Source organism: Sinohyriopsis cumingii, chromosome 18, assembly GCF_028554795.1.
Source record: "Sinohyriopsis cumingii isolate HCF-2022 chromosome 18, ASM2855479v2, whole genome shotgun sequence".
Classification (NCBI taxonomy): domain Eukaryota; kingdom Metazoa; phylum Mollusca; class Bivalvia; order Unionida; family Unionidae; genus Sinohyriopsis; species Sinohyriopsis cumingii.
The window spans coordinates 5,074,716-5,146,804 of record NC_142978.1 but is presented as its reverse complement, the minus strand read 5'-3'; the positions used below and the strand labels follow the sequence as shown (position 1 = coordinate 5,146,804).

General features: G+C 37.0%; 2 protein-coding genes across 3 annotated transcripts in view; one reads left to right on the top strand and one right to left on the bottom strand.

The window, feature by feature from the left end:
* The first annotated feature begins 28,791 nt into the window (after positions 1-28,791).
* Positions 28,792-53,142, top strand: LOC149775998 (uncharacterized). 2 transcript variants are annotated; one of them, XM_089941504.1, is made up of 4 exons: positions 28,792-28,896; positions 34,977-35,156; positions 36,265-36,387; positions 50,691-53,142. In XM_089941504.1, the coding sequence occupies exons 1-4, from the start codon at positions 28,817-28,819 to the stop codon at positions 50,704-50,706; spliced, it is 399 nt and encodes a 132-aa protein (XP_089797630.1). In that variant the 5' UTR covers positions 28,792-28,816; the 3' UTR covers positions 50,707-53,142. The 2 variants fall into 2 exon arrangements, with proteins under 2 accessions (XP_089797630.1, XP_089797629.1); XM_089941503.1 differs by having other exon boundaries at positions 49,476-53,142.
* An 11,479-nt stretch (positions 53,143-64,621) lies between these two features.
* The window catches only part of LOC149775997 (uncharacterized), a 58,496-nt gene continuing 51,028 nt past the window's right edge, over positions 64,622-72,089 (bottom strand). The window contains exons 3-4 of the mRNA XM_089941419.1: positions 69,577-69,612; positions 64,622-65,870 (exon numbers count right to left, since the gene is read on the bottom strand). Coding sequence (XP_089797545.1) covers positions 65,524-65,870; positions 69,577-69,612 — 383 coding nt within the window. The 3' untranslated portion in view covers positions 64,622-65,523. The remainder of the gene's footprint in view (positions 65,871-69,576; positions 69,613-72,089) is intronic.

Sequence of the window (72,089 nt, the reverse complement as noted above, 5' to 3'; positions counted from 1 at the left end):
ATTCTCTTTTCGAGAAATATGGGTGGCCCTGAAAAGGGCCTTTGGTTTTTCTTCTTCTGCTTCTAATTTCTTCTTTTTCTCAACCAACTTCTTATTTTCTCTCCTACACTCTTTCTCTTCTTTCTTTTTCTCCTCCTCTTCTTTCTTCTTCTCTTCCTCCTCTTCTTTCTTCCTCTTCTCATTTTCTTCTTCTTTTTCAATTTTTTCATTCCATTTTCGTATTCTTATCCTTTCCTCTTCATCCTCCTTCTCCTCCTTTATCTCTTTCATGACACCACTTATTATGTCCTTTACTTTTCTTAAGTTATTAATTTCCATCTTTAGTCGATGGGGACTATAGGAATAGTGGTCTTCATTGAGTCTCACTAACATCTGCTCCATCATTCCTAAATTGTCTAAAACGTCTTGTAATTTTTTGCATTTTGTCAAGTTGGTTCGAAGCCATCTTCTTTGTAGAATGGTTTGAAAGACGAATACTGTGGGTTCTTATACGAAAAGCGCGGACGTGAAGGAAAACATCCCCCTAAAAACATAAAATTGATCTTACCAAGATCATGACCAAACAACGCGCGGACGTGAAGGAAAACATCCCCTACTTTTCTCATTTCATATAATAAAATCCAAACTATACTCTCCACATACGCTAAGAAACAATAAAAAAAAAACATAATCTACTATTCACACAAAATTACGTGAACGGTTACAAACACAATCACTAACACACAAACACATACACTCACACTATTTAAAAAAGAGTTAGTGTTTATATTCACACTACTCTACCTACACACATTGGCAAATTGATGGTTATTTCTTTTCTAGAGTATTGGGTAGCCCTGAAAAGGGCTGTTGGTTTTTTTTCAACTCCAGATGCACCTATCTAATGATGGCACCTTCCTGGCCTGGTGCCACACACGCATCTTCTTCCCCAGTCTCCTTTCACCTTTCTTCTTGGGAGTGCAGAGGCGGGATATGTGGCTTCAGAATCCCAATTTTCTGTCTCTGGGATTCTGAAATTTCCTCTCTCCTCTTCTTTGTTTCTTCTCTCCTCCTCTTCTTTTCTTCTTCTTTCCTTCTCCTCCTCTTTCATTCTTGCTTCTTCGACAATGGCCTCCGCGGCCAGTTCATTTAGTATGCGCCTGGCATATTCCAGGTGCATTTGGAGTTCTAGCAGTTTCACAATTCTGGTGTTCATTCTTCTGGTGGTGTTGATCAATCAACAAGGGTAGCTAGACTGCCCAGCGAGTTTCAATTTATAGTGAAAGCGCGGACGTGAAGGAAAACATCCCCCTAAAAACATAAAATTGATCTTACCTAGATCATGACCAAAAAAAAACAACGCGCGGACATAAAAGAAACACTCACTCACTTTTTATGCTACCCATTCCTATTCTAAAAAATTTTTTCATTAACCACTTCAATAGACTATGCACATACGCAAAGCAATCCAATCTAACCCCAAATATACACCTCAAACACCAAAAAAAGACATCATTTTAATCTACTATCCATACCAACGTACGTGAGCACTTACAAACACAAACACACAAACACATACCCTCACATTTTTTAAAAAAGAGTTAGTGTTTATATTCACACTACTCTACCTACACACATTGGCAAATTGATGGTTATTTCTTTTCTAGAGTATTGGGCAGCCCTGAAAAGGGCTTTTTTTTTGTTTGCTATGACAATCTTTTTTAGTTTCTAAGAATGCGATGTCCTCTGAGGATAGACTTTCTGGCAATAGGTCTGCTTCTTCGGAAAGAGAAGAAGAACTCTTTGGTGTCGATACGACAATCGACAAAGCCTCTGTCAGCTTCAGGTTGCTGCTGCTGCTGTTGTTGTTGTTGTTGTTGCTGCTGTTGCTGCTGTCTCTGAAGTCTGTACTTCTCTGTCCATTCTTCTTTTTCCCTGTTCACTTCTTCTCTGAAGAGCTCTTCTATCAGGTCTTCAGTGACTTTTAACATTCTCACATTCTCTATTTCTTCTGGCTTCGGTATCAGACTGTGTCTGACCCTATGCAAATTCACGTAGGCTTCGTTGAGTTTAGCTAATTTGGAGCACATCTTCTTAGGAGGATGAGTCGACAATGGATGGTTAGACTGGAAACAACCCGGTTCTTAAAGTCAAAGCGCGGACGTGAAGGAAAACATCCCCCACACGGTTTTTGAGTCGCAACGTTTAGTGAGTGTCATGAGAGGGATAGTAAGAAATTAAAGAGCATGAATCCAACATTCTTATAGCTAAACAAACCACAAAGGCATTTTTTTCAAAACACAACATTTTTTATTCAATAATCACTTAACACTAAACAACAACTCTAACATATTTTAAACAATAATCCAACATTATAACATCAAACATTTTTTCTCAATTTACAGTCTACTTTAAACAGGGCTGACAACGTTGTGAATGAAATTGTGATTTCCACTGTTGGAAATCATTAGGCCATTGATGGACACTACGTTTCCTAGCTTGAGACAAAAGATAAGCATAATGGTCACAAAACCATCGATCTACCTTCACATCGTTTCTAGAAGAAGAACGAGGATCAAAATGAGTCACTAAATGATCCAAGGAATAGCCCAGGCTGCGATGATGCAGAAAATACACACAATATTGTCCACACACCAAAGGAATCTGTGCCTTGTAATTTCACATTATTGAATCGGGTGGTTTTAGCATTTCTTCTCATAAAGTCAATGATATCGTCTTCCAAAGGGGGCAATCCGTACGAATCGAAATATTCCACACATCCTTCTTGAGGAAAGTAAACGGCTACCCAGTGGGTTCCTGGGAGATGACTGTCGTCCGTGTTGATCACGTAAGCTTGATGGTCTTTAGGTTTGCGATGAGGGAGTTCATCTTTAGCACAGACGACAGGATTCCAAGAAGCCGTATACGAACTGTGGTTCAAAAGGTAATAAAGTTCCCAGGTATCCATGTTTTGTTTTTTTCTTCTTCACAGGTAATAATAAGTCATCAATTCGATCCTGACTTTTTGCTTGAAAATGTCTGACAAATAACCGTTTCTTCGTTTCGTCTCCTCACTTTGATTCAGGAAAGCTTCGATCCGATGGATCTCTTGAGTGGTTAATGGTGGACAAGAATGTTCACGCAAGTCTTTATACCACTGGTGCCACACGTCTTCGTCCGAAATGAGACTCCAAGCTTCGTCCAGATACTCGTCCAATTTTTCTTCTTGACTCAACATCAGGCATTTATCGTGTTGAATTTGACTGGGATGATCGTTTTGACATCCATAGCAATTTTTCTTGATCAATTCCGTCATTTTTTCGACCAAGTGTTTGGCAAAACAGCAGACTAAATGGGCTTCTTGTTCTGGCCATCTTGACTTCATCATGATATCTTCTTCGTCTTTGTCTTGGGATTCTTCTTCCACGGTCTCCTCACATTCCATCTCCAAAGTTTCTCCACTAGGTAAAGAGGGATAACAGTCTTCCATGGTTTCTAGTAATCTAGAATGACTTCTCTCAAACTGTTAATTTCTATGGTATTATCGAATTCTGCATACAGAATGACGTTCACCGTTTCATCAGGGTCTCGGTCTTTAAACTGAATTTCCACACGAATCTGGCCGGATTTTATAGGGTGGAAATGTCCCTCGTCGCTGCCTTGGTCTGGAGTGAAATCAAAAGCCCACAAAGCATAGCCTCCTGCATAATCCTCGTACGTAATACCGTGACTTGTATTGGTTCCTAACTGTCCGGTGGCTTCGTACAAGGACAAGTACGATCTCAAGTAATTCTTCTTGGTAAAGTCAGGTTCAAAAGGTCGGGTACACAAGGTTTTGCCATCGCGACTGACTTCGATTTTGGACACGCCAAAGTGTTGAAAGTAGAAAGGATTTTTTTCGGCAGCTCCGTTGAAGGCTGTATTCTCGACGATACCAGCGATCAAACGTTTGGGTAACTGTCCTTGGAACAGATGATCTTCGATCATGGATCGCTGTCCCTTGGGAATGGTGAAGGTTTTCACTTCCACGCGTCGTATGGGATACTTGGCGGTCGTTCTGCTCAACGTCTGACTGATGTCGTTTCCCACTTTAGGTAACACTTCCACACGGCGTACGTAGAGTCTGGCTTCTTGGATTTTGGTTTTGTAACCGTCACTATCAGCCATTAAATGGAAAGCGGTACTGCTACGATTCAGTCTCAGGCGGACATCCACCCCGTTCAGCAAATACTTTTCTTGCAACCACATGTCCAAATGCAAACGATCCATCAGTTCTAAACTTGTGTCGGCTCCCGTGATTCTCTTTCTTCGTTCTAGAAATCCATCATTGTTGTCTTTCTTTTCATCAGTTTCCAATATTTCAAACTTCGTAGGTTCGTCAGCTTCCCATACCACACAGGCATTGAGATGAGTGTTCTTGGCATCTATTCCGTATGTCAAGAGATTTTCCAGGTAGGCACGATAAGGGTAAGTATCCATGCTGCTACTGACCAGTTTGTTATTCAAGTACAAGTCCACTCCACTGAACAAGGAATGCATGAAATTGTTGACGGGAGCTACTGCTTCATCGTCTATAGGACCTCCTTCTTATCTAGAACTTTGACTTTCAGGTACAAGTAACTGCTATTCAGATCGATGTAATCTTCGGGCTGTCCTTTGATTTCAAACTCGATGGGAGCGGAATCCGTCAAAGAGGAGACGGGGTGAAATTCCACCCACTGGGATTCTTGCATGGTCATCATGGTGGGGGGCATGGCAAACAGATCCAGTTCCGACTTGGAACAAGCGCAAGACTCTCGGTGCATCATTTTTTTGTTCTTTCTCAATAATCGAAAACGTCTAAGTCTCGAACGGTTCTTCTTTTCTTGGCCTTTCTAGCTTGAAGTCTGGTGAAAGGGTGTTTTCTTCGTCGTCTCTTTCTGCCTTGTCCTTGCTGAATGCCTGACTCGGTAGCGTGCAGGGCATTTATAGGTGTTTCTCGGCGACCCAAAAGGTCTTTGCCCGTTTGCAGCAAGACATTTTTGCCTGCCCTCATGAAGGCTTCTTTAGGGTTTTGTTTGTCGATGATGACATTTTGGAGAAATTCTTTGCCTTGCGTCAGTGCCGCATCTTTCAAGGCGTGCAATCCGCGTGTCACCATCGGTTTCAACACCGGGGCCACCGAACGAAAGGCCAATTTTAACATATCTCCTAAACCGTGTCCTCGCTGTCGAGCAACCCCTCGGTACACTGGATACATGACTTAAGAGTCGTGAGAAAACCGTTTTCGAAAATGGAGTTTCACCGTGACTTTTCCTTTGGTGAATGGAATATTTTGTCCCAAATCTCCTTTTATAGTAATGTTGACCGTGTCCAAATACGACTTGCTGACAGGCAAATAGTGAGGATGTACAAATTCGCGGTGGACGTGGTAAGTGTTTCCACCTTCCTCGTCAGCGTTCGTGGCAGAATCCACTTTGAAAGGAATGACACGCAGTAACGGTACGGAGGTGTGTCCCACCACGTTGTACTCCACCACATCGGAATACACGAACATCAAATTCAGTCCTTGATTCAGTTCTACCGGGGTACGAAATAACTTGCTAAAAAAATCGTTGTCGTAAACAATGGGTAATTCGTTTTTCTTCATTATGGTCATTCTCATGTTCATGTCTCCGCCCAACATGTCAAACAATTCAGGACAAAATAAAATGGACACGATTTTACTCCGTTCAAATTTCATCGAGAAGCGACGAGCAGCTTTGTGGTACTCCATGGTGACACTTTTGTTGATATGCTCCAAAGCTTTCAGAAACACACCATTAAACCTGGTGGCTATGGTGCTGACCAAATATTGACCACTAAAATAATAGCCTGGGGGAATGAACAAGTGATAGGTGGTGTACTTTTGTGTACGGGATTTCTTGTCATATTTGACATTGCTATCCATATACTGTTCCATTTGCTCGTCATGAACTTCCACATCAAAAAAGTTTTGATTGGGAAGGACATTGAGGACTTGGGTCGGGTGAATGATTTCTACTAAAGCCACTTCCCAATGGGCTTCGTGATCTAATGGGATGGCCTGAGGTAATTTCGCCGTGTAACAGCACAACGTGTTGTGGGGAAACACCTCCATGGAACTGTCACTGGGTAAGGTTAAGTAAAATTGGTTTTGGTGACTCATAATTCCAGAGTTCTGTGGCTGTCCGAGGGGTTACTGGACGTCAGAGGCGTGTCTCCGTCTAAAATGGGGTTCTGATTGTGGTTGGAGTGGTGACTGACACTGGCACTGGACACAAGGTTCCCGTGGTTCCCGTTCGAGGAGAATTTCAGGGAGGGATTAGGAAGCAGGTAACCGATGCAACTGCTCAACAAAATGGTCCACAATTGTTTGTCTCCTTGTTGCAAACTCAAATTGGCAATGGCTGCCCCGATGACACAATACACCACGAAGATTTGGCAGAAAAAGACGATTTGCGTTTTAGGCACACGTTCTCCACACCACACCCACAAGGGTTGTTTTTGTAAATCTTGCACAGAAGAACTAGGTGAAGAAGGAGTGGTCGACGTAGCTGCGTCTGTGTGAGAGGGCATGATGGTCACTTCTTTTTATAGTCGATGACTTGCGAAGCGTCGATCCAAGAATCAAAACTGGGTGGATATCCTTTCCAACGTACTTTGACTTCTTTGACACGTCGTTTGCCCACTTTACGGGTTCTGCGTTCGAGAATGCTTTCGATGTCGTACACGTCGTCTTCTTTTTTGGTGACACGTTGTAACTCGGGCAAATAAAACGTTCCTTTGAGCACTTCTTAGTTCATGTCTTCTAATTTATAGACGGTAGGATGACGGCCATGCACTCGTCCAGTGACACGAAACAATTTGGTCGTCCAATTAGGTAAGTAACCTTTGTCGAAAGTGCGTTTGGTTTTGCCAGTGCGCACCCAATCTCCTACGGCCAACATTCCACTTTTCTTGGGGACAGCCCTCGTCGGGGACGTACCAAACAGACGCTCAAACACCAGCACTTCGTTGTCGGGAGTCACGTCTTGCGGGGCACGTCCGATGCTTCGATGGTAAGATTGGTTGTACGCTTGCACCAGGTGGGGTAAGATGTCGATGTACTTCAGAGTGTGGTGATGCGTAAAATATTTCCACATGCGTTCTTTCAAAGGGCGTTGAAAACGTTCCACGATGCTGGCTTTGGTGGTAAAAAAATGAATGTCACGTTTCTTTAATTCTTTTTGGAAAGCTTGGTTCAGAAATTCGGTGCCTTTGTCCGTTTGCCATCGAAGAGGGTGACGACCGCTTTGTTTCAACACCCGTTGCAGGGCTCGCACTAACTCGCTGCTCGATTTGGAAGTCAAGGGCACGACCCAGGCAAATTTGGAAAAGACGTCGATGACACAAAACAAATATTTGTAGCCACGATTGTAGCTGGCCAAATGAGAGACATCGGCTAAATCGGCTTGCCATTGATGATCGATGCCTTCTACTCGGGTGCGACTTCTGGCAAACTTGCGTCGAATGGGTCTGTGTAAAGTGTAGGTAGCTTGTTCTTGTAACCATCGTTGCACTTGAGGTAAACGGAGACTTTTCAGTCGAGTTTTGGCAGCACGATACAATTTTTGAACTCCTGCGTAACCTGCAGGATGGGAGGGATCGTAGTAAATGCTGGTTAAGACTTTTTCCATTTTTTGTGTTGGTTGGTGTGTTAATAAGGCACCCACTCTTGGAGGATGCTACTCTTTTTCTCTTGGGGTATTTTCTTGGATTGCAATGCTTTGCGTGTGCGACCGGCAATAGGTGTTGAAGAGGAGGATGTCTGAGCGGGGGATATCGGTTCTTGTTTCACTTCTGTCTTCACTTCTGTATTCACTTTCTTTTTCTCTTGTGATGAAGAAGGGGTGGCCATCATCTTTTTAATCCATCCAATTCTGGAGGTAGGTGGTGTTGTTAATTTGCGTACTTTTTCTGGTGGAGTTTGAAACCCTTCTTCTTCTTCTCCTTTTTCTGTCTTGGTCACGGGTAGTGGTGGTACTGGTATTGGTACTGGTACTGGTGATGGTGCTGGACTTTTCATCAAGGTCTTAAAATCTTTCAGAGTGGGTAGAGCTGTTTCGTCTAAAGCTTTCTGGTGAAAGAGTTGCAGTCGTTACAAGAGTTGACCGTACTTTTGCGATTTTTCTGTTTCGGACAAATCTTGGCGATCCATCAAGGACTGCAATTCGTGTTGTAACTGGGACATCTCGCTCAAATTGGGATTGGGAGGTAAATGCGGGGTGCGTCGTTCTTGCCACCGATGGTATTCCATCCATCGTTTGTAAGGCACTAAAGCCAGTTTTCGTCCTTCCATGGGGTTGTCAGGGGTCGATTCTGAGATCTTGGGACTTCCGAGGCCTTTTTATCTTGCTCCCACCAGTCCTCCCAACATGGTTCCCAAGACTCCTTTCAGTATGGGACCTAACAAGAGGGGTGAAATACCTCCACGTTGGACCAACATCTTCTTTTTTTGACGAATGGGAATTTTCTTTTGAACCATTTGGCGAAGAACGTGACGATGTTTGCCTAAGCATTGTTTCTGGTGTTTGGACAAAGGGATCGTGCCTTTCAAGACGTTCAAACAACATTCGCACACGGTATCGATGACCTCTTTGGAGGCCTATTGAATGAGTTTTTTTCGTAGGGGTGGAGAAGCTTTGGACAGAACAGATAACATGTCCCCATGTTTGACTAAACGTGGTGGCAGTCCTTTCCTTTTCTTTCCTTGGGGTTTTCTGGAGGGTGACATCTTTGAGTCTTCAGGAGCACCAAAAAAACACTGATACCCTACTTGGTCACACACCTTTTTTATACTGGAACGCGTCGCCACTGATTGTCTTTACGTCGTATCAGTTTGAGGACAGGCATGACACGTCGTGCAGGGATACGTAACGGACTAAATCGAGCCAGTTCTTGCTTGGACAAATCCAGTAAACTTTGTAACATGCCCGATCTTTCTTGGACTTTGATTTTGGGAGAAGGTACTTTGTGAGCAGCAGCCACTGCCACTAAATTGGAGGGTCCTGCCACTGGGGAAGTTCTTTTTGGGGTCATCAACGGAGAAGTTCTTGGTGTGATCAACGTCTCCAAGTACTCTTCAGTTCTTGGTGTCATTAACGGAGAAGTGGATGAACGTGAGGTTGCCGGAGACGCAGTCACCGATGTGGCAGGTCGTTGTTTGCGAGTGTAAGGTTGCGTCCTGGCCGAAGTGCCTCTCTTGCGACTAGCTTTCTTCTGTGGACTTTTCTTTTTCTGGGGACTTTTTCTGTTTCTTTTTCTGGGGGCTTCTTTTCTTTTTCTGCGGTGGTGTCTGGTAAGAGGAGGGTCCTGTCACTGGAGAAGTTCTCCTTGGGGACCTATTCTTTTTCTTTTTCTTCTTGGGGCTTCGTTGGACTTTTTTCTTGGGTATAACTTTGGGGGCATTAGGATCCCATCTTAAGAGAGAGCGAATGATGACCCCTCCTAGAGTACCGCTCCCTCCAGGTTTCAAAATGATTTGTTTTTTGGTTTGAGTGTCGATGCGGGGATCGGCCAGTTGGACCAAAGCGACTTTGTTTCGATCGAAAAAGCGTTTGGTTTGATGAGGAATCTGAATGATTCCTTGGAGTATTTGACGTGCCGTCACCGTGAACCATCGTAAGACTTCTTTGAGACTAGCTTCTAAGACACGAGCTCGTATTTGTGGATTTTTTTCTCGACTGATGCCATACAAGGCACGAATCAATTTGACGGGAAGATGCGACTGAAGGGACGACATGTTCAAACTGTGTGAGACAGACGAAAAAGGGTCTGAGGTTTTTATAGATTTTTTTATGTGGAGTGAAATTAAGTCGAGGACGGAGACGTGTACAGGACAGGCCCTCCGTCTTGGCACCAGTGGTGAAACAAGTGGGTACGAAATCGCAAATCCTCGGGGGTCGTAGGTTTCAAATCGAGGAGTAAATAGGCGTGTGGAGTTTGAGTGGCATCGTCGTACGCCTGAGTCAGCCAAGGCGTTCCTAACTGTTTGGCTAAGACTTGCACTTGCGATTTATCTCGAGGGCTTTTAAACAAGACCACGTAATGCGCATTGAGACTGATGGTGCGATGGGCTTTACTTTGTTGAAACAAATTTTGGGTGATGTAAACGACACTGGCATTACGGTGATGCCCTTTGCGCGTGAACCACAGTTTAATTTCTTCTTCGTCTCCTCCTAACATGTCGTCGGAAATGACCAAATGGGTTTGACGGAAGTCAGAGACGATGACATCGTCTTCTTTAGGAATGCCTTCCACAAACACGATGGAATCGCCTTGACTTTCTCGCAAGAGGCTGTACGCCGATTGCCACTCTTTGTAACACCACACGATTCGCTGAGGTGGTCGATCGATCAAATGATATTTATGTTCGATCAAACGTTTGACGAATTCGGTTTTGCCTGAACCGCTAGGTCCAGCAATGAGCATGTTAAAGGGATGGCGAAGATACAAAGCCTCCCAACTGGCACGATCTAAGTGTTCGTCGATGACTTTGACAGTAGAGGAAGAGGGAGCAGAGACAGCAGAGGTAGCCATAGTGTGAGAAATGTCACTTGTGACACGAAAACAAACAAGACAAGAGTTTATATACTTTTTTCAGAACACGTTTATTGAATGTTTTCAAACATGAATACGAAAGACAAAAATACATAAAAGCCAAAGGCTTAAGTACAAGAATAAAAGTCACATGATAACCATTAACGTGGAATAAACACAAGTGTCTGTACAACAACATGTTTTGGGTAGTGTTCTAACCAGTTCTATAGTAGGGGGTAAGGTCACACAAGTGTCCTCCCGAAAGGGTCTTTCAGGCCTGTCCACGACAGTCCTGTCCTGGGTGACGGGTTCTTCTGGCACCGTCACTAACACGGATTGAAAAGTAACTTTTTTCCTTGAACAACTCTCGTGCATACTGGGCCACTTCTTGGGTCCAAGCCTCAAAATCCCATTCTTTCCAGGCACGGACATCTGTCCAATGTGGATGTAAGTCACAAGCTACACACACATCGTCATACACGTCTTGGGTAGCTAAAAGTTGACGAATCTTTTTTTCCTGTTGAGGTCGAGAAGTATCCAGATGAAAACGCAAGGCTTTGAGCAAAAGGAGTTTTTCGTGACCATTTAAGGCCATTGAGGTGGTAAGTACTGATCGTAAAGAGTCCACAAAGAATCGGCTGGTAAACGAAATCCCAGAAAACAAGTCACTAAGACACACACCACTTGTCGACCCAAATTGAATGGATACAGTTCTTGTAATAATCGATGGTAATGATCCACGGATTGAATATGGTCATTGAGTTCCTTCCACGGAATCTGTTCAATCACTTGTGACATAAGCCGTGGCATGGATTCCTGTTTTTGTACTCTCTTTGTTTCGGAAGCAATACACGTACATTCTACCCAGACATCTTCGTTCTCCAGAAGGAAATCTAGAATACTGTAACCTACAGTTCAAACTTCGATTAGAAGTTTTCTCTTCCACTAAGTAGATTCCATGTAACATATGTTGGTAATCCTTTAACTCGTCTTCCTCAATGCGTTGCTCTAGGTGAATCTCGAAGTAACCAAAATGATGAACATTTCGTTCATTCACTAACTTACTAACAAGGTCTGACCACTGAAACAATTTCTGACGAATCAGTTCTCTTATACCATTCAGGTACCAGTGGTTAAAGATCTGGTGACGTAACGGATGCAATTGTTCTTTACGTTTGACTTGTATTTTCACCAGCTGTCGGTAAATCCTTTCTCTCAACTCCTCAGGCAAGCCCAAAATGTTCTCTTGTAAAGTATCCATAAGTATATACACTGTTTTTGGAATCCTTGGGTGGTGGCCAATAGCCTCGTTTACCTTTGTGCCTGATGTAATATCCACTCATAATCAGTCTTCTTGTACTTTGGAACAGAGCATAATTTAAAAACGGTTGAATAACTTTGCGTTTGCGTTTCACTTGTATTTTGATCAGTTCTCGGTAAATGCGTTCTCTCAACTCCACAGGCAAAGCACGAATGTTCTCTAGCAAAGTATCCATGAATAGGTCATACTAAATCCTCTTTGGTCTGACACAAGAAATGTACTCTTTGCACAGACATGATTTTACTTCAGTGTCGAATTTAAATCGTTTAGTCACTAATCTACACATTACAATTCGTTGAGAAGTTTCCTCTTTCACTAAGTTGACATTTTGTTCAAGATGTTGGTAATTCGTTAACTCTTCCTCTGGAATTCGATGCAGTAAGTTTACAATGCTGTAGTAGATAGAATCGTCCATAACAAACCAGTCCTTTTTAAAACTAGGGGATCGTTGATCAATGTCTGTCCAATGGAACACTTTCAATTGAATCAATCCTTGTATAGCCTTCAGGTACCAGTGGTTCAAACACCGGTGACGTAAAGGATGCAATTGTTCTTTACGTTTCACTTGTATTTTGACCAGCTCTCGGTAAATGCGTTCTCTCAAATCCACAGGCAAAGCACGAATGTTCTCTTGTAAAGTATTCATGAATAGGTCAGTCCGTACAATTCACAAAAGTAATCCACATAGTGAGTAATTTCTGACCACTGCCATTCAGGATAACGTCCAAGAATGTCACTGAACTCTTTTGATGTAAACGGTCTAGAGTGATATAATAGGACGAATGCACACTTGACCCAGAGAAATCTAACACACTGGTTGACATTTTTCACTTTCCTCTTGTGAATTTCTCGGCACAAAAGTTCTACAGTGACCCATTGAGATTTCACTCTGGCAAACCCCTGCCAAACTTCTATGTAAATCTTCTCTTGCAGTTCTTTAGGTAATGATTCAATATCGTTCGGTTGATAGGTGGTCACTTTAAAGTGTTCATCCTCTCCCGATTGCAAGGCTTCTTTCAATACCCCAAAGTTGACCACTCGACTGGTACGATAATTCAGAGTCAGTCCTTTCACTTTGCACGTCGTGTGCACTTCTCCTTGTTTGTCCCGGTATTCGTAGCCGTAATTTTTGGGACCGCCACTGACGAAACTTAGAATCTTGTCGTCGGGATGCTCGTCTGTCCAGGCTCCTAAACGGTCTCCTTCGATGTTAGGGTGCTGTTGACTCGGGTGATGGATGTAAATGCAACTGTCCGTGTCAAAGTACAGGACGCGTCCTCCTAACAGTTCTAAAGCTTCGTACAATTTTAAGCGAGCATGGGCTGTCACGTAAGCCGCAATGATGACATTTCCAAAAGGGTCGTCTTGTACAAAGTCCAGATCTTCTTCGTAATTGACCAAGATCAAATCCTCACGAACGACGTCCACGTGTTTCATGTATTTGGTTTTGTCGTGAATCATCTGGAAGTAGCGGGAAGGTTCTGTCAAATACTCCGTCTTAGGTAAACACGGTCGTTGTGCCATTTTACCCCACAAGCAATTTAACATCACTTTGGCAAACGATCGCCTGCCTTCGTTTTTCTCGATGTGGTCTAAAGAGATGCCTTCTTGTGCATAGTATTTCTCTTTGAATTGTATTTGGTCTTCGGGAGTGTGACACCAGGAAGGATAGCCGCTGGCTTCTTGTTTCAGTTTCAAAAAGGCATCCACGTAGTCAGCGAAAATGCCTTTCTGACTGGGATCACCCTTGTGGTATTCTTCTGTCTTGGAAAAGTGGCAAATTTCGTACACTTCTAACAGTTGGTATCCCATGTCCAGAGCTTTGAACAATTCTACGCTGACCCAGGTTCCCGTCAAGGCCCGTTCTTCCTGGGTGTGCTGACAAGGTTGGTCTTGGTTGCACGTTTCGGCACAAGTACGGCACAAAGGAAACATCAGTTTGCCTTGACAATGGTGAGGTAAGACGGGATGGTATAGGTTCGTGGGAGGCAAAACTTTACACTTGATCAAGCCTTCGTATTGTCGAATGTTTTTCAGGTCGATGTGTTCCGTTAACAATTGCGGGTGCCCTACAGGAAAGCGACAATATTTGCACACGTAGGGATACAGCGAACACACGTCCAAGTATTTGATTTCTTCTCCTTTCTCTTCGTCGGCTTGGTACAGCAAACAGGTGGCATTGGTCCTTCCTCCGTACAAACTATCCCTCGGGTTCAGCGGGTCCATGAACTGGTAACTTTCCACGAGACGTTTAAACTCGGGATCGGTTTTCATACGGTGATCGTACTCGTGTTCCCACATTTCCACTACATGGTATCCTTCCTGTTCTAACTTTAGGCGACGCTGACAAGTGTCCTGATACAAGTCTTCCATGGTTCGTTGCAAAAACTGATTTTTAGTGCTACGGTCAGGGTAACAGACGGGACATCCGTGAAATAAGCAACCGTTAAACTCGTACACGATCTTGGGGTTTTCTAAGTCCCAGCCATCTACCGAATACGTTCCGATGGTCTTTTCACACCCTCCGTTGCGAGCATGCTGAATCCACTTGTCTTCCTTGTCGCACAAGTAATGTAACCAACGTAGGGCTTTGACCGATTTTTGACGTTTGACAAAGTGGGTCGTTTGAGGGCTGATGACAGCCACGGTGTTTTCAGGCATGAATCGTTGTCGATACACTAAGGAACCCGCTTTGGCAAAGGTGCAAGCTTCTTTCAAAGGATCGACCCCTCCGTGTTCCATGAACAGTTCTCGAAATTTTCCACAGCAACGTCGTAAAATGTCCAAGTCGGAACGACAATACTTTAGCATTTCTTCCTGAAGGTCGAAGGGGTCAGAGGCATGAGCCTGGTACCAAGCGTAGAAATCTTCTCGTTGTTCGGTACGCATGTTGTCGGGGTCGTAATAGTGAGCCTCAGGCAAATGGGGTAGAACGGCATGTTGATTGGCTTCCGTATTGAAAAAGTGAGGAAAATAACCTTTAGCCATTTCTGTCATTCCAAACGTTTTAGGCATTCGGCTCAAAGGCACGGCCAAATAGCTCATCGAATCTTTAAACTGTACTTGTCCCACTTGCATGAAAATGATTTTGGCTCCGTTCAAAGTCACTTTAGGACGCTCGGTGCCTTGTTCCGTATAGTATCTCAAAAGAAACTGTCCATCGTATCCGGAGAAATTGTGAGCCATCACCGTGGCATGACGATGACAATCTCCGTAACGTTCGATGTCCTCTTGGCTCCACGTCTTGTCGATGGGGTCTAAGACCCATTGTGCAAAATCGGCTAACGTGTTAGGTCCCCGAAAGATTTTTTCACGTCCTCCAGGAATCTTGCTGCAGTGAGGGCAATGACTGAAGATAGGTTCTTGAATGCACTTCTCGCACGCTCGATGAGCCACGCAGAAATTAGGAATGTGAATGACAGTCTCTTGCATGCATTCGAAATCGAAAAAGATGAAATTGCCTTTCTTCTTGTGACCGTCCTCTTTCTCTGGTGGGGGTTGGTATTTTTGCACGTAGCATTGGTGTTTCAAGTCCACGATGTGATGACAAATGTGACATTTTTTTTTCCTAACATACGTGTGCCTTGGTACTATTGGTACGTATGCCTTGTCCACACGTAGGGCACAATCTCAGGAGTTGACAAGCACATTTCTGCTGTGAACCTTGCGTCTTCAGATGTTGTTGGTAACAGGTAGGGCTGACAAACGTGCGCAGACAAGTTGAACAAGGCACTGGTTCTTCGCTCAGACAGGGTGGAGAGGCCAAACATCCTGGGCATTTCAATCCACAAGGGGCCCCGAGTGGCCGAGTGGTCTAAAGCGCTCTCCGTTACGGATCACTGCCATCTCACCTCTGTCTGCGTGGGTTCGAGTCTCGGATTCGGCCAATGTGGGTATGTGAGAAAGCTTGCCAGTAGCTTCTCGAGGGTCGGTGGTTCTTTCCGGGGATTTCCCGGGTTCTTCCTCCACCATTAATACTGGCCGCCATGTATAGCTATCGTGCGCTGAAAAATGGCGTTAAACCCTACAACAACAACAACAATCAATCCACAATGCTTGTGTTGCTCTCGATTGTTATAACCATGGTCACATTTCTCACAGTAATAACCGTATCCCAGGAATGCAGTGATACTGGTAATGGTATCGAAATGGTCATCGTGATAATAAACATGAATGTATTTTCCGTCCTTAAAATCTTGGCCTCGAAACAACAGAGGCCCGCGCATTTCTTGAGGGTGCACTTTCAAGGTGTATCGTGGAGCTAGGGCATCTTGCAATTTTTGCATCTCAGGAATGCCACAGGGTGTGTCTTTGGACAGTCCGGCTTGTTGTAACAGGAGTTCTGCTTCGTTTCGTTGTTTGGCTCGGTTCGATTTTCGAATGTTCTCCCAGGTTCTTTTCCATTCTACCGTGTCGTTCTTGTTGGCATAGGTTCGTCCCACCACGATGGCACGGGCTAAACACATCTGGTCTTGAGGGTTGTTAATTCGGACGAGACTTGTTTTGGTGTTGCGAAGGTCGTCCACCAATAACATCTTTTTGCGTCCAGTCCCTTGAGGAGGAGAGACGTGGGTCATATCCAGTGTGGCTTTACCATCGGTGATGTCAAACTGATCATTAGATTGTTGTACGTGTTGAATCTTGTCCATGACTTTGGAAGCAGTCAATTCTGCAGGGGTGCTAAACTCGATCCAAACAGGGGATTTCAAACCGTCGTGTTGTATGGAAAGTCTCAAGCGATCGTCTTCTTTGGGTTGACATTGTCGCTTGAGTGCGGTGAGCAAAGAATCCCACACCCCAGTGATGAACACTTCTGCTTTCTCTAACGGCACTTCAGCCTTGAAATCTTTAAACTTCACTGTGTATTTGTAAGCCGTGGTTCTAAATTTTCTAGAGAAGCGCTTTTCCGTCTCTCGAATGGAATAGTATTTTTCAGGGTTGACTAAGGGTGGTGAACTTGGTTTAGAGGGTTCGGATTCTGGTTCACTCATGTCCTCTTCAAAATCACTGGCATGAATTTGTACCAAGATTTCAGCCCTGGTACGAGGCGATAGATCACGTTTCTGCCTCTTACTTTCTTCTTCTTTCTTCTTGAATGAATAGGATCGTTTCATCTTGAGTGCAAAACGTCAAAAGACTCAAGTTTAAACACCAAAGACTTATTTATAGTCATGGCAGACCAGCATATATAAAAGGGTGTGTGTCTTGTCCTTTCACTATTCATTTCACTCTCAAGCCGAGCACAACGATGGAAGAGACTAGCCAAATCGAACGTTTCATCAGAGCTTTGCGAGAGGTCATTAGAAAATTCTCTTCAGACCAGCCCACGGACTACTCTCCTTCCTTTCGAGATAAAAGTCAAGATACTTGCTATATCTGTCAGAAGAAAGGGCATTGGTCTTCAGAGTGTCCAGACCGTCAAAAAAGAAAAAAAAACAGGGGCTAAAAAAGACAAAAGTAAAGATACCTGTTATTATTGCAAAGAAAAAGGACATTGGTCTCCAGATTGCCCAAAAAAGAAACAAGAGGAATCAGAAGAAAAGAGGAATTCTTCAGAAGAAGAGAGGGATTCTTCAGAGGAAGAGAGGGATTCTTCAGAGGAAGAAAGGGATTCTTCTGAGGAAGAAAGAAGACAGGTGAAGAAAAAGAAACAGGAGAAGAAAAGAAGAAGGGAAGAAAGCGAGGAAGAAGAGGAAAAGAGTGTGACGGTGAAGAAATTCAAAAAACAGAGAGACTAAACAAGGAGAAAGAAGAAGTCAATGAACTTTGAATTAAAGTGTTCTGTTGTGAATTGTGAATTGGATTGTAAGAATGGAAAAAAGAATAAATTAATGATACAAGGTAAGTGTCTTTGAGTTTTGATTTTAAAATAAGAAGCTACACTCACGCACTCATACACAGACACGTACTATAAGGGTAAAATGTGTGGGGTTTTTTTTTGAGTTATTGGCAAATTGAAAGGCTATCTCTTTTCGAGAAATGTGGGTGGCCCTGAAAAGGGCCTTTTTATTTTGGTGTAGGGGTGAGTTTAAGCAATCAACTTTAACTGCCTTAAGCCTTTGCCACGGCCAAGGCCTACTTCTGGACTGCGTAATGTTGATGATGATTGGGTTGAAATCACTAAGGGTGGTACGGTAGGCTTAGTCACAGGGTTAACGTGTTTAGCTCGGGAAGGTCGTATTCTCTTCGGTCGTAATAAAGAAGTCTGATACATTTGTTTCAGACTTCTTAACTCCGCTAAAATGTCCAACAGTACCGTAACCGTTTGATTTTCACCATCTTGTTTCTTTGCTGATACTTCTTCTTGCTGTTGTTGCTGTTGTTTTCTTCTTACCTCTTCTTCTTGCTGCTGCTGCTGTAGGAGAAAAGCTTGTTCCGCTTCCTTTTGTCGTTGTATAAATTTCTCCAATTCTTCTTTCTGTCTCTGTCTAAAATTCTCCACTTGCGGTAATGAAGAAGGTAACGAAGGTTCCGGAACAAATTCTTGCGAGGTAAGAAAATCCACAAAATCCCAATTCACCTCTTCTGAAAGTAAGTCCGGGTTCCCTTGAGCGGTCTCTCCTGCTGGTGCACCCCAATGGATCGTTTTCTGAGTTTCCTTCATGTTGAATCACTGTCGCATAGATTGACTGCACACAAGCGCTAGCGAATCTATATAGACCACGTGACGTCACAGACTGCTCTCTTCTGACTGAATTTTGTAACGCGTGTTCGGATTGGTGAATTAACTCAATCCGTTTCAATCCTTCCTCTACCTATAAATAAGCGCAGTTCACTGCATTGATTCACCTGTTCTCGTCGCTTCAAGATGTGGACCACAGTCGAATCATCCACCCTTGTGTCTTCCATGATGTTTAGGACGGACATGCTCATGTATGTTCGGTCCAAGTGGACCATTGTCGACAAGTCAGACACCAGTCTGTAGATACGAAGAGTATATGTAGAAAGACAAGGTTGCCTCAAGAGGACACTGATTTATGGCCCTCGAGTAAGACGCAGCTTGAGGACAAGAAGATGCCGCAGATGCCCTTTATGTTAATGGATACATTAACATAAACCCAAAGGCCCTTTTCAGGGCCACGCATATTTCTCGAAAAGAGAATGACTTTTCAGTTGCCTACTCCTTTTCTTAAAATAATTTTTATTTTAAAATTTTTTTAAAAAAAAAAAATCCCATATTCAATTCCCCTTGTCCCTAGACAGACCCAAACTCTATTGACCATGTTCAATTTCCCCTTGTCCCTAGACAGTCCCAAACTCTATTCCCATGTAATGCTAATTCCCCTTGTCCCTAGAGTGTCCCACGATTTTTTTCCATGTTAAATTTACATAGTCCCCAGATTGTCCCGGGGGGGGGTCTGTAATGCTAATTCCCATTGTCCCTAGGGTATCCCCATTCACTACTATTAAGTTAATGAGTAAGCTAGCTAGATATAGTGAGCTGAGTAAGTGAATGAAAAGCTAGTTAGATATAGTGAGTTGAGTAAGTGAATGAGACGTGGGTGAGTAAACTAGTTAGGCATCATGATCGTTGGTGTATTTAGATGACTGGTTGCTTGGCTGATTTGTGTAACAGTTGGTGTGCTGCTTTGTTCGACAGATTGTTATATATCTAGCTACATGACAGATTGTTATATATCTAGCTACATGACATATTTGACGGATAAAAGTAGTAAATACAAAGAAACGTACATAACATCATCACATTTATCAGTGATTTCCGTGAGTCCAAATGTAAGTAATTATGCGAGCAAGAAAATAAGCTTGTTTTATTATGAAAATTATACCTTACATTTACAACTTTAGAAACGTAATTCAACATGTGACTCAATGTTAAGTGGAATCATACTGACATGGATTATCTTAAGTCTTTGTTAATGTCTTAAGGTGTAAATCTGAATCAGCATCATACACCCTACATACATACATACATACATACATACATACATACATACATACATACATACATACATACATACATACATACATACACTAGCTTGTACTCATCAAGTGTATAAATAATTATGAAAATAAGAATTGGGAAAACCCATAATCTCGTTTCATACTGACATTTCTCTCATGTCTTATGTTACGTGCTTAGGCTCGTATAAACAGTAACACGAGAAAGAGTGAAAACACCAAGATTTAAAAAATATAATAATTTATTTTCCTGGAAAAATTCTGTAAAAATGAAAAAATATGAACTTACGGTTTTAAGAATCAAATCCAAAAGTAATTCTAAAATAATCCACGAATAAAATTTTAGAAGTCCTAATAACAAAATGTTCTAATGATTTCAAGTTCAAGTCCCGACGAAGAATCCAATAAGGAAGACGATGACGTATGATGTAACCTGTAGTGTTGAAGCCTACAGTTCCTTGTAGAAACAAGAAATGTCACTCCGGTTTTGTAAATCTGAAAAAAGTTTTATAAACGCTGTCCTTGTTCATATAAGCACACGTATTTTCCAGGGAAAAAAAGAATTAATCCTTTTGAATCCAAGTAATTTGAAACAACGACAAACGGCACAACAGTCACTTTCCAGAGTAATAGCCCAATTACTGAGAATATCACTCCAAAACATAGGTTATATCATATCTAAAACGCAAAAGCGTGGTCACGTGATCGTGTCCCAGAACCTCGCCGAAATTATTTACTTGTTAAAGATCACGTACACCCAATGTGGTCCTGACGAAAATCAATCATTTTACTGTAAGAAATAAAAAATTTAAAACATTGTTTACATCTTAAATCAGTAGTCCCATCATGACATCGACAACAACCAATCATTTTAAAATAACAATAGAACTTATTTACATGGTTGTTACTAATTTTGAATCAAGGTCAGGACCTAGGTCAACACCTGGTGTTTACTAAAACGAACAGTCAAGGTCAAACTATTTTCTGGAAAAAGTATCATATCCTGAAAAAATTTACATTACAATAGCTTAAAATGAAAAATAAATTAAAAATTTAAACCGACAAATAAACAATTAAATTGAAATAAATATATATCTGAACAGATATAATCAAATCAAACATACTTAACACATGTGAGAATCTTTGTACCTATGTTTTAAACGCAACTGTTGTTAACATAACTGTTAGTGTCTACATAATTGTTTAAATTTTACATATGGTATATAATACATTAACGATCTTTTAAAAATATCCTTCATTTGGGAACTCTTTTTGATGCTCTATTTTGAAAATTGTCATATTGTAAACGGCATTCACTCATCTTCTACTTTGAATGGAGAAATAAACACTTGTTTCCATTTTCTCTAGGGTTAATGCAATATTCATTCATCATACTCTTAAGCTCTAAATGCAGAAAATTATTGGTGAAAAATTGACATGTATTTGTAAATTCCTACATTTTCTCACGTGAAAAATATATCATGTGAAAATATAAGATTTCCCGTCATACCAAGCCACGTTTGGTTGTGTGCTCCAATGGAAAAAATATATGCAATATTTCATTTCCTGACGTCACCTGTGTCGTTGAAGCATGCTACCAATACGGTTAATAATAAATATACCAAGTTTTCAACGTTTATTTATTTCTTCATATCAGATGAAAGTTAAAATAAAATGATTTGACTGTCGTCATCAACATAGATAGTCTGTTTTCTATTGCCATATTCCAATTCATTGAAAAATCCGTATTTCATGTTGTTCATGTCATTTAGATGTTGAAATAATCAACACAACATATATCTTACACAACCATATGATGTCGCCTTAAAAACCACGCAACACGCTATCGACATCGGTTCTAGATTGTGACATTTCTGTATTTTTTTTTTAAATCTAAAACACGAACCCATATCTAATTTCAAATCTTGGTTGCGCTTATAAAATCCGGGACCACTTCGGCACGTCACATATACCTTTTTCGGTAACCACCAAAGAACTGTTCTGGTTTGGGAAAAAATATTATTCGAACATGTCAATATATGAATCGTTATTATTTTAATATTTGGACTGGTTTTCGCCAGTTATTTAACATTACTATTATTCTTGTCATTTAAAAACAATTTAGATTATCGCAACCTTTTTTTAATTATGTCATCCTCGATACATTTGCAAATTTCATATTTTGTCCTTTCGATCAATCATAAAATAAATTTGAGAAAATGTAGAAACAAGGAAGTAAAACAATAAATTGTGTTGATTATTTATTTGTCTTGTATATGCCATAACAAATAAGAACCTGTGTGGTGAAAGCATCTTTTATCTGTCACGTCAACAAACTGGATAGACCCATTCAATCATAGAGGTTTGAGCTTTCCGTCTTTTTCATTTTATTTGACCTTGACCATCGGCACATGATAATATCATGCCTTTCTTGACATATGACAAATACGTCTCTTGTATTCTGTATCGAGTACACTTCACTGGGTAGAACTATTGCACGAGCATCACACGCAGGATGAGTTCCTGAGTACAAATCAGAATCAATATCTTAGTCTACCTCAGAAAGTTAAATGGATTCCAGTATTGAATATTGTGAAAAGCTTAAATCGTGCTTTGCCCATTTAAACCATATATTAAGTGGGGCTCTGATGAATGCCAATGACCTCTGTGAAAAGTAGGTAAACCTATCGTACTCGGACTCCAAATAGGGTTTTATGTTAAAGTTCTTTGTACAGTAGTTACGTTTATCTCTATAACATTATTAGTTATAACCTGTTTTCTAAATATATGTTTGAAGGTCACGCGACCTTGCCATAATCAGAGAATCGGTAATTGATGTATGCAAGATGAACTGAGTTTAGTTTCTAAATTACTTTGTTTTCTCTATAAATCCTTTTTAAAAATGACATCCTTAAAGTGAAAATGTTCATCAATTTGATCCATTTATATTGACATTTATAAGAATCGTAGTTTTGACTTTCTATTTTACCGAAATGGAGACATGTGTTGAATACAGGAATTTCTACGTCTTTGCTGCAGTACCATATCTAGTGACACGAATCTATACAACATAACGAGTGTAATCAAAGGCTGGGCGGGTTCGATTATATCGGATAGGTAAAAACGCATCCCAAATTATTCATTCTTAGACAAACCGCTCGGGTGGCATACTGATTACTGTGTCCAGGTTCGAACTCCAGCATAGTCATACCAAAAGCTTATAAAATGGTGCTAACAGCTGCCTCGCTAGGCTCTCAGCATTAAGAGTTAGTGTTAGGACCGGTCGGCCTGGTGTGAGGATAATGTGACTGGGTAGGACATGATACTACATGTATGCGGCAGGATGCCCCAGTACTAGCCATCACTATAAACAGTCACACTGCAGACATCGTAGCGATATGACTGAATTTTTATTAAAGCTTCGTTACAAGCCCAAATCGGGGGCCCCGACTGGCCGAGTGGTCTAAAGCGTTCTCCGTCACGGATCACTGCCATCTCACCTCTGCGCCGGTTCGAGTCTTGGATTCAGCCATTGTGGGTATGTGAGAAAGCTTGCCAGTAGCTCCTCTTGGGTCGGTGGTTCTTTCCGGGGTTTTCCCGGGTTCTTCCTTCACCAATTATTCTCTCCGCCATGTATAGCCTATCGTGTGCTGAAAAATGGCGTTAAACCCTGCTCCAACAACAACAACAACAACTATACCTAATGAGTTTATTGTGTTAACTTTCTATACCTAATGAGTTTATTGTGTTAACGTTCTATACCTAATGAGTTTATTGTGCTAACTTTCTATACCTAATGAGTTTATTATGTTAATGTTCTATACCTAATGAGTTTATTGTGTTAACGTTCTATACCTAATGAGTTTATTGTGCTAACTTTCTATACCTAATGAGTTTATTATGTTAATGTTCTATACCTAATGAGTTTATTGTGTTAACGTTATATACCTAATGAGTTTATTATGCTAACGTTTAATACCTAATGAGTTTATTATGTTAATGTTCTATACCTAATGCGTTTTTGTGTCAATATTCTATACCTAATTAGTTTATTATGTTAATGTTCTATACCTAATGAGTTTTTTGTGGTAATGTTCTACACCTAATAAGTTTATTATGTTAATGTTCTACACCTAATGAGTTTATTATGTTAATGTTCTATACCTAATGAGTTTATTGTGTTAATGTTCTATACCTAATGAGTTTATTGTGTTAATGTCCTATACCTAATGAGTTTATTATGTTATTTGTATATACCTAATGAGTTTATTATGTAAATGTTCTATACCAATGAGTTTATTGTGTTAATGTTCTACACCTAATGAATTTATTGTGTTAATGTTCTATACCTAATGAGTTTATTGTGTTAATGTTCTATACCTAATGAGTTTATTATGTTAATGTTCAATACCTAATGAGAATCTAAGCCTTCATGCCTCCTTGGATGATCAGTTTAGTGATCCTTTCTCCTAGTATTGCATTAATCGACGTCAAGTGATGGACGAGGTCTGCATCGGCTCATTTTTAATTCCCGTCAATACATAGGCCGTTTCCCTGCCCACTAGTCCACTTGTAAATTCATTTATAGGTTTCTCATCCCATTTCCAGAACAAGATTCCACGTGATTTTAAATATTTTGTACATTTTACTAGAATGTTATGAGGTTTAGATTTCACCCCAGTTGTATTTAATTTGTGTGCAGACGTATTCTAAAGGTCGTATGTAATTTACGGAGAACTCAGAAAAGATATTCCGGTTTATAGTCCAATGTCATGAAAATGATTTACAGCCTGTATGTCTATATGCTAATACTAATAATTCCATTACATCTAGCCTACGTTTTCACAAGGTTGACCGCTCCGGTGGCCTAGTGGTTAGAGCGTCCGTCTCGGAAGCTAGAGTTTGTGGGTTCGATCCCCGGCCGAGTCATACCAAAGACATACAAAAATGGTACTAACAGCTGCCTCGCTTGGCGCTCAGCATTAAGAGGTCAGTGTTAGAACTGGTCGGCCTGGTGTCAGGATAATGTGTCTGGGTGGGACATCATGCTACATGTCTGCGGCATGATGTCCCAGTGCTGGACATCACTATAAACTGCCACACTGCAGACATCGTAACGATATGACTGAAAATTTTTTAAAACTACGTTAAAATCCAAATCACGCACTCATAAAGTTTCTTTGGGATTGTATGCATAAACATAAAGTATCCATAGTGTGTGTGTGTGTGTGTGTGTGTGTTTTGTTTCTTCATTGTTTTTCATTACCCGACATTGGCACATCATGGTTGCCAGAAGATCACCATTCTCTCAATCACTCGTCTTTAATAAAATAAAGGGAACCATTTGAATCCGCGAAGCAATTAGATCATTGTATGGGACCATCTGAATCAGCGAAGCAATTAGTTCATTGTACAAACCTTTCATTACAATTGAATTTTTAGTATCGAAACAGTGTGATAGTAAGTATCAAGATTTTCCCTGAACATTTAATTTATTTAACATCTGCAGCTTTTAGATCTCTTGTTTTAAATAGAAGCTGATCATCTTTTGGTAGAAAACTAGTCTTGATTCGGAACAATCATTCACCCTTTGACTGGATAAGTTATTAATAGCAATCTATCTCTCTTGCGAGACATGTAAACATTTATAAAATTAATAAAACAGTGGGACTGGAAATAAAATTTTCACACATTGTACAGAGTTCTATCCCGTAAAAAATAATTAAATTAGTATGGTGTTAATATATAGGTATATCTTTAAAATAAATACGGATGAATACACGGCTATAGAGCAGCAAACTAAACTGAGATTAAAGCAGTCGAACATAATCGAAGACAACAAAAAATATCATCACAGTAAACAGCATGCAAAATACTAATAAGTATATTTTTGTTGTAGTTTTAGACTTACTTTTAAATATCAGTCGGGGTCTTTTGTAAGTTCGAAATCAGAAGACTTACCATGTATGGATTTATTTAAAATAAAATCTAGAATCACAGCACTTGTAAAATCTCCTTACGTTTCATTTACCGGCATGCTTAATTCACTTCCGGTACTGCGTGTAAATTAAAAGTGATTAATCTTGAGTCTCGTTCCAAAAAGGTTTTAAAAATATCATGGCTAATCTATTGAACCTTGCTATTTTTAGGTCCTAAACTCGTAGAGATTAAAAACATATACAATTTTAAGATGTTTCAAATCAAAGTCGCCAGAATTAGGAGGTAATTAGTTAAGTTTTCAAAGAATCGATTAAATTTATTTGTCTTAACCCTGGAAGAATTTAATTAGTGGCTTTGTTTGATGCGTGTATATTTAAAATACATTCAAAGACGAAAAATGACTGTGTGATTATCGAGCAGGTCGAAGAAAAGGGTGCAACATGCATAGTAAACATTATTTAGTAACTATTTTGAAGGCTGTGTTAAACATTCCAATAGTAGCGTCTTTTTAAACAATTGAACTTTGTTGTTGCTCTGTCATTTTTCACCGTGTTATATTTCAGTTGTTTTGTCACTTTCTCTACACTTAAGGAAAAACAGTGTGGTCAAATAATTGATGACGTCGATTAATTAAAAGTACTTTTCATATTTGATTTCCTTATTGTGAGCATTGAACATTTGGTGCAGTCCTTTTTCATATATTTTTTGAAACATAAGTGAACGTTTTGATTAATATTGCTGTATTGCCACAAAGAAACGAATAGGAAGAAAATATATTAAACGGTTGAGTCACTCAAATATTTCAGACGGAAGAGAAAACAGCAAAAAATATTGTAAATGTTTTGTGTTATTTGAATGTCATAACTCATGTCCGAGGCTCTAGACGAATCAGATAAGAATAATTCAGGATTAATTTACATTCGGATTCGTTTCCAATTACTCCATTGATTTGAATTTATTTGATATACAAAGTGTCGATTGTATCTATAAAAGTCTTTTCTATCTCTACATCAAAGAAAGTATCTTTAATGTTGAAATTAATAACCATATCCTGGATAAAAGCGTAAAGATTGATAACAGGAAACAAGCAGGATATCTAAGCATCATTTATCCACGAATTTCTAAACGTTGTGTCTAACACCCCTTTCCAAAAACGACTGCCCTTTGAACTCCAAAAGAATGATACTAATTCAATGAGCGAAGAAATAAGAACTTATTGTAGAAGAAATATTTAACAATGAGGTATACAATTGGATCATGCGTCTCCATTAATAGTGAACCATTCCCCCACGCATCCCCACTTTCCGGTTCTGTCAACTCATACACAATATTACCCCAACGCCAATCTTGGGAATATATACAAGTCACCGGATTTACACTTTAAGATCTGAAGCATCTATCTCAGACTGTGCTAAACTTGGACCAGCGGAATCACATAGCCCTTATTCATTGCTTGTATGTGTGTTTGTAAACAAGAACAAAACCATTTGTCCAAGAGTTTATATTCAACTGACTCAAAGCGTATTCTAAATGTTCTTGTATTCAGATCCCCACATATTTAACATAATTAGATGACGGGCAATAGACTTCGCAAACCACATACAATCATATCTGAAAAAGACACATCTATTATTTCAAAGATGTCTAAGTGATTCATTACAGCATGCATTAAGGCTATTTGACAAGGTGTCTAAGTGTTTCATTACAGCATGCATTAAGGCTATTTGACAAGGTGTCTAAGTGTTTCATTACAGCATGCATTAAGGCTATTTGACAAGGTGTCTAAGTGATTCATTACAGCATGCATTAAGGCTATTTGACAAGGTGTCTAAGTGATTCATTACAGCATGCATTAAGGCTATTTGACAAGAGCACACATCCTCTTACCCATCCTTTAAAAAAGATATCCTGTAAGAATTTTTTTAAAAAATATTCAAAAGAATCATTTTTGCAGTAAAATAGTTCTGTTTTTCTTTTGTAACGAAATATTAAAACATTTATGCCCATATTAACATTAAACCTTCCGATCATATCAACAACCATTTAATGCACACAAGCAACATCAACACGGAATAACTTAAAAATGAAATCCCAATCTTTACTTGAGGAGACCTGATTACACAGAGATCTTAATTTCTCTCCTTGCAATAGTCAATGTTAGTATTATTCATACATCGGTGACATGATATTATTACTTACGTACTGTATAAACATTCACACATATACCTACGCACCTACCTAACTTTCTACTCAAGTACCTCAAAATCGACCAAGCAACCAGTACATGTACATATGTAGGTATTAATACATGCCGATCTACCTAGTTATATAGCCATCTACAAACCTACTTATATCCAAACATATACTAATACGAAGATAGATAAAGAGAGACGGGGGTATCCATGTAGATAAATAAGTCGCGATTGATTGATATAAGCGTCAAAATTAGTCACGAATTCAATGATCGATATTATTATATATGAATTTTATGCAGGATGTAGTTTTATATTTATAATCTAGAACCCATAGGAACTAAATGCACAGGTAGTATAAATTAGAACCGTGGGGTTATTTTGTAACATTAAAAGCAGACAAGCTTAACTGAAAAGGTACAGTGATATGAAGGTAAGCCTCTCTCATTTGCGCTATATGTATATATCATTACATATATATATATATATATATATATATATATATATATATATATATATATATATATATGAGAATTATATGATGGCATTACGGTCGAAACTGCAAATGTGCTATAATTACTTTTTAATATTGAAAATGTATGGTTCAGTCACTTGACAAGCGTCAGTGTAAACCCATGTATATAGCCTGTAATTATATTGGTTAGAAGCAACTGATCAGCACATTGTACAAGATTTGATGTCAGACAGGGCGAGTGATTCAATAAAAATGTAATGCATTATCGTTATAAACATAATATGCTATCTAATTTGCAAAAGAATGTATTATTCAAAGTTTATTCGATCCTATTTAGCATAATTATAATTTTCTGTTACTTTCATTATTGTTCAGTAAAGGTTTTACTTACGTAGAAGTCCTTCTAAGAAAATGGCCGTGATTTTACTTAGCGTCATCTTGACTGTGAGTTGTTTTCCTTGCGGTGGTCTGACCATGGGAAACAAGTTGAAGTAAGCAAACGAGTTGTGTCTATTGTTTTAACATTTTCAATTTCGCGTCATTTATAAAATATATTTTAGCCATGACTAGTATTTGAACATTTTCTATTTTGCCTCAATTATCAAATAAGTTTAACCACGAACTTGAAGTAGTAATGATAGTAAAGGTGGTTGCAAGAGGTGGAGAAACCAAGGGAACAGACATACCACCAAGCTCGGAATGCAATCGCTAGAACGTTTGTATGGTTAGATCTGGACCAAACTTCATTGCGCGGAGTTGCTAAGCGATTTACTATGAAAGTTTTATAACCATTTGACCTTCCAAATGTAGTTTCCTAACAAAAACCTAATGTCTAATGAACGTAAATTAAACTGAAGCAGTTACAGAAAATCGCATCTTTAGACCAGATATCGTTGTGTTTGGAATAAATTGTGAATGTCGTTTGGTCGGATTTTTCAGTTAATGTTCATTACCTGTTTTAACTGATGAAAGTTGTTTGTGAGTCCTTTACTATTAATCGGCATCATATAAAAAACACTTTGCTGACTTGCCGCTAAACACTTCGACTGCTTCCACTACCTGAAATATTAGCTATGGAAAATTCAAACCTCTGTTGTAGCATGTAATGATCGATGGGAAAAAATAAGTTAAACTAGTGTGGCGGTGAACTCTCAGGGCACAGTTCCTGTATTATGTTTTTCACTTCAAGTGAGTGCGTGTTTGCGAGTTTGAGGGAGAGAGATGGAGAACATCGTACAAAACAAGAGGTTGTAAGTGGTCACTGTTCTATCGGTCAAACAGCAAAAATAAATTTAAAAGACAAGCAAATGTCTTGTAAAATAATTTGTTTTAAAATGATCCTTCTGATTTTCTCTTTGAGTAGATTTTACAAATTGATTAATTTTGTTTTTACACATATCTGAATATTTTAGAAAAATTATAATTTATTGATTTATTAATTAAATATTGATGAAACTAAACGTACATTCCAAATCACTCACTTAGAACTAATCATTACTTTCGTTTATTTGTACACACTTTGCCGGAATCATGAAGGAATAAAAAAACAACTCTATAGAATATGTATTATCCATGAAAATAGCTACAACAATAATACAGTTTTCATAAATATTTAAGGAATGTAAGCACAAGAAAATAGTCAAATTATATTTATGAGAACTTTCTCAGAGATGTTATTTATTAAAAGCACCAACAATGCTGAGCTCGAGTTAATTCAGTACATAACAGTTTTATATATTAGTAGCTGGACCACGTACAAGATGTCTCCTCTCACATAGTTGACACCTGTTTACGCATGTAAAGCATCTGATGACGGTAATGATCAGTGTTTGTCTTGCAGCGTCATTAATTGGGAGGAAATGGATTTCACGTACGCTTACAATTTTTAAAACATACAGCTGTTGAAACAAGCGAGATGTTGTAAGGTGAAAAGTTGGCAGAAATGTGTCTATAAGATACATGTGCATCCGGCTGTTGCAGTGCCAGTTGAAATTAATACATCTCGCTCAAACTTATTACTGTATAGCTAGGCCGTGCCGGATTACCAGATAGGCAGAGTAGGCAATTTTTGTTTAATAATATAAAATGTTAATTTGTTTAATAACATTAAAAAAAGTTTAATACTTGTTTTGTGTAGTAAAATTGATTTATTAAAATTGTTGGTTGGTAAAGTTAAAAACGTATTAGGAGATGTCGACTGCCTTAGGGCCTCCATAGGGTTTAATCCGGCACTGTCGCAAGCCCTGCAGGACGGGTGTATTACATTATAGCTAGGCCTGCAAGTGATGTTCAGGTCAGAATTTCGTTTATTGTTATATTTACTGCTTATATTTTGAGACTGTGCTAGATAAGTGTGATGGTAAAATTATTAATATGCGAAGCTGGTGGTTTGTGTTAGGTCCACGCATATACACTGACACACAACGACAACTTATCATCAACCATACAAAATTAGCTATGCAATACGGCCATCGTGTTTGAAAAAGTACAAATCACGCCAAATCGCCTGAACCAAGGACGTACTTTCAAATATATTGAATAAATGTGTAACATAGATCTGGCAGACGTCTGGTATTCCAGATTTTTTGGGTAATTGTTGAAACGTTCTTTTAAATTGGTCTTCTTATGAGATTATTCTCAAGACCTGCTTCTTGTGGATACCATCGTGTTTTGGAAACCATTCCTTAAATTCTAGAACGAACCTCATAGTCCTATGTTGGAATTTGATTATAAATTGCAGTGTATTTTGTAACTAATATTCAATATATAACGACTTACCGCCTGGCTAATTCATGGAACAGAAATGTGTTCTCTTCCATTTTTCCCTTCAGCATCCAGTAACTTAATCATCAGCGTAGAAACAAACAATGATACAGCAATGGTTTTGAATTAGGGTGAAGACTTATACTGGTTTTATGTTTCTACAGAAAATGTGGCCAGCAATGGAAAACAAATCAGAGTAACTCAAACATATTTTAATGTACACTTACGTAAATAGTGCTGTAAACAGTATATGCAATTATTTTTCTTACGAATAAAGAATAATTCGTGCAAACACGTGGTATGTTTTCCAGGTGTGAACTATGTGCGATTTACTTCTTCAGATATTGATGAACTTGCTGACCAAACAGGTGTTTACAATGAAATAGTAAACAACCCACTGACTTTCCTGTAATTATTTTAAACACAAATGTGTCTCAAGGAGGCATCAGACGATTTGTATTTCATTCTTTCTCTTGCGATATTCATTAAACCTCGACATTCATAAACGGATTTCATCTGTATAGCTCCTTAAAAAACTAGAAATTATGGTAAACAGATGTTGTTTTTTCTCCTTCATTTTATGAACCAGTCACATGTATTTTTGTCTCAGAAACTGGTAAAATATTTTATGTACTTTTGTTTGTTTAGTTTTCACTTTGCTCTTTAACAGAAAATGCGACATTTTTTGGCATTCCTTACAGACAAAAGAGTGTATATGCATTAATTGCTAAAGTTGAATGGATTATCCCTTACATTTGCAAAGCAATTTAAAAATTAACCATTTTTCAGTCGACGGTACGAGATAATGTAAGATTTGGACCCTTGCCATATCAGATTTTGAACACAAACGCACAATATATTCATTATGAATAGACCATTCTCTGATACTATTCATTACTGTAAATATTCACATTATCCCTAACAATATATTCATTATGAAAAGACCATTCTGAGATACTTTCCATTACTGTAAACACTCACATTGTACGTACACAATATATTCATTTTGAACAGACCATTCTGAGATATTTTCATTACTATAAACACTCACATTGTGCCTAAACAATGTATTCATTATGAAAAGACCATTCTGAGATACTTTCCATTACTGTAAACACTCACATTGTGCCTACACAATACATTCGTTAGGAATACACCATTCTAAGATACTTTCCATTACTGTTAATAGTCAAATTGTACCTAACAATGTATGCATTATGAATAGACAATTTTTTGATATTTTTCTTTACTTTAAATACTCACATTGTACCTACAAAATATATTCATTATAAATAGACCATTCTGAGATATTTCTCATTGCTGTAGACACTCAGATTGTACGTACACAATATATTCATTATGAATAGACCATTCTGAGATATTTCTCATTGCTGTAGACACTCAGATTGTACGTGCAAAATATATTCATTATGAATAGACCATTCTGAGATATTTCTCATTGCTGTAGACACTCAGATTGTACGTACAAAATATATTCATTATGAATAGACCATTCTGAGATATTTCTCATTGCTGTAGACACTCAGATTGTACGTACACAATATATTCATTATGAATAGACCATTCTAAGATAATATTAATTATTGTAAATACACACATTGTACCAAACAATGGATTCATTATGAATACACATTTCTTAGCTTCTTTCCATTTCTGTAAACACATTGTACCTAAACAATATAGTCAATGAGAATTGATCATTCTGAGATACTTTCCATTACTGTAAATACTCATATTGTATGTCCACAATACATTTATTGTGAATATACCATTCTGAGACACTTTTCTTTATTTTAAATACTCACATTGTGTCTTCACAATATATTCATTTTGAATAGACCATTCTCAGATGCTTTGTATTACTGTGAATACTCACATTGTACCTGCACAATATAATCATTATGAATAGACTATTCTGAGATATGTTCCATTACTGTAAATACTCACATTGAACCTACTCAATATATTCATTATAAATAGACCCTTCTCAGATAATTTTAAATACTCACATTGTGAATAAACCATTCTGAAATACTTTTGATTGCTTTAAATACTCACATTATACGTACACAATATATTCATTAGGAATATACCATTCTGAGATACTTTCCATTATTGTAAACACTTACATCGTACGTGCACAATATATTCATTATGAATAGATGGTTCTGAGATATTTTCCAGTACAGTAAATACTCACATTGTACGTACACAATATATTCATCGTGAATAGACCATTCGGACATACTTTACATTGCTGCAAATACTCACATTGTATCTACACAATATTTATTATCAATATACCATTCTGAGATACGGGGATACGTTCCATTACTGTAAATACTTGCATTGTACCTACAGAATATATTTATTATGAATAGACCATTCTCAAATAATTTCCATTACTGTAAGTTCTCACATTGTACCTACACAATATATTCACTATAAATAGACGATTCTCAGACACGTTCAATTACTGTAAACACTGACATTGTACGTACACAATATATTTATTATGAATAGACCATTCTGAGATACTTTCCATAACTGTTAACATTCATATTGCACGCTAACAATATATTCAATATAAAAAGATGATTCGGAGATACTTTCCATTACTCTAAATAATCACATTGTACGTACACGCTATATTCATTGTGAATAGACCATTCTGATATACTTTTCATTACTCTAAATAGTCACATTGTGTCTACACAATATATTCATTATGAATAGACCCTTCTCAGATAATTTCCATTGATGTGTACACTTACATTGTACGTACACAATATCTTCATTAGGAACTAGCCATTCTGAGATACTTTCCATTACTGCAAACATTCACATTGTACATACACAATATATTTCTTATAAATAGACCATTCTGAGATACTTTCCATAACTGTTAACATTCATATTGCACGCTGACAATATATTCAATATAAAAAGATGATTCGGAGATACTTTCCATTACTCTAAATAATCACATTGTACGTACACGCTATATTCATTGTGAATAGACTATTCTGACATACATTTCATTACTCTAAATAGTCACATTGTGTCTACACAATATATCCATTATGAATAGACCCTTCTCAGATACTTTCCATTGTTGTGTACCTACACAATATATTCATTATGAATAGACCCTTCTCAGATACTTTCCATTACTGTAAACACTTACATTGTATGTACACAAAATATTTACTATGAATAGACAATTCTCAGATACTTTGAATTAATGTAAATACTCATATTGTACGTACACAATATATTCATTATGAAAAGACCATTCTGAGATACTTTCCATTACTGTAAATACTCACGTTGTACGTACACAATATATTTATTATGAATAGACCATTCTGAGATACTTTCCATTACTGTAAATACTCACATTGTACATGCACAATATATTAAATATGCATAGATGATTCTGAGATACTTTCCATTACTGTAAATACTCACATTGTACGTACACAATATATTTATTGTGAATAGACCATTCTCTGCCACTTTCCATTACTGTAAATACTCACATTTTAAGTACACAATATTCATTATTAAAAGACTATTCTGAGATATTTTCCGTTGTTGTAAACACTCACATTGTACCTACACAATATATACATTATGAATAGATCATTCTTAGATAATTTCATTACTGTAAATGTTCACTTTGTACGTACACAAAGCATGAGCATGTGTATGTGTGTGCTAATTTGAAGTAATGGTTGAAAGATGCTTATAACTTATTTATTAATATTAATTATTTATTGGACAGACCAAACTTGGATCATCGAATGATACAGAGAAGATTTCCTGGTTTGTTTTATACTTTGGAAGGTATACAAATTCTTGACGATATGTGCAAAATAAACAGACATGAACTGCTTATAAATCAGACTTCCTCGATCAACAATTTCTTCACTTTGCCCGGAGATGGTGGAGCATGTTGCATCACGTATGTCAGTCCATATGTACTTTATTGTTCCGTGTACTTGTCTTTCTTATTGCATCGCTACCTACTTGCCTCTCTATCTGGATGTCCGCCTAAGCTTGTATTATCTGTTTATCTACCTGCATCTGTCTGACCGGCCATTCATCTCTCTCTGTCTGTCTCTCTCTCTCTCTCTTTTATTTTCTGGTTTATTATCCATGCATGTATCTACATGTATGAGTGCGCTGAGTCAATACCATGCACTTCATCACAGTGGGATACACTTAAGGTGTTATTCAGGACAGGTATATTTTTTAAAATAAAAACATTCTTGCCAACAAATTAGATGTAACTGGCATCATTATTGAGCATAAATATGTTTATCACATTTGAATTGCGTTACTTGTCTTCGCATGTGGCTATTAGCAATTAATCTAGTAATTATGTTATATCTCATCCTGGATTGTTCTATACAATGGAAGGTGTACACATTCTTGTCGTCATGGTGACAAGAAACAGACGAGAGCTGTTTTTAAACAAACGGACTTGACTTACAATTTCTTCTCTCTGCCATTTACGTGTTTTGAGATCCGTGTAAGTACAATATAAGCAGTTTTAGCATAATTAAATGCAAAATATGTCTTCAGAATATATATTGCGAATGGATAAGTAAATGCGTAATGTGTCTTCGGAATATATTTTGCGAATGGATAAGTAAACGCGCAATGTATCTTCGAATATATATTGCAAATGGATAAGTAAATGCGTAATATCTTCGGAATATATTGTGCGAATGAATAATTAAATGCGTAATTTGTTTTCGAATATATATTGCGAATGGTAAGTAAATTCGTAATGTGTCTTCGGAATATATATTGCGAATGATAAGTAAATGCGTAATGGGTCTTCGAACATATATTGCGAATGGATAAGTAAATGCGTAATGTGTCTTCGAATATATATTGCGAATGGATAAGTAAATGCGTATCTAGCATAATATTAGTCAATTTGATGTTTTTACTGGAACTAATGGAATGGTCGACTGTATGAATTAATCAACCAGATAATCTATCTATTAGGCAATCAATGTAGTATGTATGCATTTATTTATTTATTTATTTATTTAATTCAGGAATGTCGTTTATTCTTCGAACCAGACGTTTTACAATTTGAACGGCACATTGAAATACGTAGTCTCCTTGTTGAATGCGAACGGACAGCCGCTCTATCAGTATATTCCCCTAGGACTTTGCATGTAAGTAAGACGAGTATCCGAAATCACTCCCATAGAAGCTGTACACGCAGTGTTATTTGCATGTAAGTGTTATGACAGAGGCTGTATCATAACCTTTTTCTCAGTTCTTGCTTTGAGAAGGGATTACTCATAAGCTAAGAAATGTCTTTGCCCAGAGAGAGAGAGAGAGAGAGAGAGAGAGAGAGAGAGAGAGAAGAAGAAGAAGAAGAAGAAGAAGAAGAAGAGGAAGACGAAGACGTTCAGGCTCTTTTAACAATGGTGTCACCCATAACGATGTATATACGGCTACATCTTGGGGAATGGGGTACGGAATTGCTGTAAGGAAAAGACAAAGCTGTTCTGACTCGAGGAAAAAACTAATTCTGCTTACGTCTGGTCTCTATGTATACACAGATTTTTGGTTTCGCTCATTTCGGATCAGAACAAGGCTCCCGAAATTTCCCAAGGAAACCGTGTGAATCATCTCGCTTAACTCATCCAATATTGATTTAATAATTTGCCTGTTCAGAAGCTTCCCACCAAATCTAAATTGCTGACCTTTAGATACAAGCAAACTCCTGACCTTTAGATATAAGCAAAATGTATTTTATGGATTTCCGCTCCTGCTCATAAAGTGCGATCTTTATAAAATATCATACAGTTGTATTACACAAATAGATACAATTAATCTCAATATATTTTAAAGGAAAATTACTTTTAGTATAATTTAATGAAAAATTACCTTTAATACAATTTAGAGAAAATTTCAGTCTTTATATTTTTACTCAAACATTCCGTCCTAAGAATACCCTCCAGGTCATTTCAGCCGAGTTCTCGAAGCTCGATAAAGGAACAAAAATTACATTCAATAAAGGAGGGTAAGAGCTGAAAGATCAAAAATACAATACAGTAGAATAACACTGTCGGTAAAATTCAAAACATACATTGAAAAAACATTGCCAGACATTTAGTGAAGTTCAAGAATGCAATGAGAAAAAAAGCAAAATACTCAGCCAAATGCAACCACAAAAATACAATGAAAAGTACATTGCACAATATTTAGTAAAATTCAACAAAAATATAGAATAAAAAGAACACTTCGCGACATTCAACGAAATTCAAAATTACATGAAAGAAAAGCATGGCACGATAATAAATAAAAATGGAAAAAATCTAATGACCAAAAAAAGTTGTAAAATATTTCAATAAAATTCTACGTTATCTACTTTTACGACTAGTCCTGTTAGACGATTATCGCCATAAAAAGAGGATTCTAGACGGTTGCCGTCGTAGACATCCTATGGACCAAGGGTTAATCCAGAAGAGGATTCTAGACGGTTGCCGTCGTAGACATCCCAAGGATTAAGGGTAATTTCCTGTACCGTACTCTAATAACAGAAACAGTTAACATTTTTATTATCTGACTGTGTAGTTATGTTTTGTGCAGGAGTAATTTGAATATCCTTAAATATGAGGGTAACGCGGATTGTTGAGGAAAGAGGATAAATAATTTGGATAAATAATTACCTGGATAAATAATTTGGGGTGTTAGGATATGGTCGACAACGTTCTGTTTGGTGCTTAGTGCATCGAGGACACACAACCTGGTATCACACGTTTCACCAAATATTGTTCGAGATTATGGCCATCTCGGCATAACTTTTTCAATTTGTGATAAAGAATGGGGGGGGGTAACAATGAAAGGGGTACTTTAGCGACACGAATATATAATTCGGCCAGTCCAGCGTAAGCATGGGTTAGAAGTTGATGAAAAAAAACATAGAAATCTCGGAATCATAGCTCTAGAGGGCACAATACCCGTGGGTAATTTGTACTAATGTATTCTCAGTGAATAAGAGGTAAGATGCAATATTGACAACGTGAAATAAGGAATTTGGATTATTATATAATGTCGTGCCTTTGTTAAACGATACAAATAAATGCCTAGCGACAGTGATGTCAAATTTATACATACGGAGAAAAGATCCTCCCTACATCTGATTCTGAAGCGCCTGTAACACTGGTGAAAGATTAACCACTTTTTCGAGTACAGGGGATCGCAAAACAATATTCTTGATCATACCGAAAATTAATGTGATTGACTCTTCCATCCTTCACCCGTTGCCTTAGCTGATCCTCGTAAAAAAATGTATTGCTCTAGAAATTGAATCAGTAACTGTCTCCCGCCGCACGATCTCTTCGGGGATATGTCCAGTGTTACAGTGTTAATTTCGACCAAAAAAGAAACAAACAACAGATATAATTTGTGACCTATTTATTTTCTTATAGATAAGTCATGGTGTGTCCAAATGACCTAAGCAAAGAAGGACTAAATACTGATCAATACTAAGCGAGGTTGGCATGGTTATTTCAGAGTTACTGTTTACTTTGGTGAGCTTAAAACCTATCCATCTGACATGGAATCGTGGTTGAAAATAACCCGTGACATGAAGGTTATCAATCATCGATGGTCCAGTGAAGTTCGAATTTGAAGGACATAGACTAAGCTGAAGAAAATCAACCCTTACGCATTGAACTCCCGTAGTAATTTCAAGACGAAGTTTAGTTCTCGCATTGGATTGTGAAATCCATTTATAAACTTGGACAAGGGCAATTGTAAATATCACGATTGAAACTGAAAAGATCCAATGATCCCAAGTGAGTACATCAGAAACAATAGTAAACCAATCAGGAGGAGAAGTCGTGGGTGCAATGGTATTCTGGAAGTGAACTGCAGATTGGGCTTTTGTCGCTTGTGCAAGTAACAGTGTAGTCGACAATGCTCTAAAACGGCTTATGAACCAAACCATTGCCAAGGTGTTAGGAATAGACAAGGAAAAACTAAGTATTGTCATAATATATAAGGAATCAAGCCAAGAATAAATTGTCAATCACGATTTCACCATTCAACATTGTTTCTGCTAAAGGCGAAAAGCTGGCTGCTAAATGCGTAGAATTTAAAAATTGTTGTAAAAGTGCAAGGTTAATTGGGTAAAGCTAAGTAACTTCTGTCGAATTGCCGGAAGAAGTAGCGATGTGTCCGTCATATGTTATGGACGTAGTAACGACTGCGCAGTGAGCGGAATATTCATAATACAAAAACGACAATCTTTAATAACACAAGTTTGATTTTGACATTCGAGTATTATTTCGTCCCATGAGGTAAACTATTATTTGATTTGAGTAGATATCGAAAATATGTGGTATAACGCGGTTGATCATAAAATGAAAGTCACAGGTCTGATAGGTATTATCCCTATCATTCAGAAATAGACTATTGATACATTCAGGCTGAGACAATGGTTTAAATGCAGGACGGATATTACAATGTAAAATGTCCTTATCGGTACATTGATTTAGGGTTCATAACGCTAGTGCTGTATAAAATTGATGGTCATCAGATACAAGCATTACGTCGGGTAAATCAAGTAATTGTGTAACGTGTGTTGGTGATGATTTAATTGTGACCGGACATGATTAAATTCGATACGCCTCGATATATATATATATATATATATATATATATATATATATATATATATATATATATATATATGTGATAATAGTAACGTGGATCTTTCGGCGTTATTGAATAACCCGGATAATCAGTAGATCTAATGATTTCGATTTGATTGATTGATTCCACTTAAACATGAGGTGGAATCAGTATAGCAGGTAACTTGCCTGCTGTCAATTCCGCTGTTGCTAACTGTAATTTCTCTAATTTGTGCCTAATTTGCTGAGATTTCAGCACTTGAGCAGCAATGACTTATTCTGATTTCTGATGTTGTTGACGTATATTTTTTTCATTTTCAAATCATCGCTTCCTCTAATAGGAGAGCGTTCTCGAGTTTCGACCGATAGACGTTGACATATTATTAAATCGATTATTGACTTGAGATATAGGAGGAAAGGTCACCTCCATGTCGAGCAAGAGCACCTAGAATTTTATTATTCGGTCTCGTCAGCATATTTATGTGACTTGCTTATGTGGCATCGTCTCCCGTTGTGGCCAAACCGAATCGGTGTTTACCTATTTCACCAAAAAAAGGGCAAAATTGCTCTTTTTGACATATTTGAATGCTGGAACGAACCTTCTGGTATTAACTCATTAATTAATAAGATTGCTGTGTTAACTGTGCATTCATTGTAAGACGTATTGCATTTAATTGCTGAAGAAAGGAATTTTTGTAGCTACATTTTACATCTTTAACACAATACTCTATAGGTTCAACTGAAATGTTCTCTGAAAGCTGTATTTGAAAAGTGTTCATCCACTTATCGGCTGAACAATATACGGGTGGGATAGACTGGAAGATAACTCCATAGTTTAATATTTGCCCATCCACTACATACCCTGGATTCAGAGTCAGGAGAAGCAGCCCTACGACCGAAACATACATTCCACCCATACCTTAAAGAAAAAGAAAGAGGTTTAAGAGTTTTGCCTGCAAAAGAAGAAAATAAATATAGACGGCATGAGGAATTGATGGATTTGTGGAAAGGACTAGAATTATCTTTCCCAGTTACGAAGAAATTTAATTCTGAATTTAGTATTTAATTCAATGACGAAATATTTGACCTAGTCGTTTGCGACGTGTATTCGATTGTTTGAGTGTTCTGTAAAATGCTTCTTTTAATGCGTGAGAGACATTCCCCGTTGGTTGCCAAGATGGCGTGGATCCATCGGTCCACTTACCCAAGTAATGTTTAATCCCCGAGATCCATTTGGATTTCAAAAGTGTGTCAAATGAGTATCATTCTGTACTATTGTCAGTTGGTGCGTGACCATTGCTCGCTTTGATCATGTGGTGCCTGAATCGACGGAGGGACTGTGTCGGCTGCATCCGGTGTTGCAGATCGATAATCCAGAGGATCTTTATAATGCTTAAACCTGTTGGCGTGTACAAGTGGTTTAATTTCTTTATTGTCGGAACAACGGCGTAATCTATAGGTGTTTTTCCGACCTAATTGAGTAATATAATACGGACCCTCCCATCGGGGGTAGAGCTTTTTTGATAACCCCACGGGTATATGAGAGATTTGTAGGTGGACATAATCCACAACGCGAAAGGACGGTTCATTCGCTTTTTGATCGAACTTTTGTTTGGTTGTGTTTTGTGCTTCGCCGGTGTTAGCTTTAGCTATTTCTTGAACTATTTTTAATATTTGAATTAACTGATCTATGTATTGTTGTGTTTGTTTCTGGACAGCCTCTCGAGGTGTAAGAGACACATCTAAAGATAAAGTCATTTCTTTCCCAAAGACTATGTAATAAGGTGAATAGCCAGTTGAGTTAACTGTTGGGCTCATTCGTAATGCCATCATTATGCTGGGCAATAGCGACGGCCAATCATCTTGGTGTTTACTACTGTTGGCCCTTAAGGATTACCTAATTGTGATATTCAAACTCCCACACGCAGCGTTGGTTTGAAGGTGATATGAACTGGTATGGTGACGTGGTGACGTGTTACTTGAAATAGTTCACACAGAGTGCTGGGACAGTTTAAGACATACAATTTCGTCCACGATCACTGACAAGAGTTCGCGATGCACCTTAACGTGTGAAGATTTCATTGTACAAAACACTCGCATTTCCGTTGCTGTCTGAGAACGCAAGGGAAAGGCTTCACACCAATGTGACATACTGTCTGTCACCAATAAGATATACTGGTAGCCTTCCTTACTCTTTGGCATGCACAAAATGTCCAGGTGCCAGCGAGAAAATAAATCTTCTGGATGATATGGATGTAATGAGACCTTTCGTGCATTTGTGTCTCGATTAATGAGTTGATATAGTCATGCACATTTTGATACATTTTAGGCCAATAGTATTTTTGTTTGATAGCTTGATATGTTCTTTGGATACCTAAATAACAACCACCTTCTTTTGAATTGTGACAAGACAGAAGGACATCGTGTCTCAAATTTCTTGGTAGAGCAACTTGTTTTATGAGATGATCTGATGAAGTTTTGTGTTTTGCTCGCGGCTGGAAAAAATGATCTAATACACCATTGATAAGTTCATACTGACTTGCTTCATACGGAATAGCTTTATTCGAGTATTTTCTGGTAATAATCCTTGCTCTAAGTAAACATACATGTCCTTGAAATCAAGGCTGTTGCGCTGATATTGGGCGATATCTTGAAGTTCTGAAGAAGAATCACTGAATGTCCTATCATTAGTGTGTAATGCAGATAGGATTTGGATATCTTCATTAGTGTAGTATAATGTAATTTATGTTAATTCTTTTTATATAGACTGAACAGCTGGATCTAATTGAGTAGTCTGTGTGTATATGTAATCTGGAGATATCTCCAATTCACCGTGGGTGTTATCAATTTGTTCGTAGTGCCGACGTGAGAGTGCATCAGCATTTGTATTTTTATGTCCTGGTGTGTATACGATGTCGAAATCGTATTCAAGCAAACAAAGTGACCAACGAATTAATTTATTTGAAGTGTGTTTAATTGTCTTAAGCCACACTAGTGCTTTGTGATCTGTAATGACAGTAAATTTCTGATGTGATAAGTAAACATGATAAGTTCTGATAACTTCCAAACAGCTAAACATTCTTGTTCAATAACTGTCATATGCTGTTCGTCGTCTGCTAAAGGTCTTCCACCACAAGCAATAACATGTTCCTTTGTCATATGTCCCTATTTGAGACAAAATATACCCTAGAGCGGTGCCGCTAGCATCAAATGTGAGCCTAAATGGTTTGTTAAAATCAGGATAAACTAAAATAGGCGCTTGGGTCAGAGCTGTCGTAAGAGTTTAAAATGCTTTTTGACATTTATCTCTCCAAAGGAATGAACTGTCTTTTTTCAACAATTTATTTAATGTTGTTGTTATAGTAGAATAAACGTGAACAAATTTCCTGTAATAATTGCACAAACCTAGAAATCTTCTAAAATCCATATGTCTTTTAGAAACAGGGAAATTGTGTGTCTGTATTTATTTTAGATTCATCATCTTTGATTCTTTTGTTGAGAATTTATGACCAAGATAAACAACTTCAGATGCTGCAAATACACATTTTGAAGGCTTGAGTGTCATTTTCTAGACGTAAACGATGAAAGATGAGTTCAAGATGTTTTAAATGGTCTTCAAATGAATTGGAAAAGATAATAATGTCATCAATGTATGCAAGACATGTTGACCATGGTTTACCCCTAAGAACATGACTTAAAAGAACACAATAAGTGGCGGGTGCATTTCTGAGTCCATACGGCATTCCATTCCATTGGTAAGGACCACGTGATGTTATAAAAGAGCTCTTATGTTTGGTCAGTGGGTCCATTTTAATTTGCCAAAATGATGAATTCAAATCTAAAGTACTGGAAAGACATGGCTGAGTGTGTCTAACTGCATCGATGACATCTTCTAATCGTGGAAGAGGGAAGGTCATCGGTTGTGTCACCTGATTAGGTTCCCTATAGTCAATAGCAAAACGATAGTCACCATTTTTTGTGACCAATACGACTGCGAATGCATAACTAGATGAACTAGGTTCAATTAGCTGATATTCTAATAATTCCTCTATCTATCAATTACCTTATTGATGTGCGGTGCCGCACGGTAAGGTTGACAGCAAATCAGCATGGAATCACCTGTTTCTATTCGGGTGGTGAATACGGTAGTTTTACCCAATTCGTCAAAGTTAAGAACAAAAACATCCCTGTTGATTACAAAATGAGTGAAGTTCCTGTTTTTGGTTTTCTGTCAAACTTGAAGGGTGTCAATCCAAATTAATTGGTTCTTGTGGCTTACTAAATTGTGTATTCATGAAGTTAGGTGTGTCATTCCTGTCAAGAGTGTCCTAATTAATGTTAAATATTGTTTGTGGGTGTAATGTGTCCTCGCCTGCTAATACGGTATTGACATGTACATGGATAGCCATTGGAGTAGGGTTAACGACTTGTAAAAAGTTCTTTTTGGCATCTGTCAAATTTTTTCTAGCTGGAAGAATTGTAGAGTTTGGCATGCTATAAGACGATTCAAATAAAACAGATGTTCCTCTTGGGATCTTACTGTTACGTACTGCAATTGTGCTTACTGAGTTTGGCTGAATGATCGCGAATTTCGTAGCGCGTGTTAGACCAGACTGATCATGAATTAAATTATAGTTACCGTATCGTCTTACAAGGAGAGCGTTTGTGTATCTAGATTCACGACAGCTTTGTGTTTAGTATTTTTTAAAAATACCCCAATTCACCGAATGATGTAAAGCAGGTACAACATAGAATGAATGAGAGAAGCATATGCCTGCTATTTTGAAATTAAGTTGAACTAGACCTTTAACACCAAGATGTTCACTACCGGCTCCTACAATTTGGGTAATATGTGATTTTTTTAACTAACGTGAATTTAAGCCTGTACGATGAAGAAATTTAAATTAATGGCCGAAATATTTGTGCCTGTGTCTGCTAATGCATGAGTTGGTGTTTCTCTAAAAAACATTGGAAAAAGGTTTCTGTGAATATGTGTGACTATGGTAGTTTATGGCTGTTGATCATACGACAGGTTTGTGTCCTCTCATAAGATGTGCATTCCTGTTGTTTTTCGGTTTGTCAGGCACGCACGCGAAAAGTGACATATCTTGTGAAAAAGTGACAATATACATTGCGTACGCGACAGACTAAGCGTGACGTACATTGTCCGCCACACCCAAAACACGGAGTAAAAGGACGAATTTGTGGTTGTGGCTGGTAGCGCAATGTGTGCATGTGTTTGAGAGCACGAATTGATGTATTAGTTTTGTTTTGAGTTTGCAACCGTAACTTCATCTTTGAGTTCTTTTACTGCATCTAAAATCGTGTTAAGGGCAGACAGGTCAGTGTTATCAGTAGTCACAATGGATTTTTCTTCCAAAACTGATGCTTGGCGTAAATCTGCCATGTTTGTTGAATTTTTATTCATTGCGATCCTTTTTACGGAAGGTTTCAACCCATTCAATGCCACCGCTAATAAAACTTGATCTGGGATAGTTTTGTTAGTTGCAATTTGCAATAGGCGACTTAGATAGTCCATATCTGATTCACAAGACCCTTTCTGAGTTTTCAAAATTGATAGATCTAAAATGACATCGTCATTCTTAAGTCTAGATTTAAAAGCTATGAATAGAATGTGCCAATTGTTTGTAACAGTATATGGTAAGGTATCGTACAATATTTTAGCATGCCCCTGAAGATGAAAAGAAAAGCATTCAAAACCTTAGCTTCTGACAATTTATAAAACTTTGCCCATTGTACAAAATGATCTAACCATTTAACGAGATTCTGAGACTGATAACCATTTAAAAAACATCTAATTTGATAGCAAAAGACATACCTGTCTGCGTGAATCGGTTGTTTCCAAAAATATTAGCGCTCCTAGAAAAAATTTTCTGGCTGAGTTAGAGTTACATCCCCCGAACTAGACGACTGAACCGTACATGATCTAGTTTCTGTCACGGCAGAAAAAGTTTGTGTCATGTTCAATGGGTTTGCCGTGAAAAGATTACTTTTTGGGGTCACAAGCACTGGCTAAATTGTCGGAAACCTTGGCTGTAACTGGCTCGAACTTTCGAACGTTGCTGTGGTCTCATCATTTGGGGGCTGAGTCACTGGTGCAAGACTAGGCGTTTGTAGCGTTAGATCAGTTGAATGGTGGTCAAATGGAGACTGAATCACAGGTGTGAACCTAAGTATTCACAAGGTACCTGTTAAACTTGTTAAAATAGTCTGCAAGGTGATCAGTGGTAGGTAAATTGTCCCTGGCGATGTGTAGATGGCTGCGAAGTTGTGGGAATCAGGAATCTATCTTGTGAATATGGTTGCGTGGTCGCTTCTGGAGTTGATTTAGCATAGTCTGTTCAGCTGATGATAAGTATGCGGAGTGATACCATTATTCATGATATTCTCCACTAATTGTTAATTCTCCACCAACTGTTATGATAGATGTTGTATCATAACCGTCTTCTCATTTCTTGCTTTGAGAAGGAATTACTCATAAGTTACGAAATGTCTTTGCCCGTGGTTAGAAAGAGAGAGAGAAAAGAAGGAGTTCAGGTTCTATTAGCAAGGGTGTCACCCATAACGGTGTAGATACGGTTACATCTTAGGGAATGAGGTACAGAATTGTTGTAAGGAAAGGTCAGAGCTGTTCTGACTCGAGGAGCGAACTAATTCTGCTTACGTCTGGTCGCTATTTATACACAGATTTTTGGTTTCGCTCATTTCGGATCAGAACAAGGCTCTCGACCTTTCCCACGGAAACCGTGTGAATCGTCTCGCTTAACTCATCCAATATTGATTTAATAATTTGCCTGTTCAGCAGCTTCCCACCAAATCTAAATTGCTGACCTTCATATGTTCGTAAAGCGCGATCTTTATAAAATAGCATACAGTAGGATGATACAAATTGATAAAATTAATCTCAATATAATTTAGCGGGAAATTACTTTAAATATAATTTAATGAAACGTTGCCTTTTATATAATTTAGAGAAATTTTCAATCTTAATACTCTTACTCAAACAATTATGTCCTAATATAAGTACAGCATTAAGACTAGAATCCGAAATCACTCCCCATAGAAGCTGTACACGCAGTATTATTTGCATGTAAATACAGCATTAAGACTAGAATCCGAAATCACTCCCCATGGAAGCTGTACACGCAGTGTTAAGAACCTGTGAATTTAAACTTGAAAAACAAAGTTTTTTGAAATATAGAGAAATTCATATCCCAAAGACGAGCCTCTAATTTCAGTTACGGCTCTATGGTCTGAAACAACGTAACGAAAAAGAGTGTATACCAACAACTTTTTTTAAAAATGTAAGAAATAATGTATTTTCCAATAATAAAAATTGAAAATTATTTTCTTAAATAACTGCATTGAGAATTAAATCCCTTATAAGCATATATTTACTAGTACAAGTCCTAAAAATAAGTTCTAAATAAACTTTTGGCCTATTCCAAAATAAATCCAACGCTGGCAGTATTAATTTGCCTTGTGATTACCTGTGTAGTGTTAACAGTCTTTTTAAGTGAATCACAATACTATAATTCCAGAAGTCTTTGTTTGAATTCACAATAATTCCTAGTGAATGTATCTTTCCAAGAATATGATTTATAGCACTTTGTATTTCCAAGTAAGAATAACTTGAATTAAATAATTTGAATAAATAAATTCCAGCCCAAATGAAATACAAGACACAATTATAATGCAACTGATTCTGCTCAGATATTGCAGCATGAATGGATAATTTCTAGAAAAACAAGATTTTATTGTCCCCCAACTTAACCTCAGGTCACAATTAACATTTTTTTTTCGAAAACTATTACCGAATGGAAAATTTAAATTTGTAAAGTTGCATTCATTCACAAGATAAAATCTTCGTTCTAATTAGAAGTTCTGTTACTAAAATTGTAATGTTACATGCGTTATCGACAGGTATACCCGGTGTTTCATGGTTAATCTCTAATGTTCTGTACTCAGAATGAGATAGACGTGTTCTTTACAAAACCAAAACCATTGATACAGGGCAGGCGGAAAATAAAACTGATTTTGTACAAAGTCAAGTCCACAATGCAATTATCCATGGCAAAAAATGAGTAAAAAAACTAACAAACAATACAAAGTAAATATACAAAAGAGCAAAACAATTAGAAGATATTGAGTAGAAGTTAGAAAAATGAAAGTAGAAAAGTAGTAAACTGACCATCTCCGTGATCGTGGGTAGTCCCTAAAAGCACATAGTCAAGATCATCGTTAAAATTTAAAACTTACTTCTCTTAAACACAAAATTCTAATGAAATGATGATGCCGCTGATATATATATGTGTGTGTGTGTGTGTGTGAAACATATGTTAAAGCTTGCGAGACAGGTTGTACAGAGAAATGTTCTGATAATTCACATCTCAAAAACATTATCGTGTATTGGCTCATTCAATATTATTTATCATATCTACCTTGAATAACACATCTAATACTATCGTTTTGACACTTTAAAAAAATCAGTATCGATAAATATTAAGGATTGACAAAAAAGTATGCTTAAAACTCATGGTTTAACTCCTCTTTGAATAATCTCGAATCGGACATCCGCAATCTCGAAAATAGAATTGTGTAATGAGCTGTGATCTGCAATATGTAGCGCTCAGCTCAGGAGTCAGTAAAGAATCAACTATACTTCAAACGAGTTTTTTTTTTTCTTCCTCTTAGATATTCATCTTTCGTCAAAAGTTAGCTCGATTGTCGCAATCTGCTGCAGTAAACAGCCACTACAGAAAACCTCAAGATTTACGAGCGCCCATTGTGTGGATTGCCGACTTTCTTTCAAAACAATCACAACATGATGAGCCTATCGTAAAGCACGCAACACCCCATCAAAAACATAATACACTACGGGGGATTAATGTGTCCATTAATTGTAGGTCCGCCCATTCATTCACTCAACCAATCTTATTATATCCATGATATTTCCTACCAGCCAATGTATTCAATTAGCTTCAATATGGTTATTATCTCTATTACTTTCGAAGTATTTTTTGCCGTTGACAGATATGCCAAAGATGATTAAAATATATTTGGAGCTATAGTCGTACACTTTACCGCGACTAAGTTTTTTGACTTCTAATGATTTAGGCAAAAAATCGGTTGACTTTTGAGAGTGTATAGTTCTCTTACTATCAAATAAATACCCATATTCCAAGCTTTACAGATTCTAGGGAAGTGGCAATGTTATCACCGAGAATTTTAGTTAATCTGTATCGGTGTTATTCTGATAGTCAGTACGTAGATACTTGTAAATGACTTGGTGTGCGAATTAGATGAAGCGAGTCAATGAAACATGGATGAAAAGTGAACAAGTGGGTGAGTAAACTAGTTGGGCATCATGGTCGTTGGTGTATTTAGATGACTGGTTGCTTGGCTGATTTGTGTAACAGATAATACATGGCACATTTGACGGATGAAAGAGTAACTCAACAAAGAAATGTACATTACCGTTAAACCCATTGCACTAATATATACATATATGGACAGACATACATGCAAAATAAACATATTTATTTATTTATTTATTTATTTATTTATTTATTTATTCATTTATTTTTTCACAGGGCAGGTGGAGCATGCTCTGGCACATGCATTCAAGAATACACAGTGCATACAATTTTGGTCTATGATCTCACGTCAAATATGTATCCACCAGTTACATTTGACTTCTTTCTCATTCCATCGTACTGTTCGTGTAAGAACACTGTAACGGGGTGAAATGTCATTTAACTATTTAATAAATAAGAATTGTTTTTCTGTTTCTTTTTTCGGGTGTGTTTATTTCTTTTCTTAAACATATATCAAAGTTATATAAATGCTACATTTGTATATACTGAAATATATATGTTCTCTTCGTTTGAACTGTATATGTCGTCATAGACATAAACTGTTATTTATAGCCTAATTGGCTTTGAAAAGATTACTGTAGTCATATGGTTATACTGCTGATACGCTCCTGACTACCAATTCGTAGATTCCTAGCTTTTACGCATCAAGTGTAGGTGTATATATCATTATGAAAATAATAATTGGGGAAATACATCATCTCATTTCATACTGACATTTCCCTCTTGTGAGAATGTTTGTACCTTCTGTTTAAAACGCAAATACAGTTAACATAACTGTAAGTGTCTGCATAAAATAGTTAAAATTTTGCGTATGGTATATCATAAATGACTGATCTGCTAAAGTATATATCATCTGGGAAAATGTTTTTGATGTCATATTGTGTACATTTTCATATTGTAGACTGTCTTCACTTATTTTCTACTTCGAACGGAGAAATAAACACTTGCTTCCGTTTATTTCCAAGGATAACGTAATACTTATTTATACTATTCTTAACTTTGAAATACAGAAACTTATTGCTGAAATATTTTTCATATTTTTAAAATTCCTATATTTCACACGTGAAAAATATACATTGATATTTTCACGTGAAAATACGAGATTTCCCGTCATGCCATGCCACGTTTGGTTGTGTTCCAATATAAAAATAAGTTGCATTTTGACTCGTGGCTTCGTCAATAATTAATATGTAGTTTTTGTAACGCACGATGAAATCAACGTAGGAAAAGAAAATATTCTTTTTATATTTCAAACTCCATGAATTTGTGTATGTTAATCTTTTGTTTTTTATTGTCTGCTTACACTTCAATCCAAAATGTTTGTTATTCTTACCATTAAAACTTGGGCGTCATGTTTACATCTGTGTGTATTGGCTATTCGGCTACCACTAAAAAAATGCGCACGTTTACTTTTTTCTTTTGTCTTCTAAGGCTGGCAAATTCGTGAAAACTGTGTCTTGCAATTACCCGAGTGTGTTCCATAAATCTACAAAGGGAGTGAAATCCAGTTTCGGCAGTTGTGGCTCAGTTGGGTTCCAGCAAAGATGGAAAATACAAAGAAAACCCCTCCGTCCAACTTTTGACAAAGTTAAAAGTTCTTCAGATATAATATCGAAATAGACTAGTTACTACGAACACTCCAAAAAATATGTTACCATGACGCTGTCATCATTAATGACTGTCCATTCGAGTGGATTTTAACTCTTGACACACTACCGACAACTCTTAAGCGACACTGTTTCATTAACGATTTTCTAATATCATCTGTGCCGTTGAGATATGCTACGAATAAGATTAATAATAATTCTCCCAAGTTTTCATGTATTCCTTCATATCAGATAAAAGTTACAGCATAATGATTTGACCGGAAGCACTGTAACGTTTCGACATAGACATCTTTTTCCGTTACCATATCCTAAACCATGCTACACGACACATATCTTACACAACCGCACGCTGTCGCCATAAAATCTCGCAATATACTGTTGGTATTGGTTCCAGCGTGTGCCATTGAAGTATTTATTCTTTAACTCTAAAGCACAAATCCAGGTCTGGTTTTGAACCCTGATTTTACTTTTACAATCTGGTACCACCTTGCTACGTCGCGATAAAGATTTCGGTAACCACTAAATTACTTTTTTTGTTGAAGACTATTTTAGGAATAATTATTATTTGAGTACATAAATATATGAATCATAATTAATTTAACATTTAGGTTGGTTTTCACCTGTTGTTTAACATTGCTATTACTTTTGTCATTTTAACATACTTTCATTATCGCCACTTCTTTTACACGTGTTATCCTCGATAAATTTGCAAATTTCATATTTTGTCATCTTGATCTATCATTAAAATAAATGTAAGAACACGCTTAAATATGGAAGCAAATAATAAATTGTGTTGATTGTTTATTTGTTTTGCAATATCTGTAATATAATAAGAACTTGTGTGGTGAAAGCATCATTTTGCTGTCACTTAAATGCACTGAGATACCTATTCAATCATAGAGCTTCGTGCTGTCCATCTTTTCCATTTTTAGCGACATTGACCCTAGGCATGTGACAATATTTTGCCTTTCGGGGCATAAGATAAACACACCTCTTGCATCCTGAATCGAGTGCAATTTACTGGGTATAACTATTGCAGCGTTATTAGACTGAGTGAATTCTAGCGGAGCAGAGAACACATGAACCCATGGGTAAAATTCAGAATCAATAATACTTGAGTCCGCCTCTATATGTAAGGTGCACTTATGCATTGGATATTCTACAACAACAACAACAAAATGAGAACTTAAATTGTGTTTTCCCAATTTGAACCACGTGTTGAATGCTACTATGATGTACCCCAATTAACTCTGTTAAAATCGATGGACCTATCGTAATCGGAAGGCAAGTAAGGCTTTATGTTTAATTTTGTTCAGCAGTATCTACATTCATCTTTGTAGTCTCATAAGTTAGAGACTGTGTTTCCTAAATATAACTTTGAACGGCACGCAACCATGCCAGAATCAGAGAACTGGTAATCGACATCAATAAGTAAGATGAACTGAGTTTAGAGTGAGAATTATTTTATTGTCTCTAGAAATTCGTTTAAACACGTCATGTCTGAGTTTAATATTTACATCTATTTTGTCTACTTATATTGACATTTCTAAGACTCTTAATAGTGAATTTTCTGTTTTAGATAAATGGAGACATAAACATATTCAGCTGCAGTTTCGGAAATGTACATCACTTCAACGTGTTTTTGTCCCGCTGTTAGTTTTACCTCTCCCTGTACTCTCACCAAAACTGACGAACAATGTGTGTGTGTGTGTGTTGCAAGCACGTACATTTGCAATAACACTCAAATGCAGATGAGCAGATGTTTCTTTTCTTACACTGCTCGTTAATTTTCTTGTTCTTTCTATATCTGAGCCTGTTCATTAACTCCATTCCTAGAAAAGCAAATATCACAAACCTCTGCTGTTTCTTTTGCTCAGAACGTGTGCATGACGAATCAGTTAGTAAAGAGCAATCGGCGTACACATCAACCAAAGAATGAGCAGATTTTCTGTTTTAGATAAATGGAGACATAAATGTGTTAAATTTCTTTTAAATTGCTTTTGTGTTGTGCAGACGACAAAACATCTTATTTTAGATTCTCGGTTTCTATATATATCAAAAATAACACGTTCATGTTTTCTGTGTTTCGCACATTTTCATTTTATTTTCATTTTAAAAGATATGACATTACTTGCAATGTAACAACATGAATAAAGATGTCGTGTAGATTAAGATTTGTGGTCAGTCGTTGTATAAAGATATAGTTTGCTAAGTTAGCAATAATTAATAATGTTTTTCCTGCAACCAGTTTTTATTAAACACGAAGAGAAACAGGGTGTGGCATGTTGTAAAGACTCATCTGTTGATCCCCGCCTGTCTGACATTTTCATTAATTTCATATGTCCTCTCCCTTACTTAGTTTTTTATTTGCCTTACTATCTGTAAATGTGTTGATTTATAAATGTCTTTTTGTGCTGTACCGACTTAATCCTTTGAAGCGAAAGTCTTAATTTATCTTTTTATTTGAATTCAATAAATTTAGTTGATGATATTCAACCAGCAAGAAAGAAAGGTATATGTGGAAACAAAACATTCCGACATTCTGACAATATTGCAGGAAAACTATATCCGTGAACGAACCTTAATAGCTATATAGATTTGAATAAGCTTATAAAATAATCTCACAATTTTCCTGTCCGTTCTGTTTTCGGGTAGAAAGTTTGCTTATCTATATCAAATCTTGCCACCAGTATCGTGTTCCCTGAAAGTAATCTAGACAGACTATCAGAGTAAGGTGCCTTGCACAGAGAGACACACCACAGGTATGTCTTGCTGAAACTATCAGCTAAGTGCCTTGCACAGCGAGACAAACCACACCTATGCCATGCTATAAATTCACTGGTCCATGGTGCATTGTCTAATCTTGGTTGGAGGTTACATGGTCCATATAAGCATTGACACAGTGTGTATTGTAGTGTCTTGGCTAGTGGAGTTGGATAAGGTCTAGGTCGGCATTTCATTAATAAAACTTTCATGTTAAGGTTTTCATTAATTGCTCCCATTCCATCTATTCTACTTGTCTTTCCTATATGTTTGTGTCGTACGAACTACCAGTCATAAGATTTATGACATAATTTAGCAATACTACAATAACAACAATAATGAAACAAATAATATAAAGGAGGAAGAGGTAATGGAGGAGCAGATGGAGGAACATGACAATTCTACGAAGAAAAGATGCCCAGCATTATCGTGCCTGGTTTTGATCTGGTTGAGGTGGAGGACAAGCAAGAAACGGGAGGAACACATGGCAGATAAGGATAATTTTGGACTTCATATTCAAGGATGCGCCTCACCCTCCCTAATTTGATTTAAATTACATGGAAGCTAAATAGCAAAATAGCTGAATATTGTAAACAAATATTTTGCGAATAGTGACACTGAGACATAATTCCAATCTCCCTGTCGTGAATACGTTGATAAATAAGAAGAGTAAGTGGTCGTGTGGAGTAGGGTCAATGATAAGGACTACTAATGATTATTGATCATTTGAAATGAAGAATGAAGTAGTTGAACATAGAGCAGTTGCCTACAGAACGTTTATTACCAACACAATCTACTTTGAGAGGAGTGGCCTGCAGAACCTGACCAACAAAATCTAATTTGAGAGGAGTGGACTTCAGAACCTGACCAATAAAATCTACTTTGAGAGGAGTGGTCTGCAGAACCTGACCAACAAAATCTACTTTGAGAGGAGTGGCCTGCAAAACCTGACCAACAAAATCGATTGAGAGGAGTGGCCTGCAGAACCTGACCAACAGAATCTACTTTGAGAGGAGTGGCCTGCAGAACCTGACCAACAGAATCTACTTTGAGAGCAGTGATCTGCATAACCTGACCAACAAAATCGATTGAGATTTTTCCAACACATGTCTTATTTTAGTGCAGTGATAATACAAGAAAAAATGATAAGTTATTCTTCCCTCCTTCAATACAAATCAGATGCAAAAATACTATTGTCAAGCATTTCAGAATTTCAGCGAGTTAGCTAATCCATATAATTCGAACATACGTTTAAGCTGCAATCCCTGCTTAAAACAGTTGTGGTAGTTTAATACGTGAAACTCTGATAAAGTTTGCAAGCATGCAGATATACACAGAAAACCTTTGTTTAGAGACCTTTAACTTCCAATACGAAAGTTATACCTAAAACCTTATAAAATTGATACAAACATTGCCTACAGGTGATGTGAAAAGAAGAACAAGAGGAACAGCGAATGTGATTTGAAGATATTTAAAGTTCAGTGTTCGCTGCGCTCCGCTACGGAGATATGTATTGCTACAAATATGAAAGAATTAAAGCAAACATTTTGTACTATAACGATCTTAATAACATAAGCAAAAATGAAACTGATATATTAATTTAACCTTTTGTGATGCTAGAGTTTACACAATATACAGCGCATATTAAATGGTGCCCTTAATGCAGTAACATCTTTAATAAATATTTATTCCTTTCGATAACTCGAATGAGCTGTATAATGAATTAAAGCAAGATTACCTGACATCAAATGGAAATAGAAATTTCAGTCTGTATCATTGACAACAAAATTAGGACTACTTTTGTCTGCAGGGAGAGTTCGGTATCTAAGAAAAAAGGATTACTAAAATTAAATACATCCAGTTAAGGAGCTTGCATTGTATAATCCCAATTTTCTTTGTTTTGTCCATCAGAGGGTACCTTGCTGTGTTTAAATGTTTGCTTTCTACTAGGTTTGATGCATATTTATTCTACCAATTAAAACACCTTTCTCTTTTATCCGATAATTAAAAAAATGAAGGAAGTAAACGATCGTGATAGAAAGCGAAATAGTTTGAAGAAAAAAAGGAAAAAGGTGATTATAGCACTTTTGCATTTTCTCCCCTAATGCCTTCGTGCAACGTTCAGACAGACAGATACATACATACGTACGTGCGTGCGTGCGTGCAGCATGCATACACACACTCACACACACACACACACACACACACACACACACACACACACACACACATACATACATACATACATACATACATACATACATACATACATACAACATACATACATACAGATTGACATGTATCTGTGCACAAACGCCACGAACGAATTTGAGAAAAACCTTTTCGAACTGTTGAAAAATGTTGTGTTCAGTAAAACTGGAGAATCTTGAAAACGGATTGGTGTCGACCTCGTATCTGATTTTGAACAAAACAAGGTTCGAAGGCTCATTGCTTATTCAGCATTCGCGTCCCGAAAGATCTTCGATTGCGGACTCGTTGCCAATCACATTAAACAAATCGATATTGAAGCTGACAAAGCCTAGGTTGGCGTGCCTGTGCTGAACTTATCTAAACTGCCCACGTAAGAGTTGTATTATGATAAGACCAAACCGGGCTACAGTGACAACATCAAGATGCTGTACACGGATACGGATTCGTTGTTGACAGATCTTACCACCAATGATGTGTACACGAACATAGGTGATCTGTCGCCAGCGTGTATCCGAATGACCATCTTCTGTTTATTTACGAACATAAATAGTTCTTAGTAAGTTAAAGATGAGTTCTCAAACAAGCTTATTAAGGAGTACGTGGGACTGCACTTCAAATATACTCAATTGTGGTTGGCGGCTCCAAAACGCCGTGAAGGTGAAAGGTGTAAAAGGATCACAAACACAACGTGCGTGTCGAATGTTTGCGGCAACGACGCAATTTCGGACACACATCTAATCTTATCCGGTCAAAGAAACATTGGAATGAGTGTGTACTGTTGCACTAAAGTAAGTCTGTCTCCGCTTGACACCAAAGGGTGGAATTCCCCTGATGGAATAACTACGTACGAGCACCACGCGATGAATGTGCTATCACATTAAACTAAACCTTGGCGTTAGTTCTGTTTCCGCAGGAATGACTTGCAATTCTCTAGCACAATGGCTTTACTTGGTGGTTGTACGGCAGGGCAATATCATGCAGGTGCTAAACTCATAGAATCAATCGTGTTCGAGACTGTAATTGTAGCATTAGAAAATACCGGGTCTGTAGCATGATGTTGCCTGTCCCTGAAAGTTGCCCGGTCCATACATATATCGAACAAAATTGTTTGATTGGAACTAACCGTGGTGGATGTGAAATCATATTGTATATAATGGTGAATCGCCTCAGTAGGTTTTAACCTAAAATGCGCGTTTGGTTTTATTATTCAACGCTTGTATGACTGATGAAAGTCGTGTTACCTACTCGTGTGACCGCTGTGCGGTCCGGGACGTCCTTAACAATTAGAACGCTTATTGATGTATGTACAAGCGTTCTGTAAGTGCACGATTAAATCGTTTCACAATAGCCTACTTGCTGTGTATTGTTAACATGTCCAACACGAACCCTAACGTTTACAACGTATCAAAGGCTCCCAGAAATCACATGCCCAGATCTACCTGCAATAGCCGTCGCAATTGTATGGTCCGCTTGAGTAAACATGTTTAAGGGCATCTGCGACACTGCTTGAATCTTTACATGTTAACGGCTCAGTTTTTTTGTATCTGCTGACAACGTCTGCAATGGTTAACGCGTATTTTTTATGCATCCGCGTACCCGATCGTTCGAAAGAAATAAAAGATTAGCGTGATGAACTTCGAATGGAATCCTCATATTCATTCAACCATCCACGAGAAATCTTCCTTGGCGCGAGTAGGTAAATTTGCACCAGCACTTGTTTCGCTAGCCACTCTCAAGCGACAAAGTGGGTGACCTTTTCTGCGCTTACTCTTTTCAACGGCAGATTCACTTTTCCAATACCCGTATGGAATGTAGCAGATCTTATTTATGTTGTCAATATTCTGTACCTAATGAGAATCTTAGCCTTCATACCTCCTTTAATGATTAATCTGGCGATTCTTTCTGCTAATCGCGTTCAAATCATTGATGAGATCTATATTATCACCCTGATGCGCACCGATATCACACGATGTTTTATATATAGGTGTTTCTCTTTGGTATTTAGTTACACTCAAGTCGGACAACCAGCCAGTTCCAGGAATGTGCTTTTAACCATGAATTTACTCCACTATGGTGTTCCGGGCAACTTGGCTAACTTTTCAGCTAAATCGCTGTTTATTTTACTCTGCGTTTGCACTTTTCAGGGGTTCTTACAGACATGAACGTCTTTGCTCCACACCGATCACGTGTTCAAGTGAACGCATTATACCTATATGTGTTTGAACCCGCGTTGTATTTGCAGTGCAAGTTTTCATTCGGCAGCACACACAACATGAAAATCTTATTATGCTACATAGTTATAGTTAACTGCATTTGTATGGGAAAATATGAACGAGTTTTTTTCAGATGGTAATGCTGCACGACCTTGGGAGTGCAGAATATCCATCTGACAAAACGAGTTCATTTTTCCCATACAAATGCAGTAACCTTTTTATTATATGCTCAGTTTCTTATTCTACCTAAGGCTTAACCATATACACAAAAATACACAAGAGGAAACAAAGTAACTGAATGTATGCCGTATTCCAAATTAAATACGCAAGCCCAGATGCATCATTACACAATAACAATATTATTAATACGCACATAATTCCACCCATATAAATGTTAACTTAGTCGGGCACTAGTATTTTGGTCTACTTAACACTGAAATTTGGAGTCATATTGTGAATGAATCCGCTTTACAACAGCTTTTCCATTTGATCTGGAATTAAAAGAGTTTGGTATTTTTGTCGACTCTACGAAATTTCGTGATTATGGACTGGATTTATATATGCCAATTATACATGAAGTACATCAGATTTCAGACGCGTGTTGACATCTGCAAGTGTGTTTCTGTTCTGTCATTAAATGTTTGAAATCATAATGTGGAGAAAATATAGAGTCTTTCAATTGCAATTACACACAATACGCTATGGAATATGTTTATTTCATTTTGAGTGCAGTAAGGAGGATGTAATTGTACTTGGAATATAGTCGAAATTACAGTCCAATTTCAAAATGTGTAATCAAGCTTGAGAACCCATGACAAGGCTCATGTAATTCGGATTTGCAGAACTAAGAAAGTACATTTTGAGGAAATTCAGGATGTAAAACATTAAGTAGCTTTTGCCATTCTTATTACCTGCTAAAGAAGACATTTTATGCCTTGTCACTTGCATGTAATTTTTAGGACTCTGTCTGGCGTCTATAGCTAGCCCAAATTTGAAACATTGTATCAAAAAGTCAACGCGTAATGTGGCAAAGCAGCTGCTATGTGGCAGTCCATAAAACATCGGCTTTAGTTCATTCAGAAACAAATTTAATCAACCAAAATGTAAAGCGTATACTATGTGGTTGTACATGATTTGTTTACGAAATAGTTCCCAATACACTGTTGGGCACGCGTGAGTGCAATTTGAAGTGCACGTGAGTGCAATATCGTAAAATACTGAACGATTCTAACAATGTAAAGTTAACGGAGAAAAAAAATGAGCATATAATAATACTTGATATTCAATATGGTATAACGAAAAAGGAAATTCACCGTCTCTCAAAAAAGAACAAAAACACTGTTAGACTCATGCGATGAACCATGTGGCATGATTCATTTCCACATTTCATTGTCATTCAGTCAAAAGATGCACAAATACTCCTTGCCGCACTCTATTTGTAGTTGAAAAGATTATTCCTCGGCAAGCCGGTACAACGAAAAGGGTGGAAAAGCTGAAATGAGACAGAATGTTTCTTCTATTTGAGAGCTGGAGGACAGACTGAAAATATAAAAGATAAAGACTTCCCATGATATTCCAGTGACCTCTTTGGCTCTCTCGTCACTGAATTCATTCAATTAGGGATTCATTGTCGTGAATTCAGCGGCAGAGAAAGCATCGAAAGTCATGAATAACAACATTGCCATTGCCATTTGTCGAACTATGGCATTGTCGTAGACTTAAAACCAACAACAACGATATTATCCTGCTTTTAAGTGAACATTATTCTGCAGTGCTGTGTCTTCAGGAAGCTTTTCTAAAACTCAGCTAAACATCGCTGTTATAAATTACCCCTTTGTCGACACCTACTCTCAAAAGACTTCACAAGAAGCATTCATTGTTGTAAACTTATATGTTGTTCATTTAAACACACATTTACAAATCATTGTTGTAAGCGTCGCTCTTCGTCACGAGAACTCCTTTATTTCATTGATTTACCACCAAACACAACCATACAACTAAACAATTAGTAAACCACTGTCTACATATTTTGTTCTACTCTGGAACATCAATGCCATTAACATTTGTATGGGGATCAAAGTATATTAATAACAGGGACAAAAAGGTACAATATCTTATATCTTGACAAGATACGTCTATAAAACACAAAGTCGCTGACATATTTACATTAGGCAACAAGTACATGTACGTGAATAGATCTGACAATTTGTTCTCTTCTGCTTGTGGTTTATGATTGAAACGTTCCTGATGACCTTCACGTTTCACAATATCTCTAAAGAACATACCATCTAATCATAGATGAGCCAATATCACTTTGCAAACCCTGGACTTAACACATGTATCTTTATAAACTTAAATGATCCTGCTCAACAGCAAAATATGGTAAGTATCAACTGTTGCGGACATCTAAAATAAAAACTTAAAAACCTCAACCATAAACATAATATAAACATAATATAGTAAATGTACTTCATGATAGCTGTTTTTGTAAGCCAAATCGTTATCATCGAATGATTCTGTATATTTTTGAAGGCTGAAAAGTCATATTGAGGAGACACATTTAAAATTCACTTCCAATAATTTAGAAAGTTATCAACAGTTCGTAGTCTTGGAACTTGTGGATGCTTTAACCAAGACACCATTTTTGAAACACCTACCGGAACCCTCAATCGCTCTTTTGGAAATTTTCAATGATTTATGTATCACTGGATATATATTCAAAACTCAGAATTAGGTTACAGTAATACATGTTCGCAAACCAGGTAAGGATCCTAACAACTACCCGGCCCCCCCCCCCCCCAATTGCTTTGACGAGCGGTGTTTGTAAACCGACGGAAGGAATGATCAATGCAGGGCTTGTTTGATATTTAACAATTTAATATCTCATTTCCAAAGTGGCTTCTGATATGGTCGTAACGATCATCTGGTTAGACTTCAAACGTTTATTCGTGTTATTTAGTAGTTGATTTCTTCGATTTGGAAAAGTCCTATGGTAAAACATGGAAGAATTAGGAATTACGATATGGGTACATTAAGCTATGTACCCATTTTAATATCGAACATTCTTTTAAATAGGGAATCCAAGGTACGAGTTGACTCAATCTTATCTGATATGTACGAGCAAGAGGTATGTTTGCCCCAAGGCTGTAATTTAATTGTTACGTTTCTAACATCAAAAATAATATTATTACCATGCGTTTTGATCCTGGCCTCGATTTCTCACTCTAAGTTGACGATTTTCTAATATGTTATCGATCGAAACACACGCAGTCAATTGAAAGAAAATTGCAATTAAATGTAAACAAGATTCAAAATTGGGCCGCTGTCAATTATTTCAATTTGTCAAAATCAAACGATGTATGCATGTATTTCTGTCAAATACTAAAGCAATATAATGATCTTAAACTCGTGCTAAACGAATGAAGTGTTTAGATCTTTTGGGCAGAAATCTCAGTTTTATTCACACATTAAGAAATTGAAGCCTAAGTAATTTAACGCCCTTGATTTACTTAATGTCGTAACGTACACGGACTGGGGTACTGATCGAAACGTTGTTGTTAACCTATATAGAACCTTTATTAGATTCAAACTGCACTATGGCTCTGTTATTGATGGTTCGGCTAGAAGTCCTATTTAAAGATGCTTGACCCAAATCACCATCAAGCCATATGACTCGCTTTGGGATGATCTATGTGAACGACATTTGGCTGAAGACAATGAGCCAAATCTGTCACATCGTCGAGTAACATTATCTTTACAATATGCCCTGAAATTAAGATGCAACCTTTTAACCACTGTTTTTGCGTCTGTTTTCCAACTTAAAAAAAAAATTACCAATATAATCCAAATATCATTCCTACATTTATCATTAGAATATATTCAAGCCTTGACAATACAAAAATTGTCCTTTAAAAAATCCTAAAGTCGTTTATTTCCGAAAGCAGTCCAAAGTACTTCTTACGCTGCCTGACGAAAAATTAGAGACAAATCTTTCCATTGTCGATAACTCTTAATGGCGCTCTCTCCAAATTTTAGAAGTACACACAAATATACACGGGCGGATCAAAGGATAACAAATAAGCTGATGCATTCCTCATTTGTAGAACTCACACTACAAAACTTCGCTTGCCAGGTTTTGCATCTTTTCATCTTAAATCAGGCATCAACCTTGTCCTGAAATATATCGAAACCAAACATAATTTCAGTTTTTTCATTTTCTCCAATTCATTATCAGTGACCAATATTTTCATCAAACAAATCGAGCTGTGTACCTCTCAAAATATGTATATTGTTGGTTACCTTGACATGTCGGTATTTAAGGCAATAAAAGAGCAGACGGCACTGCTTAAATAGCCCTATTTCTTCAACCACCTGATTTTTAAATACCACACGTTTACATCCCCCGCTGATCGGGAACTTTTATACATTATCCTCAACACCTCAGGCAGTAAAATCCGTAGTCAGCTAGCAACCCTTGTAACAGACATAAACGTGTATGCTCACGGTAAATTTGCAGACGTAGAAGTGTTCTTAAATCTACATGACGTCACTTCCTATCCCTCACCTAATTAGACAATCAACTTTACGTTGCAACATTATAATGCTATAATATTTCTTGATCAAACAATGTGTACCTTATAGGCTTAAAAGCGTAAAAGTGTTCATGTTGTGCTTTATGTAACTGATTTATTTCACATGTGCAGCCTCTCACATGTAATAACCTCTTTTTAACGGAAAGACAGTCCCAATTTGGTACCAAATCTTCGCCCAATAGTTGATTTAGAGTTTAAACGTCGATACAAACCAAAGAGCTCGATTTGCAAAAGAACCCCTTATTGGTGATGACTATTAATTTTGCATTTCTATAAGTATTACTGAAAGGAAAGTTCATTAGCAATACACTGGGGCTTTGAGTAACACTTCTTATAAATACAGTTATTGCTGAAGCAAAAGCCACGTTGTCTATGATTCAGCAGAACAAAAACTGCAAGGTTAATGGCATCCCTCACACTTTTATCAGGAGGTACGCTAGATTGTTCATATTATATTTTCACTTTTGCGGAGATATTTTTACGGGTCATGCTTGTGTGTTTGTTTCTGCTTTCCTTGTAATTTTAATTTTCTCTCGACTCTGACTGAGCGAGAGTGATTGTATGTATTACGATGTTGTAGGATGATAAGTAGATCACAAAATAAATTTTGGAATATAGATACAGCCCCCAGGAGCATGGGGGGGTGGGGGTGCGTCAACATTGAAACATAAGTAATATGGCCTCTACTTTGTAACGTGAAGTTCCTCTCCACGGTTTTAGACAGAATGATTACATTTGGTAATAAGTTAAAAACCAAAGAGTAGAAGTCAATGAAGTTTTAAAAACCTGAATGTTGACAAGGCCGTTTGTGTGAGAGAATTCATACAGTATATGACTGTTTTCTAGGTCATACATTGCATATGTAGCATTTGATTTTCATTTGTAAATGTTCTTTTTCTTTCTGTTTCGAAAAATAAGAATTACAATACTAAACTTACAGTTTTCTCCAAACGAAAATCAATATTTTTCTTGATTGATCAAAAATAAGTTGCTTCTTGGCTTGGAAACAAGTTCCTGAACCATGCACTCTCTATTTCTCAATACCATTCTTTGAAATCAAAGATTTCGTCCTCAGTGTTATTTATATTTAATATAATTGTTTGTCTGTTAGTTTTAATCTATTTATTTCATTACATGAGTTCAATTCTGCTTGACCTGATTAACTGTTGCTTTAAAAAAAACTAATTTCATTTATGTAAACAACTAATAATAGCCTCATTATTCTCTATGTGTATGTGTTTATTATTCATGTAAACAAGAAGGACTAATTATGTTGATCAGGGTCATGGATTTTGGAGTTTCCTAAGTGAATTGTATAGGCTCTTATTTTATAAATACACAAAGTTCATTAGATCAATCTAGAAGGTTATTTTCCATTAGGTAATGTTTGTTTTTAGAAAATGCTAATTGTGACCTGAGGTCAAGCAGAGAACTGTATTATCTTGTGACTATGAGGATATTACCAGTGGTGCTTTAACATCTAGCACTATAAGTTGTATTATGTTGTGACCAGTTTGGGTCGAATTTTATTTTCTTCAAAGTATTGCATTCAATGGATTATTTTCTCAGGAAATACAAAAGTGCTCTGACAAAATTATTAAATAAAGACATTCACTGGAATTTATACTGAATTAAAACCTGGAATAATATTTATGTGATTCAGCAAGAGACTGTTGTCACATCAGTACTTCGTAGGCTATAACAGTCACGTCATTGCCATCAATTTTGGATCTCTTTGGGACTTGAACTGAGTTTTATTCAGGACATTTTATTACTAGGACTTTTGTCTAATTTTTGGATTATTTTGGATTTAATTTGCAATACCGATTGTTCTTTTTTCTCATTGTTCACTTTGTATTCTAGAGAAATAAATTATTTGTTAAATTTAACAAGGCTTTTTTCACCTCTCTTTTCTTTTACTTACTTTAAGAGCATAGACTCGTAACACTCAATCGTAAAGAACTTTAGTAGCCATATAGTAATCGATGCATCTTTATTAAAGTATATTCGATTGAAAAATATCCATATGTGTAATTGGAAACGGCTGATGATAATATCGACCTTTTCGACAGGACAATCGTCAGGACAATCGCTTTAATAAATTTTTCTCTCCATGAATGTGAGAAGGCTGTCAATTTTCATTCGTATTAAATTAATTTGGTTGTTTCGGTATATTTTAATCTGTACATACTAAGTCTCGAACCAAGTTCAGTGTTAAATGCGTATATAATGCGGTTTCTTTACCACAGCTGATGAACCAGATAACAGTCAATGGGTCGGAATACTCTTGTTTACTGCGCATAAGGTAGACCAAGAGAACTAAAATAACGATATAAATCATCAGAAGAAAAGAAACATGATTAATAGTGACCTGTGTGCATAGACATATATTAAGATTAGTTCAACACACCTTTGATGCATGTATTTTGAACAAAACCAATTGAATAAAGACATGGCTGTAAAATGCTACAGTCATTTTCTTCATGGAAACAAGTATATATTGAGATGATAAACTGCATATTGTGAAAACTGCGTGTGGTTCAACAATTTCGGATATTATTATAGTTTATTCTCAGGGAATAAACCGATCAAACCGCATAGTATAAAAATAAACGACCATTCCAACTGATTATGATGTTGTACTTCACACGAAGCTTCCTAGGATTGCATAATCTTTTGCTCATACGGTCCGTTGATATACCTTTGTTAAATTGTTAATACAAAAAATGAACTGGCTACACAAAGATATGACAAAACTAAATGTACAACTATACAATATGTAAATCACAGTCTCTAACATGTGCTACATTGGTTTAAATTACATATTCACAATACAGTCTTTGATTAGTCACGCGGAAAAACAGCCCAAACAAATGCGTTATGGACCTTCTGTAGGTGCTATCTGTGGGTAGAGATCTGACACCGGATGAGTAATGAGAGTTTGTGGACATTTTGGTGAACCCGGTGGCGCATCCGCTTTTCTGGATTCATTGTACATCATAGGGGCTTTTTCGTTGTCCACATTGTGATACGACACTATGGTACTATTTTCATCTTTGTCAATCGTTTTCTTTTCAGAACCTCCTTTCCCTTCTGGTTGTTGTCTCTTGCATTTCCACATTTTGTATTTGTCGATTATGCAGTAAACATTGGCAGCAACACTGGCGATAAACAACGCAACGAGGAGAAATGGCCACCAGAGGATTTCTGTAGTTTCCGCGTGACCTAAGAAAACAAACGATAATTTTAGTGATTACCAGAGTCGGCGTAATTCATATGGCATTGGGAATTTATCTTTAAAAGTACATATTGTGAAGATTATTCATCAACGATATCTTTATCAAAGTCACTCCATACAGTGTTCGTAATGATTATTGCAACACGTTTCATTTCTTTTGATTATATTTTCTAGAGTAGAGTATATAGCGATGTTCACCCAGAAGGGTCATGAAGATTATAGAAACATTGTGTACCTATGTTGTAAACTAAATTATCGTTTTAATGGATGCAACGAAGTAGAAAGTACATTAAAGTTGTGGAGTGGTAAAATACTTTTATACCAATCCACTTATATACGGCTACTACAACTCTGAAATAAAAGATCGAAAATATCAAACCCACTGGTATATAGGGATAGGATAGTACGAAAATTGTAAAGAAAAAAATTAACATCCGCTTGGGCATAAAGCTATGTCACAAATATTGATAAAGTATTTACTTGCGCAAGAGGAAGAGCAGCGAAAAGGCGTTGTACAGTAGGAAAGAGCTTTGTCTCGAAATGACAGATGTGAAGCAAAATGAAAAATAAAAATTTAAGGTAACATATACATCATAAATAATTGCATAAAGCTACTTTATATTTTTTTATTTACTTTTCAGAGAGAAGGTAGATACGCTGCAATGAGCTTAACGCGAAATTCTTGGGCATTAGTACAAAATCAGAATAAGTGCGGGGCCTGGACTAAGTCCAACGACATAATAAGGAGATAAAATTAATACGAACCCAAAACTTAAAAAGAACGTTAAGATAAATTGACTTTATCCGGTTAAATAAACTGTTATAGCTAATACTAAGTTTGTGAAAAGACGTTCTGACACCCAAATACACCTTTTGGAGAATAATGATTCAATGACATACAATACATGGTGAGAACTGGAAATCAAATAACAGCTACTTTAATTGAGTGGTACTGACAGCACTACCAGATCTAAAATCTACAAAATGTATTGATGAAAACGTATCTTCTAGATTTATGAATAAACAGATATAGAGCGGTATAGACTGATATTTTATATCAGCAAACCGTAAGACAAAAAGTCTACTTGCAAGTATCCGACGTTCAAAAATGTTTAAATTCAATTTGATATAACAGATAAATAGTGAGATGATTGTTTTGGAGATAGGCAATGAGAAAATCAAAAATGCTATGGAAGAGAACATTCACAGTTGAAGCGATAACAGATATTTAAATAATAAATTGATATAAAAGGACAACGCGATTGAAGTAGCAAGGCCTGGTTGTAACAAAGAGTTTATCTTGAACAATACGACACAGGATACAATTAAAATACCTATACAAGAGTTGCATAAAAGGAATGATGTGACAGAGATAACCTACAAACTAGAGGAGTTCAAAAACAAGATAAAGGTAGTAAAAAGCATAAAAGCTGGTGTAAACAATGTATGATGTGATAATAACAGGTTTGCATAATAAGTTTGCAACGATAAAGATGTTACATTTAGTGAATGTTTCCATGTATATGATGCGGTCGAAGAGTCTAAAGCAGATACAGAAAAATATGTTAATCGAGAACTGGTTAATAATATCGGTGAGGTGCAAAGCAGAATTGATGAAATAAATAATGAATTGGAAAATATTTAACTAATATGGAACAAATGTTTAACGCCAATCATCTCGTTTAGCAGAATAAATTCATTAAAAGCGACGACTAATATCGTGGCCATTCGTTTCTGTAGTTAGGTGATTGGAAAAATGGAAAGACGGAGGCAGGGTTACAGTTATTGTTGAAACACCGCACAACAACATTTCTAGCTAGTTACAGAAAGTGAAATCATACTAAGGTTGTTGTTTTTTAAATTATACTCAACAGCTCAAACACAAGTTGTCTTTTCGGATGACCTTTCGATACAAATAGCCTCCCACAACTTAAATTCGACTACTCACTAATAGTCCAGGTCTTAAAGAAATATGATTTGCTCATAGAATCTGGAAAACAATATTTGGTACTCTTGGCTTCCACGTTACATTGGTTATGAGGGTAACGAGAGGACCAATAAAGCAATCAAAGCTCTCCTGGATTAATTGGTTTCGCAATGGAAGATTTTTTTAAAATATTTGGCTTGAATCATTCAATCATTATATAAGTCCTCTTCATCAAATTTGGTAAAATACACTAAACGAAAACTCCGCAAACAAGCTTCGTAACATTAAACGCACCAATAGAAAGTGGCAATCCTTATATACATAAGATAGGAGTGTGCTATAGACTTACACTATGTGAAATATAATATTTTACTGGGTTCTATTTACGAGAAAACTCAATTAATGAACTATAAACTTTATGAGTGTGTAACAGAAGATAAGAGCTTTGATTTATTTTTAGGGAATGCGGTTTATATGACACATATCGACCATTAATTTTAAAGAGTTTGTTCATTTTTCTTAGCTTTATGATCCATTTTACAAATCTTTTACGTTTTCTAAGAGTTTTACCTTTCGTATTTTATATTATAGTACTAGGTACCTAACTGGATCTTTTGTAGATTGAATTAATTTACGCATCCTGATCCAATGACTTTAAATGTACCTTGGTAAACATCGTCTACGATATTTTGTCACCAAGGGTGATCTGCCGGATGCAGATCTCGCCTGACACTTGTCCCTATCAACTAGGTGTTCCGAAGGACGATCATATTGTGGGTAGTGTCATAATATATGAGACTACATAATTATGACACTTTTGTGCCTCTGGTAAGATGATACTTATATATATATATATATATATATATATATATATATATATATATATATATATATATATATATATATATATATATATATATATATATTGCATGTAAATTGCATTTATTTTATAACACTTCCGCAACTACGTCACTATTTTAGCTTCTGTATTACGTCACTGTTTATGTATGACATGAGACAGCTCTTAAGTAGAATAATCTTCACTTGTTTGTTACATCACTGTTTTTGTGTCATGTGACAATTCCCTTGGGTTGAAACTATCTTATAATTATAACTAGTGTTTTACGCCTAGATACTAACTAGACAACAGTTTTTTTGTTTTTTTTTATCTCTGCTTAGAACTTTATTTCATTGTATCTGCAATCCACGAGATATGAATAGACCAAGCAGCTTCAGTTACCAAAATTGCAAAATTGCACATTTTGTAAATATATACTGACATTGGATGTTCTCTGGTTTCTCTTAAGAAAAGGCAACTGCAATAGTGATTGTAACGAATTAAGGATGCCTAACATTATATTCTTTTCAGTGTCACACTTGTGGTGTTTTATCAGCTCCCATTTATTTTAGTACTATTTCAAATAGCTTATTAATCTGCACCAGCAAAAGGAAATTTTCGTAAGTCATCATACTATTTCAAAATCTTCAGTAAAGATCAATGTTTTGATCCAGCTTTACTTTGATAATTAATTTTTTTATCAGGTGTTGTTACATCCCATCACAAGTGAGTTAGTGTTTAACACCAAAAACTCTTGCAATCTTAATTTTAGTGTTGCATCCTTGTACGAGTGAGTTGCTGTGAAAAGATCCTGCTTCAAACATTTCACGTAATTGCTACTTTATATTTCGCTTTTTACGACATTTATCAAAAGTAAAGAAATGAATGGAAAAAAAACGAAAAGAAAAGAAAAACAAGAAAGTATTACCTTCCTGTCCTGTACAGATTTCTTGTGCCTTCTTTTCTGTAAAAATTATAAAATTTCAAACAATGTTCATGATATTTGATTTGCGATTCTTTCTCGAAAAGTAAACCTTTTTGAACATAATTAAGCTTAAAGCATGCTTGTCTTCTTTTATTGTTAAATTTCACTCACATTTACGTATGTTTATGTAAATATATAAAGTCTAAATATATCAAGGAAGAAAATAATAACAAAATTTAAAACATTCAGCGTCGTGCTAGGCACCAGGCCTTCAGCAAATATGCTGCAGACTTGTGGTGTGCTTCATCCATGCTTGATGCATAAGGATAGATTTGTTTGGAACAAAAATGTCCAATACCTGTTTATCTCCTAAAATTTTAAATTAGTTAACAGTAACCTTTCCAAACTAAATCCAGCCATCTAACCGATTTTCTTCATTACTCCATTCTATAACTTTCAGGCAAATATCCCTTTCCACAAATTGTTACAGAAACCCTTTACCCCCATGTAACAAAATTATACTGGAACTCTCCGGCTGAAACCGTTTTCCTTCTGACTTACTTGGATCGGGTTAGGTTGGTAGACAGCAGCTTCCAACAAACAAAACTAATATAGATATTGTTCGTAGCTCATGAGATGTTTTTATCGGATCCAATATTTTAACACTGACCTTCTAATCTTAGTCTTTTTCTACATTTCTAAACTTTATTATTCGACTAATACGCTGAAACGAGTAAACTGCAAAAAATCCATGTGAAGGAGCGTAGCACTATATATTTTCATGTCTTCAGTGTTTGAAAAGGTAACAGCACACAGTACGACCAAACAGTCTATACGATCGTTGAGGAAGGGTGAGTAATATGTATGTATGTATGTATGTATGTATGTATGTATGTATGTAACGTATAGTGAAGCGATTTGGGGACAATGGAAAATCCAGTCAAAATGGTCGTGGGCCTGTATAGGGACAAGATTTATAGGGGCAATAGAAATCCGAGTCAGAAAGGTATTGGGCCTGTATAGGGACAATGGGACTTGCCATTGATATAGGGACAACAGGAATGGAACAGGTGGAGTGACATCACGGTACCGATGATTGGTAATAACGTTGCAAGGAGCTGACCTCTATCTGAGGAAACAGCGGGAATAAAACCTAGAAAGTTTGGCCGGAACGGGACTGGCGGTACATAGACATATATAACACATACTTCATACAGACATAGATAGATGAACATTAATCTATCACACAAACAAGCCACTAAAAAAAACACTAAAACAAATTAGGCAAGAAAACAAATATTCTGTAGGCATACGAGTGTTCTTGAAAAGGGCCTTTGGGTTCTTCTTCTATTTTCTCCAGTTATTGCACCATCTCCGAACTTTACCTATTATTCTCTCCTTCTCTGGCATCCAGTCAGAATGTCCAATTAATCTAATCTTTTCCTACACCTTGATCCAGTTTTGATTCAGTCTTTCAGATTCCTCTTTTTTCTTTCTGTTTTCTTTTTCCTTTCTTTTTTGTCCTTTCTCTCCTTAGCCCAGTTATCTTTTTTTTTTCTTCACTTCCTCTTATCAGTACCTTTCTCATCATTTCTTCAGCTTTCTTTAATTGGTCTAATTCCCATTTCACATAAGACCACTCTGTCAAATTTTATATTTGTTCTAAAACATCACCTGACTTTCATCACACCATCAAGTGCATCCTTCAATGTTCCCACTCTAACATACCTAGGATGAATGAAGCCTCTTAATCTCTCCGCGTCTTCCTCTGTGATATCATTTAATCAGACCTCTCGCTACTTTCATACTGGTCACAAAGTCTAGGCTACCTGGACACTTCCATTAATCGGCAAGTTTTTCCACTACATAGGCTCCATCCACCTTCCAGTACCAACTATCTTTTAAATCGTTGAATAAATTCATCTTCCTATGTGTTGACTAGTCAACGCTGGGTAGCCAGACTAACTGACAGACTGACTTTGAATTCTGATATCCATAATTCTTATTGAGTACAAACCCCTACCTAAACACCACGTACATAAGCATAATTGACTTTATCCATGATACAGGGATAACAAATAAAATATAAGTCTAACCATTAACACAATTAGGAAACAAAATAAGACCAAATGTCTCTGACATGGCATACAGACCAGAACACTCGGCAAAGATATCTGTCTTAACAAAAATTTGTATAGGAAACAAATAAATAAAAGATATGTCTCTTCAACTAACTGTGTCATAGAGAATCAAATAAATTAAATCCAAGCCACACAAAAAATATCAACCAATTACTAAACAAGGTATCAATAAAACATCCCAACACTTAGTTAACACAGTTAGGAAACAAAATAAGACCAAATGTCTTTGACATGTCATACAGACCAGAACACTCGACAAAGATGTCTGTCTTTACAAATGTGTATAGGAATCAAATAAGTAAAAGATATGTCCTTTTAACTAACTATATCATAGGGGCTCAAATAATTTAAATCCTCGCCACACTAAATTATCAA

Excerpts from the sequence above, each read along its gene's own strand:
- LOC149775998 (XM_089941503.1), top strand. The coding sequence starts at position 28,817 with ATGGCCGTGATTTTACTTAGCGTCATCTTGACTGTGAGTTGTTTTCCT. Across the intron at positions 35,157-36,264 it reads GGTGGAGCATGTTGCATCAC|GAATGTCGTTTATTCTTCGA; the intron begins GTATGTCAGTCC and ends TATTTAATTCAG. Across the intron at positions 36,388-49,475 it reads ATTCCCCTAGGACTTTGCAT|GGCAGGTGGAGCATGCTCTG; the intron begins GTAAGTAAGACG and ends ATTTTTTCACAG.